Source organism: Poromitra crassiceps, assembly GCF_964638095.1.
Source record: "Poromitra crassiceps genome assembly, chromosome: 11".
NCBI classification, from domain to species: Eukaryota; Metazoa; Chordata; class Actinopteri; order Beryciformes; family Melamphaidae; genus Poromitra; species Poromitra crassiceps.
Window position 1 is genome coordinate 48084428 of NC_139643.1, and position 71586 is coordinate 48156013.

The 71586-nt window shown below is 45.3% G+C and overlaps 4 protein-coding genes across 11 annotated transcripts in view; 3 read left to right on the top strand and 1 right to left on the bottom strand.

Moving 5' to 3' along the window:
* lsm10 (LSM10, U7 small nuclear RNA associated) overlaps positions 1 to 1223 on the top strand; it is a 2323-nt gene extending 1100 nt beyond the window's left edge. Inside the window, exon 2 of the mRNA XM_083646430.1 lies at positions 1 to 1223. This exon is cut by the window's left edge and continues 31 nt beyond it. Within this exon, the coding sequence (XP_083502556.1) occupies positions 10 to 405 (396 nt within the window). The 5' untranslated portion in view covers positions 1 to 9 and the 3' untranslated portion in view covers positions 406 to 1223.
* Positions 1224 to 4230: 3007 nt separating this feature from the next.
* Positions 4231 to 9800, top strand: eva1bb (eva-1 homolog Bb (C. elegans)). 3 transcript variants are annotated; one of them, XM_083646424.1, is made up of 5 exons: positions 4231 to 4367; positions 4501 to 4612; positions 4765 to 4870; positions 7286 to 7439; positions 9109 to 9800. In XM_083646424.1, the coding sequence occupies exons 4-5, from the start codon at positions 7373 to 7375 to the stop codon at positions 9546 to 9548; spliced, it is 507 nt and encodes a 168-aa protein (XP_083502550.1). In that variant the 5' UTR covers positions 4231 to 4367; positions 4501 to 4612; positions 4765 to 4870; positions 7286 to 7372; the 3' UTR covers positions 9549 to 9800. The 3 variants fall into 3 exon arrangements, with proteins under 3 accessions (XP_083502550.1, XP_083502551.1, XP_083502549.1); XM_083646425.1 differs by lacking the exon at positions 4231 to 4367 and having other exon boundaries at positions 4405 to 4612; XM_083646423.1 differs by lacking the exons at positions 4231 to 4367; positions 4501 to 4612 and having other exon boundaries at positions 4638 to 4870.
* Positions 9801 to 11472: 1672 nt separating this feature from the next.
* Positions 11473 to 35986, bottom strand: thrap3b (thyroid hormone receptor associated protein 3b). Of its 6 annotated transcripts, none has more exons than XM_083646391.1 (11): positions 35608 to 35986; positions 31391 to 31532; positions 22235 to 23107; positions 19954 to 20613; positions 19656 to 19822; positions 19261 to 19372; positions 18763 to 18838; positions 17843 to 18027; positions 16559 to 16835; positions 15826 to 15981; positions 11473 to 13912 (listed from the first exon to the last, which is right to left on the bottom strand). In XM_083646391.1, the coding sequence occupies exons 2-11, from the start codon at positions 31516 to 31518 to the stop codon at positions 13682 to 13684; spliced, it is 2865 nt and encodes a 954-aa protein (XP_083502517.1). In that variant the 5' UTR covers positions 31519 to 31532; positions 35608 to 35986; the 3' UTR covers positions 11473 to 13681. The 6 variants fall into 6 exon arrangements, with proteins under 6 accessions (XP_083502517.1, XP_083502515.1, XP_083502516.1 ...); XM_083646389.1 differs by having other exon boundaries at positions 31391 to 31536; XM_083646390.1 differs by having other exon boundaries at positions 35601 to 35986.
* A 29282-nt stretch (positions 35987 to 65268) lies between these two features.
* LOC310785364 (low affinity immunoglobulin gamma Fc region receptor III-like) overlaps positions 65269 to 71586 on the top strand; it is a 6544-nt gene continuing 226 nt past the window's right edge. The window contains exons 1-6 of the mRNA XM_083646414.1: positions 65269 to 65304; positions 66326 to 66361; positions 67771 to 68034; positions 68660 to 68902; positions 69922 to 70098; positions 71578 to 71586. The exon at positions 71578 to 71586 is cut by the window's right edge and continues 226 nt beyond it. Of these exons, the coding sequence (XP_083502540.1) occupies positions 65274 to 65304; positions 66326 to 66361; positions 67771 to 68034; positions 68660 to 68902; positions 69922 to 70098; positions 71578 to 71586 (760 nt within the window). The 5' untranslated portion in view covers positions 65269 to 65273. The remainder of the gene's footprint in view (positions 65305 to 66325; positions 66362 to 67770; positions 68035 to 68659; positions 68903 to 69921; positions 70099 to 71577) is intronic.

Here is a 71586-nt window from a genome sequence, read left to right on the forward strand (position 1 = left end):
CTGCAATCCATGGAGTCCGAGGCAGGCGGTGGGACCGCGGCGCTAGCCGAAGTCGCCGGCTCGATCCGGGAGCGCACCATCGCCGAGAACAGCCTGGTGATCCTGCTGCAGGGCCTCCACGGCCAGGTGACCACGGTGGACCTGCGGGACGAGAGCACGGCGCGCGGCCGCGTGGTCAACGTGGACGCCTTCATGAACGTGCGTCTGGCCGAGGTGCTGTACCGCGACCGGCGCGGCCGGCTGGCGCAGCTGCAGGACCTCTTCATCAAAGGCAGGAACGTCCGCTACGTCCACATCCCCGACCATCTGGACATCATGGAGACCATACAGGCACAGCTGGCCAAGATCCACCGCGTCCGCAACTTTGGCAGCGGCAGGAAGGAGTATGCCACCAAAAAGAAATGAGGGGGGGGGGGTCTAGATAGAGAGAGAATCCCTACTGGCTAGTGTTTTGTCCGAGATGACGATGAGTAAAAACACACACACACACACACACACACACACATGCACACACACACACACACACACACACACGCACACACACACACACACACACACACATTTGGAGACACAAGCCATTCACCCCCCCCCCCCCCCCCCCCACCCCTTGTTTCAGTGATGCAGAGCAGACTGACACTCCTTTCATACCAAAGACCAGGGTGGACCAGGGTTTCTTGACCCATGTTCAACCCTTCTCACCAAGTCTATCGGGTTGATCCCTCCCTGGTCATGACAATTCAGATGGAACCCGGGTCACAACCCGGGAGAGATGCGTAACAATTCACAATGCATGGGCGATTTGGCAACCCGGGTACCCGGGTACTGGTGCCATTCACACTGAAATGAACCCATGTCCGACCCACCTCGAGGTGAGTCGGCAACCCGGGTCGGGCCACCCGGGGGTTAACCCTTTCATACCCAAAATCCACCTGGGAATAACTCTGGTTGGCCCTTTGGTGTGAAAGGCGTTATTAAAGAGAGACATCGCAGCAGATGTTGCGTTGGCCGCCTTCCATTTTGTATTTTGACAACTGGGTCTGTTTTGTTATAGATACAGAACCAGAGATGACATTTTTTTCACTTTTTCCTTTGAAGAAGACATCAACACAATCTTGTAAAAGACTATGGGGATTGTAAATAAATACATTTCTTTTGACACAAGTAATTCATTGTACTTCCTCAGCCTTTCTGTTACAGTAACATCTCTGATACAGTAACATAAACCTGGCTTAAGCTGAACAAAACTCTTGTATTTTATGGAATATTGTGAGCACAGTGAGTGAGGGTGTGGCCCGGGGTCAGGGCCGGTTCCAGAACAAGATGACTAGGGATGCATCCTAGATAGGAAGGGGTGCACATGCACGGGCCGGCCGAAGGCCGCCCGAAAAATTTGACATGTTATTTGACTAAAAATAATGCATTTACCATCATTTCAAGTAGAATGATACCAGCCAAGCAAGAATATTTCAAGTGTTTCAAGTGCTTTACTGAAATATTTGGACCATATAATGATAATACAATTATCTCAACCTTAAAAGGTTACATATAGGTGCCAAAAATCCATAAATTCACATCAAAGAACAAAGAAAAACAACAATTATAATTCAAGTTTAAACAGTAAGTGTGCAGCTGCAGCATTTATTAAAAAAAAAAAAAAAAAAAATCCCGAACTGAGCATGCAGACAATTAAAATAAGGGTGCAATGCGTGATTTTGCACCCTTGTATAACCGGGCCTGCCCGGGGTGTCCATGTATTTGCTCTTGGGAATGGATGTCGAGTACGGTAATCCTGGCACAGACTACAATACCCATCTACTTGATTGTCAGCTCACACTGAAATTTTGTTTAATCTCCATGGTCACAATACAGACATGTGTATATGTGTGACCTATAAAATGTTCGCCCTAACTATGCTAACGGAAAACAGGAGTTTCAGTTCTATGTTTCATGTATCGTAACGTCAGACAGCCAAGGGCCCCTGTTGTAAAACAAGGATATGTACCTGTCTGGATCTTTGGTTTCGTGTCCTAGAGAGACGTCATGAAACTACCGTTTCTTCATCTTCTGACTTGTTGGTATGCAGAGATGCACGTACACATGTTCTGCGTAGCAACAGATGGGGACTTCCTCATTTCAAGGTCCAGCCTGTTGACTGTATAAAACTCCACCCTGTGCGGAGGAGCGTTCAGTTCTCTCAATGAAAAGCAACCTGTTAAGTTGACTCAATGAGATTGCTCAAATCTGCAGATTAAATACTTCATTTACTTTCAAGAGTGCATCCTGCTTTGTGAAGTCTTCTTCTCTGGACTTGCTCGTTTGCTGAGGTTACAGGTTTAAGTTTTTTCCACAACAGTGTTAACTACAATACCCATCTGTCTGTATGTGAACTACAATACCCATCTGTCTGTGTGTGAACTACAATACCCATCTGTCTGTATGTGAACTACAATACCCATCTGTGTGTGTGAACTACAATACCCATCTGTCTGTGTGTGAAACCAGAGCAACGTTAATAACCGGCTGCATGCAGGCCAGGGGAAAACATGACTCATGATTAATACTGCTCAGGGAGAAACAAACGGGCGTTTCTACAGCTTCGCTTTCCATCTCACCAACATGACTTCCTGGATGTATAAGCCCGTGCTGTCAACTCTCTCCTGTGATTGGTGGACTGACAGGCAGCAGGATGGAACTTTGTTTAGCCAATGGGATGGAGGAGCCAGGGCAGTGAAAGGAAGAGTGTTTCCCCTGGAAACTGCCATCCTCAGTGTTTCCCTGATACACAAATATGTCAGTGTGTGTTTGAGAATGCAAGGAATGTGCAAAGGGGTGTCAGGAAGAGGACAGGCCTGACACAACACAGGCGGAGGCACAGATAAAGCCTGCAGTGTTCGTAGTCGACTCTTAACTTGAGCACTGATGACTCGGACTTGGACTCGAGCATTCATGCATTCCAACTGGGAAGTCTTTTTGTAATAATGGGCCATAATAATTTGGCATAAGATATTGATAGCTATGTTGATACTGTGACATTATTCGATTTTGTGCAAAGGCAGGCAATGTGTGTTCCACCTACATGTGAATTCCCTCATGCTCATGTTCAGTAACTCCAGACTCGGGCTTGGACTCAGACTCGGGTAATGGGGACTCGCCTCTGACCCTTCTTTGGTGACTTGGACTCAGACTCGGGTAATGAGGACTCGCCTCTGACCCTTCTTTGGTGACTTGGACTCAGACTCGGGTAATGGGGACTCGCCTCTGACTCTTCTTTGGTGACTTGGACTCAGACTCGGGTAATGGCGACTCGCCTCTGACCCTTCTTTGGTGACTTGGACTCAGACTCGGGTAATGGGGACTCGCCTCTGACCCTTCTTTGGTGACTTGGACTCAGACCCGGGTAATGGGGACTCGCCTCTGACTCTTCTTTGGTGACTCGGACTTGGACTCGAACACGGGGAGTTGAGACTCGACTTGGACTCGAGACATGGTGACTTGACCACAGCTGACTGTTAGCAGCCATATCTTTCCCATGGAGCGAGACGCTGCGGTGAAGTGCGACATGGACCCAGACGTCCCGGAATGTCCCTGCTGGGCAGCTGCACCATTGTGTCGGCCTCCGGGCAGAGCTGCTGCGGCGGCCTGCCCTCCAGTGGTTTCTCTCTCTCTCTCTCTCTCTCTCTCTGTCTCTCTCTCTGTCTCTCTCTCTCTCTCTCTCTCTCTCTCTCTCTGTCTCTCTCTCTCTCTCTCTCTCTCTCGCACCAATGTTTTCTTTAAAAACAACCCTGAGAACATCAGAATGACAGCAAGCCACATAATGACTGCTTAACACCGGACCCAGTGCCACATCAACACGCCGCTGAGCTCAGAATAGCACTTTTAGAGAGGCATACACAGCACACCACCGCATAAAAAACAATTCCATTACGGTCGACTCAGCCTGGGTTTTGCATTTGCACAAAACAACAGCACCTGCAAAGTTTGTGCTGCTGTCCCACTATTTGCTTAAACTCAGTTTAGGGACGTATCGCTGACCCCCCAGTTCGCCCCCCCCCTAGAAAACAGCACAGACGAAAATACAAAGAGCTCAATGAAGCCTCGGGCCCTGCAGCACCGCAGCCTGCCCCTGTGTGCCCATGGCAGCCGACTAGCTATTTCCTGTTCCACCCTCCTCCTGGCTTAACACTGAACAGACCTCAGAGTGTGGTGTGTCTGAGGCCGGGCAGAGCAGAGATCAGCTCCCTCTCTGCTGCTGCGTCTGGTCAAGCAACCAGGCTCAGGTCCACACACACGCACGCACACACACACACACACACACACACACACACACACACAGCAGAATACCTTCAGTCAGAGAGCTTTCAGTCAGAGTGAGGATCATAGTGTGGGTGGATGGTTGTTGTTTTCTTTGCGCTGTTTGGGGGGTTTCTACACCAAAGTCTTCTACAGATGAAAGCTGACTCCATGCTGATGAAGTTCCCCTCTGTTTCACTTATCTCTCAGGATCAGGAGACACCTCCTCCGTAACGCCAGTGTGGACTCCAGCTTGTTGGCTGAGGGAGGGAGTGGATCATCACAGCTGAGAGCTGAGGCTGATGTTGAGGAGGTGACACACGTGAGTCCTGTTCTCCCTCTCTCTCTCTCTCTGCAGCGTCGGCTCGCAGAGTGACACTTCTTACTTCTCTATGTGAGGCTTCTTGGGAAACTCATCAGGTGTTGTCGGCGTGTCGCTGTGTGATGGGATTTTCTCTGCATATTGGTTGACAGCCCGAGAGTCCAGATCCCGGAACTAACCTCTTTGTCGGTGGAAATATATTGTGGTATATTCACTGTGGTGAGCCAAGCTCTGCAGATCTCCTCCTCCAGGACCAAGGTGAGTGACATTCTGATTAAAAGACACAATCTTGTTTTTGTTTCCCTTTCCATTTGGATTCATTTATTGATTTTTACGATTGTTTTTATTTGCAGATTTGATGTTCAGATACATGTCAGCTTGTATTTTCCATCCAAGGGCTCCTGTTAGTGTTAGGTTAATTGATTTCCGCACACTTTCACACTGATCTTACCTAATAGTAATATAGTCCCCTTTGAGGGACTAAACAAGGCAACCAACTGCTTTATTAGTAGGGACTGTGCCATGTCCTTTATAATGCCACAGACCGTAAACTGCTTTATAGGTGCCTGAGTCTTCCCAAAGTAAATGCACGCAGAGTCAAATGATCAGAGGACCCAGTAGCTTGTTGTCACACACACATGTATTTTGTTACGGCTCATGTTGTACCTTAGTCGTTACAAGTGTGGTTGTCACATGTCTTTTTGACAGCAACGTTTTTACGTTCCCCATCTGAGGAACCGCTGGACTCATAACCTCTCGTAGCTTCGGGGACAACATCTGGAGGAAACAGGAAGCACTACTGTAAAACACCAGGCTCTTCAGACGGGGTCTCCAGTTTCATCTCTGCACTTAAATGGGATTATCTCACAGGAAACGCGGAGGGTTGAACCAGAGTGCGTTTTATGGATCCCATAAACAGCTACAGCTGCTGCTCCTCTACATGTGCACAGTTTAACTCTGCAGCTTTATTGGACGTGTCTGGAAATGTGAGGTGTAAAATGTGTCTGCCTGAGACCATGGCTGCAGAAAACGGCCATTTGTCTCGTCTTGGTATTGGCATGGTGCCCCCAGGCTTTAGGGCAAAAAACACCACAAACTATTTCTGGCTGTTGTGAACTTTTTATGGAGCTGTGCATGCAAAATGTTTTCACCATCGTCCCCCCCCCCCCCCCCCGCCCCCCTACATGTCAAAAGGGAAGGCGAACAATGAGACTGTGCTTAGAGAGCTATTTCTGTTTGTTATTTTGGCTGATAAGCTGATTAAACTGATCTGATCTGAGATTTGAAAAGCGGTCTGGAAGAAGCACTAGTCTCATGTCATTTACATGAGATTTTAGGCCCTGTGTATAATTAAACCAAAACATCGTTTGTCTTTACATGAGCTGAACCGAGAACAAAATTGCCCCCACTCCACTTGTGCCGTTTAGGTCTGGGGGCAGCAAATTGAGGATGCAGAAAGTGAGTTACTGTAAATGCAGAGCGTTTCAGGCAACGCCGGGCAAGATCCCAAACATTTCCCATGAGTCAGTGGGCCAGTCATTTGGTACCAAAAACAACCCCCCCAAAAAGAGGGGGAGAGGGGCCTTTGAGAGTGTCCAGGGTCTGCCAAGAGTCATCGGGATAAAGATCAGGGTGGAGGAACCGATTTGGAGCAGGGGCATGATTTCAGATTCCCTGGAGAGAGAAAAGTAGCAGAAAGGAAAACAGTCCGCTCCCACGTACCGTGTTGGTGCAATCACACTGTTGAATGTTACGTTTTACATTGAGCTTTACTGTGACAGTGGTACAGTTTCCATGCTTGAACCCCCCAATCAGAATCAGAATCACTTTTATTGCCACAGTATGCAAGTTACATATGAGGAATTTATCTTAGTGTCTGTATGCAGCGTAGCGGTTACATCAATGTACAGAGATAAGAAGTAGGAAGATAACTAAAGACAATCACAAAGTTGCAAGTGCAATCAAATCGAGTCAATATATACAATATGTTCATGAGTGGTGAAGTGTTCTGTGGATGATAAATATGAATTTACGTTGAATGTACATGAAATTTACAGGCTAAGTTATATAGGCATTAAATGTGCAGTGGATTTACATGAATTTACAGTGCCAGTTAAACAGACATTAAATTAGATATGAGTTACAGTTTTATGGGGGGGGGGGGGGGGGGGTTCGGCTAAGTTCTCTCACTCTCTCTTCCTGCTCTGTCATTCCTCTCTATCAACTTGATCTTCTCCCAGTGGACACGCAAGCCAAAGTCCAAACACACATGTGGAAGCCAACACTGAACCCCCCCTTCCCTTCCCTGCCTGCTCTGCACCGGAAACGAGACTCCTCCTCAGGCACTGCAGAAGAAATGTCACTAATATAAACATTCCTGTCAGGCGCAGGCAGCACCATGTCAACGTCCTCTCTCTGTGGGCCCCATGATGCAGAAACACTTAGGAGAAACGTCATGTCCTCGTCCCGTCACCTCGGACTCGTGAGGTCATAGGGGACGGGTGGGGATTTGGAACCTTCTCTCAGGCTTCTGGCATCTTTTAGGATGAGCTCAGTCTTATGAAAGATCCTCCAATGACAGAGTGAAGCAGAAGACACTTAATGGGGAAACTGGTAAGAGATTTAACTGCTCGTGCTCCAGCCTAACTGTCTGCACTGTTTGTTCTTTAACAGGATCTGATGTGGGTGGAAGAGCCAGACTTTAACCACGTCGAGAAGCGAGTCGTGGAGATGAGAGCTTTGAACCCAGAGTGAACCACAATGGAGCCCATTAAGCGAGACATGGAGTTGCTCAGCAACAGCATGGCAACCTACGCTCACTTGAAAGGTAAACACCTCACAGTGTCCCGACTCCAGAACAGGGGCCAACAGGGGGCGTCTGTCTGGGGTACTTAGTGTAAGAGGTAAAAGCACTCTACCACCACCGTGGAGAGACCCCCGACCCGGGTTCAATTCTTCCGGCTTGGTTCAGACGTTCCTCCAGAGACAATTTGGTGGGAAGCCGGTGGGGGGTATGAGTCCTGGTCGCCGCACTGCACGAGTTGCCTCCTCTGGTTGGTCGGCGGGCGGGCGCCTGTTCGGGGGGGGGGGGGAACTGGGGGGGCGAATAGCGTGATCCTCCAATGTGCTACATTCCTGCTGGTGAAACTCCTCGCTGTCAGGTGAAAAGAAGCGGCTGGCGACTGCACATGTAGGAGGCATGTGCTAGTCTACGGCTCTCTCCAGATCGGGGAGGGGGGCGGTGCAATGATCGGGACAGCAGGGGGGAATCGGCCAAGTACAACTGGGGAGAAAATATATATAGGTACCTGTGTGTGTGTGTGTGTGTGTGTGTGTGTGTGTGCGTGCGTGCGTGTGTGTGTGTGTGCGTGCGTGCGTGTGTGTGTGCGTGCGTGTGCGTGCGTGTGTGTGTGTGCGCATGCGTCTGTGTGCATGCATGTGTGTGTGTGTCTTGTTGTCTTTGGCTTGCCTCTGCTGCACTTTGACAGCATCTCTCTGCAGCACATTGTTGAATATCATGTGACACCTCTAATATCCGGGCTGCAGAAAAATGGTTGAACACACAGATTTGGTTCCGTCTCTGGTCCCCTCATGTCCATACTGCACACATACAGTACTGCGCTAGGCCAACACACTACTGTTATTCATGTTTATTGCTAGCGTACTTTCCAAGGCCTAGGGCGCCTAGCAAACACTAGTAATCACCGAAGCAGCCACTGCTAATCACCCTAGCAACCATCTAGTTGTAACCCGCGTTGTGAGGTCTCCTCTCCCCGCAGCTGGGGATCGAACTCAGAACCTCCAGCACAGGAGGCAGACGATCTAGCAAAGCATCTGTCGCTAGAGCATCTCTTCTCTTGAGGTCTTGGGGAGGGAGGTTTACTCGCTGCACAGCACTGGGCACCGTTACACTCACCCCACCCCCCATAAACCTCACTCCCATCCGGGTCACGGCACCAGCGTAGTGCCCCCGCAGCACAGTGACCTCAAGAGACACTCGGCTCTAGTCCCATGACGGAGGTTCCCGGTTCGATCCCCAGCCGCGGGGGGGGGATTACTCGATGCACCTTACATAGTGACCGTGTTATTTCCTTCAGAAAATTTACCCAATTCATAATTATTATTGATAGAAAAGTAAAGTTTGTCTCCCGCAAGAAAAAACCTTTTGTGGAGAGTGGAAGCGAGCAAACCTTAAAAAATCCCACAGCAACACTGGTCTTTTTAGTAGAAAATGTTAAAAAGCTTTTATTTTAAACATGGCTATAGATTAAAAAACACACCAACATGTTGCTCATGCAGGAGCCTTCATCAGGGAGTAAGAGGAGGCTCTTCTCTTCATCTATCATAATTATTATTGTTGGTTTTCATGAAGGTGTGTGTAGACGTGTGTACTGTATAGTATAGTTAAAGATGTATACACAGTGAAAGAAAACTGTCATTGACTCCTTGTTGGAATCATCATCATGTTCCTCATCATGTTCCTCTGTCCCACACAGCCCATCCAGAGAGCTTCGCCCTGGCCTTCATGATGGGCGTGTGCTTCGGCCTGCTGCTGGCACTGTGCCTCATGGTGACGGCCATCGCCTGCACCAGCAGCAAGAAGCCTCCCCGCTCCCCCGAGAGGAGACAGCTGAAGGAGTCCAGCGAGGAAGAGGACGACGACGACGACGACGAGGAGGAGAGCGTCGGGCAAGAACGCGGGGAGGACGCCAACGTCCCCAAAGTGACAGTGGGCACCGGCGTGAGCGAGCGCAGCAGCCAGTCCAACAACGGGACTCTGAGGAGCGTGAACGTGTTTGCGTCGGCCGAGGAGCTGGAGAAGGCTCGGCGTCTGGAGGAGAGGGAGCGCATCGTGAGGGAGATATGGAGGAACGGCCAGCCGGACATCCTGGTCACGGGGACAGGGACCATTGGCCGGACCGTGCATTACCACTAAAAGCCAACCAGTCTGCCCTCAAGACACTGCAGGAACTCATAAACCTTTACATGTTTACCTTCACTTGTATGGTTCTATTGGCGTGGGTGCGTTCAACACGACAAACCGATTTCGTTTGCAGCATACTTTGCCTTCATCTGTATTCTACTCCATCTTTGCAATGAATGATTCATTAAAATTGTAACCACTTTTTGGGGTAAACACCCAGAACAGTGTCGTGTATTCGACTTGAACACACTGGAAACAGTCATGTCCCTCTGTGATGATTTAAATTTTGTTAAAGGAACACTCTGCCCATTTTCAACCAGCTTTGTATCATTAGAACATCAGTAGTATATCAGAAAACTGTAAACTGTTTTGAAGTCTGTCATTTAATTTGACAGTTATTGAGTGTTAAAGTGTGGACCAGTGACATCACTGGTCCACACTAACTCAAATTAATAACTCATTAACTCAAATCAACTCTCAATAACTGTCAAACTAGATGAATGATGAATAGTTTGACAGTTATTGAGAGTTGATTTGAGTTAATGAGTTATTAATTTGAGTTAGTGTGGACCAGTGATGTCACTGGTCCACACTTTAACACTCAATAACTGTCAAATTAAATTACAGACTTCAAAACCGTTTGCCGTTTTCTGATATACTACTGATGTTCTAATGATACAAAGCTGGTTGAAAATGGGCAGAGTGTTCCTTTAAGCTGCTCCCACGGAGGCATTTTTCAGGGTGGGCTAATCTTAGCAGAGAAGACCGCTTCCCACAGAAACCATTTTATCCCGCCACCAGCCAGCCGGCGGCTCTGACCCCGTCACTTCCTGTTTCCCTTTCCACAATTCCCAGCAGCACCCGTCTCTATTTCAGCGACACACTGCAGCTCTCTGGTAAAGAGATGTCTTGTTTAGGAGCTATGAAAAGGACCATTTGTCCCCTTCCCCCTGAACCACACACCTCTGCTGTACTGTAGATATGACCAATGCAATGCTGAGCTTCCCCAAATGCATCCACGTTATTTCCCGGGAGACGGGCAGTTTTTTTTTTGCTGGCTGGATTTTTCTCCTTCCACCGGCCCTCCGTCCGCGCATGAAAAGGTTGCTTATTTTGCAACTGGAGCGCCTGTGTGTCCCGTGTCCCTGAGGTGTCCCGTTGGAAATGGCACTTGGCTGAATGGGAGATTGTTTTCGGAGCCAGAGAAAACAAGTCAACACAGCCAAAGTGAAAGACTCATCCCCGTGTTACGCATGTGCTCATTCTGTCACTAATTGGACAATTGTCAAGAGCAAAAACAGCCCATGACTTCATGCTTCAAGTGTCATCAGATATGGTCACTGACTCATTCCTACAGTCTGCGCAAAAAGAGTCAACAGGATTTTATACAGGGTTCATACCGACATTACAGAATGAAATTCAAGTACTTTTTTTTTTCATTTTCAAATGTAAATTTGCCCCAAAGGGGGCATCAATTTTGCATTATATCAATGATTATATCACAGATTGTGTCTTTAACAAGCCAATTCTCCTATCAATCCTGTGAATAATATTGAGTTTGCGCGGTGCTAATAAAAGGGTGTGTCTACACTCGACAGATATAAACAATTACATTTAATGCTTTAAAGATCTTTTTAATACCACTTTAAACGAACAGTAAACTTGCGATGGAATTTACCCACCAAAAGGGAAATATATACTCTTTCCAAGTAAACACATTGTCATTTCAAAATTACAATCTTCAATTACAGGAATTGGTTGAGTTTAGGAACATTGTCCAAAGGACTGACTGATTGATTGACAGGTATCGATCACTGTCATGATCAGCACTTTTAGGGGAGTGAGCTTATACTGCACAAGCTTGTGAAACATCATATTAATGCCTCCTGCCCTCTTAGAGATCATGGTAAATAACTATGAGAAAGGAGAATCAGAGTTGAACTGAATCAAAGAAAAGATTTATTGAAAATTAAAAGACAATTCAAAGCTCTTAAGGAACAGTAAAAAAGATTTCAGCTTCAGATTTGAGCAGGAAAAAAAACGTACAGTCCTACAGTTCTGTTCAGTACATACAGTATGTACAGTCTAAAGTGGGACACACAGCAGCACAGTGTGAGATTCACAAAACCCAGTCACGCTAGTTTTGTGTCAACTCCTCCGAAAAATCGACGCATCGTCCGTTACCCTTGACAAAACATGTCACAATTTTGACAGGTATCTCTTCACTTTTCACCACATTAGTTTTGTGAGAGCAGGTTTCAACTGAAGTGCAGTTTTAGTATGTTAGAGGATTACTGCTATTTGTGTATAAAAAAAAAAAAGGCCTATGAACCATATTCTGTTTCGACTCCCCCCCCCTCCCCAGACTTAAAGAGGCTACAATAATTTAGGTTTTATATATCTATATTATGTATTACCCCGCCCTTTATAATAACTATTATTCATTCATCTTAAAAATCTAAGCACAGGTAGCCACTTACCTAAATTGAGGCACAACCTACATCGGTTTATCAGCTCTAAAGCAAAGCAAGCCAAACAGATGTTGGTGCCAATCCTTTCCATTTTACACAGTGAAAATTTGTATATATAGATTTGTTTTTTTACTGAGAACATCCACAATCTATGAGAATACAGCACACACGTAAGAAAATGTCTTTTACATCCTAAAGAGAGATACAGAGGTGACGTGGCACTATATGAAAATGTCTGGATAGTATAAGTGAGAAACATCAATAGTCCAGAGGTTACAACAAATGTGAACTTCCGTGTTTGAGAATTTTGTAAATAACAATTACGAGGCGCTACGCTCTCTACTGATTGGTCCCATGGAGCAACGTACGAATCCAATGTTTCATGCAATACCACCAAAGATTTATCACGGCCCCCAAAACAAAACAAAACGAAGGAGAAAGTAAAGCAAATCACCTAAATACCGTCCTTTAGTACTGCCATTAAAAGCAGTAAAAAGGGAAAGAGATCACAAGTATTTACTGTAATGTGAATTTCTAAGGCACAGATGCATCACCTTTGTCGTGTTTTCAGAGAATATTGAGCCATCTTTGAACTATTGTCGCCTGGATATATTTCCACCGTTACGCCCGGGACACGCATCTTCGCCTGACGTGACGCTACCTCGCTGAACTGCGCCTGCTGTGTGCCACACAGGCCGACAGGGTTCCCACACCTTCTCAAACGTCAAATAAATTCAAGGTCTTTCCAGGCCCAATTCCTTCAAATTAACAACCCAACAAGGCGTAGTAAGAGACACTTATCATGGTTACTGATACAACACTAAGAATTCTTATAACAGAAGCTAACAGACAACAATTAAAAAGAGTGAGGCTTGAATGTCTTCTCAACTGTGCTGTGTTACACTTTAAGATAAAAAAAAAAAATCAAACGAACTTCAATTTCTATTCTTACACAAAATCTATAAATTCAAGCACTTTCAATGACCCCATGTCTATTTTCAAAAACGTTTAAGGCCTTGGTTTTATTTCCTCAAATTCACACGCGTACAAGGACCGGTGGGAACCCTGCAGACAGCGTGGCTGTAGCAAGCAGGAGCTGAGACGCAGCCGAGCCGCTGCTGTCTGGGAAGAGCCCGCGCGCATCTCGCAGGAAGAATAGGCGAGATGCCGAATCTCTAGATGAGATAAACGCTGCTTAGTGTGGCTGCTCTAATCTGCTAACGTGCGCGCAAAAATTTAAATCAACAGGTTCCGCCACGCTCACGCAGGACGTGTGTCCCGGGCGTTAAGATGCTGCACTCAGTGCCACAACCAACTGCAAAGCAGGAGAACGAAATGCACTGTTACATTAAAATAATAATAATAATCAGAACAGAGATTATGATGTGTCTTACAAAACTAAAATGAGTGTTGCTCTTCAAGTCAATTACACATTTTGTCCTTCAGCCAAATTTCTAAGAAGGCTCGAACTCATTTAACAATTTTTAACCATTAAACGATGAGATGGCGTGGATGAAAAAAAAAAGAAAGAAAAAGCAACCAACAAAAAAAGGGGTGAAGAAGAAAAAGAAAATACCCCTTTATTCCCACTATTAACATTCTGATGCTGGGGCGCTGGCGGCGGTGCAGGTAACCTCTGATGGCAGTAACGAGGGGGGGATGGGGGGGGTCAGTCTACTGCTTGGGGCCGGAGGACTCTCCCGCAGCCTTGGCTTCTTTATGCTCGAGCTCCATGCCGTCGTCTGGCAGCTCGCCCTCTTCGCCCCCCTGGAACATGTCGTGGGTCCACTTGGGGCTGCTGCCTCCCTTGCGGTAGACGAAGCGTCCGCGCCGGGCGGGGAAGGGCCCCCCTCGGCCCCGTCCGCGGTTGTCCACCCAGGTTTTCTCGCCGTCGCGGTCATCGTGCTGGAGGGGGGCCAACAGGCGGAGAGAGATGGGAGAAAAGTGATTAAGCTCGTACGGTAATACACAAGAGGACAATATTTTACTCTGGTTCAGGTAATATTCTGTGATGTCTTCAAATAAATAAATGTTTTGTTACCGTCTTATCACTGGTTTATACAACACAATAATGATTCAACCTATTACCCAGTTCATGAAAACTTTTAACGTTTGCTGTTCTAAACTCTGTGTCGGTAGGTCTTTCCATGGACAAATCCACTGGCGCACAGCAAGTGATGCGTTTCACATTACCAGAAGCAGCAATAGCAGATTCTTTGGTATGAATCAGGGGTGCCCACACTCTTTTGCCTTGCAAGCTACTTTTAAAATGACCACCACATGATCTACCAAACCTGCCACCGCACAACCACCCACCCAAAAAAGCTAAAAATGCATTTAAAAAAAAAAGTACATTACTGCATAGTCCACATGACAATACATTTCAAAGATCTCAGGCTGTTTTATGGTTGTTAGGGTTCCTACCTTATTCGTCCGAATATAGGATGACCCTGATTATTTTTCAAGACTCATTTTTTGAAGGCCAAATCTTGTTTTCATAAAGAAAATCATTGTATTTGAAAATTGTAATAAGAAGCTAAGCTTCTTCTTTTTTAACTGTCTCTCTTAAATAAAATAAAATTTTCAATGTCTTTTTGATGAAGTTGAGAGATTTACAAGTGAAAAATTAGCTTAAAGTCAGGACTATGCTTATGTTTCCATGGTTAACAATAACTTAACATGTGTCTGCCGTTTACTTGCTGAATGCTTCAGTGGATCCAACAGATAGGTGCAACGCTAGCGTAACACAACGGGGTGTTTAACGCACCGCCGTTTCCGTTGTAAACAAACGTTTTGTCGGAGCTGAACTCAGCCCTCGTCTGTTCACTTCACTAACTCCGCGGATCAAAGCAGGCACGCAGGCGGAGTGAGAGAGAGACAGAAAGAGAGCGAACCGATTCCGAACCTCTGTCGGTAAACGGCTGAACGCTAAAGTGCTGTGTGTACACACGTGTCGGTGTTTAACGCTGGTAATGCAGGGGAGGAAGAGAGACACACAGAAATGGTTCTTCACAGCGCAGCTTACCCACAGCAGCTGTTGTGAGGATGGACAAGATGTGGAGGAAAGGTGGGGAGGGGGTATTTTTATGAATGGCACACGATCTACCAGCGCGGCCTTTGCGATCTACGGGTAGATCGTGATCGCTGTATTGGGCGTATAAATAGAAGAAGAACTGGGTAGTTAACATGATAGCCACCATGGCTATACAAACAAAAGAAAAGAGCGCCACCTACAGAAACTCAAATTGCATCAACAGAAAAGCCAAGGAAGACGTCACAGTACTGGACACACTGTTTGATTGACAGGTGATCAGTCTTGCAACAAGAGCACAGCTTGTCTCCAATATGAAAACAGATAGAGACACCCCAACTTCCAGGCACTTCCTGTATCTGTGCCATTAGGTTTCGCCACTGCCACGCCCACTTACGAGACTGGTCAGCCAATGAGGTTTCATACCACTGACAGACAGCCAATCACAAGCTGATGACCACACCCATTTAGGAGACCGGAAGAGTACCGTTTCTTATTATTGGCAGAGCCTGGAGAGGTGTGTCTCTATCTATTAAAGGTCTCAGGAAGAAGTACTTGAGCAGCCTGTTATCCTGCCAAAATCAACATGATATATTCAACATAACGGTTATGCTACAAAGGTCATTAATGAATGTAATTAATTAATGCAATTAACTCATTTGCAAGTATCTCTATGTCACCTTATAATCCATCTGAACATTAATAGCAAAGTGATCATGCAAGTTGCAACATATCAATCGACGCCTGAGATGTGTCATTAAATCAGTTTGGAGCTTCTCAGACTCACCAAGTAATACTTCCTGCTCTTGGGAGTGTACTCAGGGTCCCACTCCTCCTCCGGGGGGCGCACTGGGGGATTCATATTGGCGTTGGGGTTGCCATTGCTGTTGTTGTTGCCTGGGTAATTGCCCCTGTTCCAACCCCTTCCCCTCATTCTGGGGTACTGAAATCAAAACAACAGGCAGGGCTCAAAGTCACAGTCAAGCGACGAGTACATGTCTGCATCTTTTTTTTCCCCCACAGTCATCGATTCCAAAATTGATGATGGCAAAACAGACAAGACAGTGATTTCATTTCAGAGACTTTCACAGACAAATCAAGTACAGAAGGAAATCAGTCGGCAGTCCAAGTCTGAGATCCAAGCAAAGAACGACGGTAACGACAGAACACACACAGGACAATCATATTAGGCGGCACACAAATACAGGCTATACTGCAGGAAACCAGGTATTTATTGAGTGGAAGGATTCCACCGATTTGAGCTACTTTACCTTAATAAAATCAGGCAGTGCATGGAATATGTATCAAAGAGTGTCATCATCATTATCATCATCATCATCATCATCATCCACACTATGTTCCTTAGCATTAGGAGGAAGGAACAGAGCAGAGAAGCGCAGTCTACAGTCATGTGGTTAGGATAGAGAATTGCAAGAAGATGAGACGTCAGTATCTCACAGTGAAAACCATATATAGTGAAAAGAGATTAACACGGCAGACGTCAAGTGGTGCCAACTTACAAATCCGCGTCCTCGGCCCCTCTCCGGGTTGTGGCCCTCGTAGTCCCGAGGCCCCCTGTCCATCGGCCCCGGCCCCGGCCCCGGCCCCGGGCCCGGGCCCGGCCCGCCGTAGTCGCGCGGGGGGTAGCGTGCCTGCTGGCTGTAGCCCTCCTCCATGTGCTCCATCCCCCCCTCCCCGCCCATGTACTCTTTGCCTCTGAAAGACGGTGGGTACGGGGACGGAGAGGACGAGGAGGAAGAGGAGGAGGGAGAGCGGTCGCGCTTCTTCTTAGGCTTCCTGCGAGCAAAGCACATAGCCGAGGCCGGGGAGTGAGCATCAACAACATAACGAAGGCTGGGAATGAGTATCACAAATACATATCATGAGTCTTACGGGTCAAGCATCTTGAAATCAATAATGAAATTGAAATCAATGTGGCAAAACTGTGTGAAGATGTGGTGTGTAGGAGGTCCTGGAAAGTTTGGAGAATGGTTACAGGGGTTTATGAAGGACATGATCACATGTTCACCTCATCCTCCTTTACAATCACATTAACCCATTGATACCTGATGCAGCATTTGTGCATTGAAAATGAGATTCATTTTATGTTCTTCTGTCCTCTGTATGATGAATTTAGACATGTGCTTTTCGAGAAAATGAGCTGGCTATATAATGATTTTTTTTATTTGGATGATTATAAAAAATTGGAATTATGTTTTAGAAAGGGAGCATTCCATGCAGCCAATTTCATTTCTAAAGCCTGGGAAAAGAGAAAAAATATGCTGTATATTTGATTTGAGTTTTATAATGTGTACGTTTGTGTATATGTATCCAGTGTGGATATGTTTATATATGCATACACATTGTGTGTGTGTATATGTATGCATACATACTGTATGTTTATGTCAAGTTGTTTACACACCTTGCAAGATTGTTGTCTTTAGTGTCTTATAAGCCCATGCGGGCTGGGCACCCTGTGTGCACGACACTTGAATAAAAATATCTATCTATCTATGTGCAAATGAGGGATATACACGCAAGTGCTGCATCAGGTATCAATGGGTTAAACTATGAAAGGGTGGGAAAACAGATGAGGGAGGAGGAAGAGGTGAGGTGGTAACGTCGCATTATCATTAAATGATAACGCGACGTTACCACCGACACATTTTGTTCTCACTCTTCCATCATGGCGGCACGCCCCTCGTAACCCTTGGCAACCGCTCTCCAAACATTCCGTGACTGCTGCTGATGTGCAGCACACCCCGAGTACAGAGTGCACTGAAGATGATACAGTTGAAACCTACTTGGACTTCTTGTGGTGCTTGGCAGATTTCTCAGAGGAGCGCTCTCTGCTCGGTCCTCGCGAGCCTCCTGAGCTCTTGCCCCCGTCCCGCTTGTACTCACGCGGCTCCTTCCCGGCAAACCTTTTGCGTCGCTCAATATCCAGGCGCAGGTCCATCACGTCGCCTTTGAGCTTTTTACTCGGGTCCTGCAGAGATATATCGGCACCGGCACATTAGACACGTTACCCACACGGAGCTTTCGTTATTGATGATGGGCAAAACATTTTGTTAACAGAGTAATCATGACCACATGAAATGGTATATTTAAAAGAAAATGTATCACCGGAGCAAAAATGAAGTCATATCTTTAGCACTGCACTCCCCTCTAGTGGTTAAGACAAAAGACACTCCCAACTAATCACAATCATCATTTCAATGGATAACATTCTGGTAGAGATGCAGGAAAACAATTATTTGTAACAACTATCAACTAGAATAGCAATGCAAGAAAAAAATACAGTTTACTTCTATATTATGGTTTTCCACAAGTCAACAGCAAATATAACTAGTGGGAACCAGCAGCATGCATATAGCATTTTAAAGTCAAATAAAAAAAAATCACATTTCTTTGTTTGCTTGATTTTTGGAGGAGAAATACTTACAAGGTAATGGCATTGATAAGGGTCCCTTGAGAGGCTTGAACTCAGGATCTTAAGTCACCTCCTTTTAGCCTTTGCTTGGGTTCGTACATACCCAATCAATAACCATATCTCATAGGCTGGGGGGCGGGGCTTGCTTGGCATATACAAAACGCAATTGGGCTCTTTTGATTAAGATTTATGCATCCTTTGAAAGAAAAGCACAAAGCTGAACACTGCTGCTTTTGACCGTCTCAAATTTGCTTGTTTCCATATACGGCAAATTTCAAAAAGGCTGGTCACCTTGTAGCTGGTCTCCTCCATATCCTCAAACAGGTGAGTGTGCCTCTTAAAGGCACTGGGGGAGACATCGATTCTCCTGAGAGAAGGACAAAGAGAAGAGCCACATGTCAGTAGACGCCAATGACGAATGTCTCGCAAAAGGATGCCACGTTTCATACAGGGTTCCCACACACCCGCTTCAACATCAAATTCAAGGACCCAACATGGCATAGTTTTGAGACATAAATCAAGGTGAATTACTGTTACAACACTGAGAATTTTAATAATTTTATTTTTTATTCTCGGATGGACATCCAAGAATAAAAAAATATATTCTCCAGAGAAGGGAGTTTTCTGTTTGACTGGCTTTATCTTCCTCCGGCGCACCTGTCACACACTTGGGGTGTGTGCAGAGACTTCATTCACCGCATAATTTTATTTTTCAAATTTTTCAAACTTTCAAGGAGCCGTGGGGACCCCGTTCATACATTCTGCGTGTTAAAGGGGAGACGTCCATACCTGTGGATTTCGGGGCTCTTCCTTGGCTTCATCATTTCAACCTCTGCAGCCTTTCTTTGGTACATGGCAAAGCGCTCACTTAAAGTCATGTCAGAGGAGCGGAAGTGTTGGGCTGCAAAGAGAGAACGAAAAGAGGCGATTCAAACACGACCCGACTCTCAAATAACCGACGCCTTCATTTGCTTTAAAATAATGATTTCCGAACGATGGCAAAATCACTAATGATCGTTTTGATATTTTAACGATGGGATCCGGTCAATTGTCCAAACCTCCTGTTGTCTTTGCTATGTTGAGTCTCTAGAGTCTTGACAAGCCCAACGCAGACCATACTATACCTTTGATGTAGTGCACGATAGTGACTATAGTGCACGATAGTGACTAAGACCATACTATACCTTTGATGTAGTGCACGATAGTGACTATGTGCTGAGCAAACAGCTCAGAGGGGCTGCGGCGGAGCTGCGACGACTGAATGTGCTGGAAGATTGAGCGGAACTCCGGATCTTTTTTGGTGGGATTCGCCAGATCTCGGGTCGTGCGGCGCTCTTTAGACGTGGAGGCGCTGAGAGAGTAGGGAGACAGGAGAACAGGCCACGGAGGTTGAAGGAGCAGTAGCATAAATGTTGCGTACGTACATTATATATATATATATATATACACACATTATATATGAGCAGATATTATCACACATACCTGGGCATTTCCTCTAAGGAGCCGATTTTGAGTTCAAAGTCTTCCCTGGTCACGGACAGGCGCGACGCGGACGCTGACGACTCCTCCCTGGGAGGGAGGGCCGCGGGGAACAAGGGTCGCTCCTTCTCTCTGGCCTCTCTGGGAGGTGCGGGGGCCGGGGACGGACTCCTCCTGGACTTCTCCTTCTCTTTCTTCTCCTTCTTCTTGGCCTTCTCCTCCTTCTTGGAGCTGTGCTTGCGGCTGCGGTACAACTCCTCCTCCAGGTGTTCGATGTCCTCGGCCTCGTCGGCGGCGGCGTCCCTCCGTCCCTTCTCCTTGGCCGTCGGGTAGGAGGAGGAGGAGGAGGTTGGGTAGTTGGCCTCGTCCTGCCACTTCCCGAACATGTCCCGTGCCGTGAGGGTGGTGGTGGGATTGTCCTCTCTGTCCTCCTCCATCTCCCTCTCCTTCAGCCCGTGAGACTTGAGGAACTCCTCCTCGCCGGCGTCGAAGAAGGGCATGGTCTTGTCCTCCTTGGAGTCTTCGAAGGCGGCGGCGGTGACGTTGAAGAGGGCGCCCGACTTGCTGCCGCCCTTCTCCAGCTCCCTGTCCACGCTGCTCTGCTCCTTCTCACGGCCGTTCTCCCTCTCAGATGACGGCCTTTTGCCTTTCTCTGCCAAGAACCTGAGACAGACAGACACACTGAGCTTTAGTGCATGCACTATATATATATATATATATATATACTGTATATATACTGTATGTATATATATATATATGTATGTATTAGGGCTGTGAATCTTCACTGGCCTCACGATTCGATTACGATTCAGAGGGCTACGATTCGATTACGATTATCGATGCATCTTCAATCGATGCATCACTTGTTTTCCCAATACATGATTTATTTTTTCTCACTCTTTTTTCTCACTGTGTGGCTACTTTTAAAATAAAAGTGCATTTGGAATTGCATTGTATTATGATCCAAATAAACAACTGCGTGTACTTCCATTATATTTTATTCGATTGTAAAAAAAAATTATAATCGATTTTTGACATTTGTGAATCGATGCAGAATCATGCACGTCTGCATCGCGATGCATCTTATAATCGATTATTTTTGACACCCCTAGTATGTATGTATATATATATATATATATATATATATATATATATATATATATATATATACATATATACACACATGCATACATACATACATATATATACTATGTTTTTCTTAAATGTGACTAAAGGAGGTATCAGACTCAGGAAAGCAATGAAAGAAGGGAAAATGACAGGCAACAAATACATTCTGAAATGGAAAAGAGACAACGTACATCAGAGATGGGCATGGTTATGGGGTGTCTTTAGTATGGGCTTGAACAGGTCGCACTTGAAAATGAGATCTAGGTCTCAAGGTGATTCACCTGTATAAATAAAGGTTAAAATAAAAAAAATAAAAATGTAATTGATTGGATTGTGAAAATGTGAAAATGCACTTGTGCACTTTTGAGTGTTGTTCATCCTGTCATTTTGCATGAGTGCATCAGAGAGATTAGCGATCACATACATTCTATTTGGTTAGAAAAGAAAGCTAGAAAAGGAAACCAATCCACAAGCACAAAGCCGGTGATTGAGAGATTGCTATGGGAGCCTGCGAGCTACACTATCTTCTAAACTGACCACAGCACGTTACCATGTCATCATCCCCTGTGATCATCAGATTGAGGTTGAAGTAGTCAAAAACTACCTCCCGCCGCACATCTTGATTAGTTTTTGTCATAATTAGTTCTCTTCCTGTCAGTTCAGGTGGGAAGATGATTCGCTAATTTGCATGAAAAATGACAGAAAAGTTTACTTTCTTTGGGTCCAAGTAATACTCCCAACTTGTCAATCACAGCAACAGATGCGTACACGTCGGAGGCGAATTTCTGAAAAATCGACCTTGGTCTGAAAAAAGAAACCGCCGCACGGTTGCATTGACTGATACAGGTTCGAGAAATATTATTGATGTGCGAATTAATCGCACGAAAACAACGCTCCCGATGTGTAAGGACCTTTAGTAAGTTGGATTTCATATTACAAACTCCTTTCAGGGCAAAGAAAAGCACGGCCGACTACTTTTTCAATGTGTGTCATTTGTATTCCAGTTTAAGATGTATTCTTCCAAGGATCTTTGAAAAAGGCTAAACAACATAATAGCAAAAATTACTGGTCAAACACTGAAGACACAACTTATTATGACAAAGAGAAAGAAAAACTAACAGTGATTTAACTATGGAGATAAAAGCGATAAACATACTTTTTGAAGGCAGAGGAAAGCACAGCCTTATCTCCAGTTTTGGCGTCTTCCTTTGTAAAGAACCCAAAGCCACCGAAGGAGGCTGTCTGCCCTGACTTGGTGGTGGTGGTGGTGGTGGTGGGGGGACTCTTGGTTGGAGGGGCAGGAGGAGCTGTGTCGCTGCCGATGGTTCTCCACATAGGGCCTCCGCTCCCGGGCCCTTTGCTGTCAGGGTCATCATCGTCATCGGGGGCTTCTTCCTCTTTGGTACCAGCAGCGAGGCCAGTGTCTGGACTGCTGCGTTTGGGGGGGCTGGCGTCATAGTCGATCCATTTACCTCCTGACGCCTTCTCGATGGCGCTGCCGTCTGCCGCCTGACCCGGTACCTCTTTGTGGCTTTCTGCCGGTTTGTCTTTAGCGTCCTTGGAGACGGGTTTGCCCTTGTTGCCGCGGTGACGCGGGGACGAGGAGCGGGACCGAGAGGAGTAGCTGGAGCGCCGGGAGCGCCGGGAGCGGCCCGAGGAGGAGCGGTCGGAGTAGCGGGAGCGGCTGCGGCTGCCCGAGCGCTTCCTGGGCGTGCGGGAGCGGGAGCGCCCCCTCCTGGGGCTGTACGAGTGGTGCTCCTGGTCGTGGTGGTGATCGTGCCAGCCGCCGCCGCCGCCGCCACCGCCGTGCCAGTAGTTGGCCCTGTAGCCGTAGTTTCCTCCGCCGCGGTTCTGGTAGCGGCCGCGCGGGAAGTAGCCGCGGTTTCTGCCGCGGTAGTGGAAGGGCCTGCGGCCGCGGTTGTTGTAGCCCCTGAACCCTCCTCCTCGGTTGTTCTGATAGTCCCTGCTGGGGTAGTTTGAGTTTCTGTGGGACGGAGAGTGTGATCTGGAGCGGGAACGAGACCTAGAACTGGACGACAGAGAAGAGGGAAAAGAAGCAGAAAAAGATGTTAGAGGGGGCAAAGTTATAATATAAAAACAATCAACTGAGCAGCTTGGTTAGCCTTCCTCAGAGAGACGTGCAGCAGAAGAGGAGGCCTAAACTCCTGGATCACTGACATTACAAGCAACTGACCGTGAGGAGTGCAAGAGTCAGTCATCACGCCCTGATACTCCATTTAACAATATGTCCATATGACCCTAGAATAATCAGTTAACGTTCTCAATATCTAGAATCCTCCATACATGTGTGTATGGGGATTATTATGAAACATGGAAGGTTTTTGCTCTTCTTCTTCCTAATAAGCCTATATATATATATATATATATATACACACATATATATATACATATATGGTTCAAGATACAATGCTTCAACATGCGCTGGGACGCGTCATCAGTGATGTTAACTGGGGTCGTAAGGTGTTTCGGGTCTGTCAACATCATACACCCTCGCCCAGTAGACCCAGCCGAGGCCGATTAAGACCCCGACCCACGTCCCAGAAGCAGCCACTCACGGATCAGCCTTCCTACTCTGTCTGCAGCATTGCCCGCGGAAGGGTTGATCATGCCCAATCCGCTGCAATAGAGCTAGTGCTACACCGCAGCATTGAAAGACAAGATATACACACATATATATATACATATACATATATATACATATATATATACACACACACACACACACACACACACACGGGTATATATATATTATATATATTTTTGATATATATATATATATATATATATATGAAAAATTAAAGGAACCACCGCAACACTGAAAATGACTTACTGATGTTTATTTGTGAACAACGCGTTTCGCGTGCAGCTTCATCAGGTTCACAGAGAATGCAATTAACACCGACAGGTGAGTTAAATACATTAGGCAGGGTCACATGACCAATTATCACAGTCATCTTTTTTAAAGATACAAGTTACAAAACGAGTTTTTCAAAAGAGTGACATGTATTTACCAATATATCACAATTATGGCAGTTAATTTACATAGTATATCAAATATTTTTGATCTTAAATATCTTCAAAAATATTTAGGGAGGTCCCTATGTGGAGAACCATCGGCAGCGACACAGCTCCTCCTGCCCCTCCAACCAAGAGTCCCCCCACCACCACCACCACCAGCAAAACAAACTACATTCATCCATCTATCGAAAACCCACGGACAGAAATACCCTGCTCCATGCCTCCAGCTACCACCCCTCACATCTAAAAGATAACCTCCCCACAGGCCAATTCATGCGCCTCCGGAGATTATGCAGCGACAAATGTGACTTCTTGAATAAAGCCACACAGATGAAATTGAGGTTTCAGGAGCGTGGATATGGGCGGAGACTAGGGCTGCACGATATTGGAAAAAACTGACATTGCAATATTTTTTTATTCTGCGATATATATTGCGATATGAAAAAAAACAGGAATTTTCACCAAAAGTCTTAAATAGGTCTATCAAGCCTTGCCTGTTTAAGAAGATGGCCTAGTGGGTAACGTGCACGGTTGACGTAGTAGGAAGTGAGTGTGTTTTTAGCCGCAGCCAGGGTGAGTTGCAGGATCCTAAGTGAGTAAAGGTACTATAGTTAGTAGGAAAAGAGCTTAGAACGTCACAGAGAGGGCGTGCATTACTGTATGTTATGAGTTAATTTGCCTTACTTGACATTGCATGCTCTGCGATGTGACTATTGCGCATGTGCACATTGCGATGACGATGCTGAAACGATATATTGTGCAGCCCTAGCGGAGACCCATCTCACATGCGTACAAACGCGCACTACACTCCCACCGTGACATCCTGCTCCAGCCCAGAACATCAGACCCCCCCTCGCCTAGGGTGACAGCGACCCTGCAGTACTCCCCCTTGGCCAACAGAATCAAGCGGAGCCTGCTCAAATTCTGGAGAGTGCTACAGGTCCATGATGTCTTCGCCACACCCCCCAGGATCGCCTTCTCCCGAAATCAGAACATTAGGGACTGTCTAGTCAAGACGCTTGTCACCCCCAACATAATAACACAAACCACGATCGATTCCCGTCCTCCCCCTATAGGTCATTTCCCGTGCGGACACTGCGCTTGCTGCCCACAGACCACCAAGGCTAAAACACTCACTTTCCCCAACGGACACACTGTCCATCTCAAACACCTTACCACCTGCGCCTCGCAGGGAGTGGTGTATGCCATCTCTTGCCCCTGCCCGCTCTGGTATATCGGGAAGACCTTGCGTCCGTTACGCACACGGATCACGGAGCACAAGAGCGCGCTCCGGCGCCAGGACACCAAGGCCCCTATCGTTGACCACTTTATTCGACACGACCATAGTGTTTCAGACCTCCGCTTCTGGGCCATAGACATTGTCAAACCCCACCCGAGGGGTGGCGACCTAGACAGGACGCTTCTCCAGCGCGAAGCGCACTGGATCCACAGGCTGGATACCTCCGCTCCTAACGGACTCAATGAGGAGCTGGACCTTGCATGCTTTATTTAGGGAGATCTTGAAGTCTGTAGTATTGGAATGCCTACTGTTATGCTATATTTATATTTATATTATTCATTAATTAGATGCATTATTCTGTGTGATTCTTACATCATATCCTTGCGTGATTTTGCTGATATGTTTGGCATCAACATCAACATGATAGGACCTGTATTTTCCTACAGCATTATTGATGTGACATGTAGCCTATTTTTGCATTAGTATTTTTGTAATATATCATCATGTATGAATCTCTGCTAGTTCTGTCTACCTTAGTAGAGCAGACCATTTCCTCTGACGTCAGGGCTCTGCCCCCTTCACGTCACTCCACACTACCTGTGCCACGTAGGCTATGTTCTCTATTTAACCTGGTGCGGTGGCCGACGCCCTCCCATACAGCCTGATGAAAACCAACGGTTGAAACGCGTTGCGTTTGTGCCTTGCCCGTATCACCTAATTGAAGATGTACACTGTTTGTTAACTGTGAAGTACGCAGGTATATTACTTCTTATTAAATTGATTTACCTTTAAAACTCTAAGCAGCTCATTTTTTGCTTTGATATTATAGTTGCCTGCTGAGTTGCTTTGGTCCACACCTTTTTGTGCGTTCTTTTTTGTCATTTCATGTTTATCCTGCAACCGACCAGCACCTGATTTTTCTACTGGCTGTGCACATGGGAATCCTCTCTTCACCATATATATATATATATTACGGTATATATTTTATAACCAGTGTTTTCAACAACAATAGCCAGACAAAAACAAAGAGTATTAGCTAGACACAGAGCAGGTTTGGGAGCTGCTCCCCTGCAGAAAAGTTGACGAACAATCTCTGTTTGGTGTGTTTCTATCTACGCATTCTGATCCGATTGAAATATGAATTATCATGTGCTTTAAAAATGCACAAAACCCAACATGCTAACATCAATATGCTAATTCATAACACCCAACATGCGAACATCAATATGCTGATTCAGGATGCTGAGATCATTCAAATGCAGCAGAACTGCCCACATGCTAAACGAAAATAAATTACAGTTAAAAAGATAGAAATGATTATTATCTATCTCTGCTTTGGTAAACAGTAAACACTGATGATAACAGCAGGGAGAGTGAAACCGCCGATTCTGACAGTGGTAATGAAAATGAAACTTCTGAGATCTTGACACATTCACGACATTAACCTCCAGGGAGTGAAGTAATTGTCATTTTTTTATCGTTTCGTTTTCAGACATCGGTTTAATGCCATCAACAATTGGGTGTACACACCCAAGCAGAGAACAAACAACAACAGACGGGGCAGAACCTACAACAAATAATCTTCAAATAAGTTGCATGCACGCACGCACGAGTATGATGCAATGGCGACACCGACAGTGTGAGCGCTTAATCTGAAAAGAAACAGTTATCTCACACCCCGTAATCTTAGTCCCATATCCAGTCGATTATACAGATTTTGGTTTTAAATGATTAAAAACAAGTGAAGTGGGAGTGAAGTAATTGTAGACATAGAATATTCCTAATTTTGCTGGAGACGCCGCAGGAACCCGCACCACACGGACCCCCAGTGCTCCCCAGTCCGCACTCTGGGCAGCACTGGTAGAAGACAGAAAACTACTAGTGGCCAACTATGGTTCTGGCCAATAGGGGGCAATATAACATCAGTCACTCACTGCAAAGAAACCCAACTGAGAGCACATCTCATTCTCCGCTCATCCTGAACCTGAATGGATGTGTGTATAATGTGTAATGGGTCATTTACCAATCCCAACAACCTCGGGTGACTTCCAACATAAGAGAAAAATGAAAAACAGTCCAAATGTCCCTGTGTCAATATATTCCTAACTGTGAGTTAAACATCAGATTGAGAGCAAATAACTTTTGTTTGAGAGGAGTACAACACAGTGTGCCTTCAACTGGCAGATCAAACAATCCAAAAGATAGCAGACTAAATAGCAAAAGCAAAGACTGCAGAGTATCGCTTTAACGCCAATTAAATTATGAATTAAATCCTTATGACATTAGCAACCAAACAGTAATGGTTACATAAAGACATACCGTCGCCTCACTTGTGAAACACTATGAGTAACGATGACAAAACTTGCTTTTAGTGCAGATAATTGCACAACTCAAACCTAGAATTCCAGTGAAATGTAAAGTAGCATGCAAAGTCTGAGTCAGGGAGATGCATGCAAAGCATCAAATGAACATACAGCGCCTGATCATCCTAACAGCTTTGGTCAAAAATATTCATGTTCGCAAATACTTGCCAAAGCCCATTATGGGTAGCACCATCTGTCAGCTTACCCCTTGAGCTTTTTCATTGGAACGGAGCGGTCCTGGACTGTGCAGCACACCACACGAACTACCATGCCAGAAGAGGGACCGTCTGACTGTGCACTGTGTGCAGCACACCACACTAACTAGCATCCCAGGAGAGGGACCGTCTGACTGTGCAGCAGAGCCCGACCGATATATCGGTCCACCGATATTATCGGCCGATATCCGATATATTGGTATCAGCCGATATGTTGGCCGATATATATATTTTTTTTTAAGTTATAGACAGCATGTTGTGTATATTCAATCTAACTTTCTTAACTTAAATTCCCAGTGAAGTTTACCATTTCATTCCAGTGATGTCAATTTGGGCAATAAAGTTGATTGATAAGCTGTAAAATATCCTGCCTACATTACTTTTTTATTTTATTTATTTAACCTTTATTTAACCAGGTAAGTCATTAAGAGCAAATTCTTATTTACAATGGCGACCTGGCATATTACATATCTCAAGACACGTCAAGTCATATCTTTGTCAAGTGTCTGATATTTGAGGGATCATTGCAAAAAAAGTGCAATATAATGTGTATACCGTATATAATATAAGAATATCGGCCGATATATATCGATATCGGAATTTTTTTACTCCCTAATATCGGCATCGGCCTCAAAAATCCAGTATGGGTCGGGCTCTAGGTGCAGCACACCACACTAACTAGCATCCCAGAAGAGGGACCGTCTTTGTTGCCTTAATGTATGTAATGGAAAAGGAAGCACCTAGGGACACAATCTGCTCTAGTCCTTAGAGGAGGAGGTAGTGAGGAGGGAGGGGGATACAGCAAGGCCAGTAGTAGAGTCTCTCTCCCCCTTTCCCTTTGACAAATCATTGATTTGAAGTAGGGATGCACCGATATGAAAATTTTGGCCGATGCCGATTACCGATATTAACATTGCTGTTATGGCCGATAACCGATATTTACCGATGTCGATATGATCTGTATAAAACCACATTTTTATGATCATCACATTTTGTACATACTGAAAAACACATGTTAACACTGAATTTGAAAAAGTTATGCATTTCTTTATTTGCAAAGCCTTTGGAAAAGCCCATAAATCATAGATTTACTGCATGATTTCATATCAATGTGAAGAATTTGGCTGATAATGATAACCGATATTAACATTGCAACATCTGACCGATACCGATATGACCGATATGTTAAAAAATTACCAACATCGGCCGATACCGATATGATTGCCGATATATCGTGCATCCCTAATTTGAAGTGCAGCAACGTTCTCAGAAAAAAAACAAATAAATCCCTTCAACAATTGCCTGCTTGTGAAAGGTACGTGACCTCTGGATTTGAGCTGAAACACAAACAATACGTTTTACCGTACACATCTTGGGCCAGGGTGGGATGCACTCGGACTCAAATTTCAGACTCAGATTTCCACATTCTCTATTAAAGTCAGACTGATGCAAAATGCTGAAGCAGCCCTTTCTCCCACAACGGAACAAATGCAACTCAAAGAGCCAATATAAAATAGATCAACGAGGCAGATCAAATGTACAGTTTCCCCCACTTTTAACACCTCTTTTTAGTATCCTTAATGTTGCTTGAATCTAAAATGCTTTTTCATTGAGAAGTAACTTCCAGAAATCACAATATGATCATAGCACGCCGGAGCAAGTCACTTAATACCCTCCTAGAGGGAGCTTCCTTGGCAATTCCCAACGCTAGACAAAAATAACAAGAGTTATAAATCAAATCTAACACAACCGATGACACGATGACGTTATGGTGGGTTTTTACGACTTTGCCTTGTGGCTGCAGTTGAGGTGAAACGACGCCTTGGGTTTCAACGCTGTACTTGAGAGAAATCGCACAGCGAGTTCTGGCAAAGACAACAAGCGCTGTGGTCTGAGACGGATCAAAATGCTCCGTCTGGCCTGCAGAGTCCCATCAGTGAACAAATAACTCACGCTGAAGCAAATGGAGGGCCTGAACGCACCACTGAAATATGAGCTGGTGTTCCCCTTGCTGCTTTGTGACGACCAGGCCAAAGCAGATGATATCAGGACACCAAAACAGCCAGTGATAGATTGTTTTAATGTCAGCTGATACGGAAACAAATCATTTGCTTGCTAAAACAGAGAGAAATTAATCAAAGCACGCGGTCACTAATAATTTTCCTTGCGAGCTAAATTTGAGTTGTGTGTGGAAATGACAGTTTCTTACAAATAAAGTCCAAATTGACTAATCAACATTGGTATAATGATGATACAACAAATAGTTTCAGTCCTCGGTTCCGATTGGTGCTGATGCGTTCAATATCCAATAAAGGTACCACATCATGTTAAATTAATGCATAAGCTTAAAATGACAACTCATACTAGAACTATAGTGCTTGTTGGAAGAACCGGGGGTTTCCGCTAGAAAAAAACTGGTGCCGGTCGACGTGACCGGCCAGATTTCAGACTCGTGGACAAATGGGATATTAGTTCTGGTCAAATATTAGATCTGTGTTTATTGAGCTTAAAAACAATTAATGATAATCAAAGCCTGTAGATGCATAGGCCTATTTTTTTTATTAAAAAGTAAAGTAGGCCATTTTATACATTATATTAATTCGAAATGAAATAAGTTCCGTCAATTAGACTCCGGTGCTTCGGTGCGTTCATTGGGGCACAAAGGATCTCCTAGTTCCTACAGCTTTAGGCCATTTCCATTTTTTATTTCAAACTCTACAAATCTTCAAGTCTTAAAGATTTAATTCATTTTAATGTCCCAGTCGCTTTCATCTCGAGATTGCCGTAAATTCCCTATGCTTCTATGAGCAGTCAATCAAAGGGGGCGACAGAGACATGAAGTGCAAGAGCTTTGGAGTTGTGCGCAGCGTCGTGCCTGCAGGCTGAGTCTCAGAGGGCCTTGTTAAATGGAGCCCGCAGTGAAATTCACAGGGGCGTTGTCTGAGACAATGAATGAGAAAAACAAGAGTCACCATGTGGTCTAAGGAGGATATAGTGCTCACAACAATATCAAGTGCTTTCAGTTCTTACATGAAGGCTACAGGTAACTGATAGCCTATTCTTACCCGTCTTACCTGTCTGACTTGAATTGATTTTACTGGCAAAAGACCGGCAATTACCGGATAACGGAAACACTTGGTTAGAACATTGTATTTATTAAACACTGACTTTTTATTTTATTTATTTACAATAGTGTTCTACTGCTTTTTACTCAAAGCAATACGTCACTCGAGGCGCTAAGCTTCACAGTGATTTTAGAACAGCTCAAAGGGTTTCATGCACTGTGCCATTAACCAATCACAGTAAAGCATTGGCTTTCGTTACTTATTATTAGATAAATTTGATCATTAAAATATTCAAAAATCCTCTATCAGTCAGGCCATGTTGAATATATCTAGCACAAAAACACAAGAGCGGTGTAAACAGTATGAAAGCAGGCAGGTCAGTGGATTTACCTGTAGCGACGCTTCCTGGATCTTGAGCGGGAGCGGCTTCTGGAGTGAGATCGGGAGTAAGACCTGGATCTGGATCTAGACCGTGATCTGGTGCGGGAGCGAGCCGGAGTATCCGGGGCCTTTGACATCTCTGCGGTTAGGCCTGTCTGGAACAGGTGGCTTTTGTTAGGCGAGTTGAGGGGTAAATCATGCAGATGTTGCGTTTGTAAGCACAGTTTACTCACTAAATGTTGACCCAAGGAGGGGACAAAATGCCTCAAGCTAAACATTTTGCTTGCTAGTTTCTCTCTATAGCCATTTTCCCACATGCGCTTTTTACCGCTAAATGACCGGAATGCGGTCTAATGCCTTCATGTGTGAAAGTTGTTTTCCGGTATAAGCGCGACCTCGTCATCGCGGACATTTCACCAGTTTCGAGCCAGTCAGAAGAGCGGTATGCGCGATCAGGGACACAAGTATGAAACGTGTCAAGTCATTTGCCGGTCCTTCTCATGGGCGAGGTGTACACACGTTGCTTAATGTTCCAGCGGGCATAATCTAATCATTCGCGCACATTAAAGCAAACTGGCGAAATTATCTTGTGATAATAAGAGCGGTATGTCAGCTTCATGTGTGGGCGTGCCGATTTCCCCCTCTCCCCTCTCTGGTGCCTGCTCGCTCTCTGGCCAGTCCTTCAGTCCTCCTCCTTCAGTCAGCAGCCCGACAGGGACTGAACTGAAACTAGGTCGGTGGAAAATGGTATACAGACAGCTCTGAGAGTCTTGCAAGCCGCCCAACGCTTGTTGAGAAACCAAATGCACGAAGCGAAATGTGGAAGTATTTTGCTTACGTTGCCGACAGCGAAGGCAAGCCCGGACACATCAAACGAAGCCAGTCTGTAAAAAGTGCTTCAATGCGACGCAGGTGAACGGATAAACATCGAACCAGCCAGGCTATTTCTCTCAGACACGGATCCCAACTTCTTCAAATATTTCAGTTCAAAGACTGGTTAGCGAATGTGAATGATACAACATACATGCCCTCTTAAGACAAACGAGTGTGATTTATTGTGTGACAAGCAAACTTATTTCACCATCAGAGTTTTGCCGACCCCAAAATAAGGAGGATTCCCCATCCAAGTGCACATGTCACTCCCCACCCGCTCTGCAGTGCCCCCCCCCGCCCCCCAACATACAGGCAATTTCGCTGCTATATTCCCACATGCGAGCGCTCAGGTGTGAAGGGAAATTCCGGGAAATGTCCGATATTGACTTACAGGTAATTTTCCGGTACGCATGTGTGAAAACGGCTTATGATGATCAGCACTAATGGTGTGTTGTAAGACCAAATGTGAAACACAACTCAAGAAAATCCCCTACACTACTATGACCACAAAAGCCCCTATCACCTTCTACTGTCAGAAAAAAAATCAAATGAAAACCCATGCAGTGGCTAAAATTAGCAGCAACACGCAGGCTAACAAGTTGTATGAACGCCATATCGTTAAAAGTGCAATAGACAGCTGGAGCAGCATGGCAACATATGCACACGGGCCTGCAGCAAAATGAGATGTGATAAGCTGAGCTGCTGTGGACACAAGATGTAGCTATACAGTCTGTTGATGAGGAGTGGAAGGTCGCTGGATGCAACCGAAATAGTGCAACTACCCAAGGACAGCTGCACCTAACAAGCCCTGGAAGTAGCTGCATAGGACCAAGCCTAATTCCACGGATTCTGTCAAAGTTTCTCACAGCAAGAATTTGGTTAGAGCTGAAGAGACAATTGTGTATATTTATATGTTTTAGTCTCCAAACGAAATGATCGCCATGCCATAATAGCAATACTGAAAAATTATGTTAGTCTGTTGTTGCGATTGCTGATATAAAATGGAAAAATGGATTAAGATCATTTTGACCCCCAAATTATCCAGACTAACAATCCAAATGAATAATTGTGATCACAATATTTCGCAAAAAATAATCCATTTCATACTCCATACTGATATGACAATGCATAACGAGGAAATATATGTGTTTGTGGGGGGGAATCAATATTACCGTATATAACACACCCCAAATTCTTCTAACATCACTGAGTTTAAGGGGATTTCGTTCAGCATGAAGCCTAAATAGACACAATGCGGGGCCAGGTACAAAGTCTGCACACAAGGAACCCAACTGGGATCCCCATAGGGTGAGGAGGTCATTCCTAGTGTTCATATATATGAATGCATTTAGCATTCAAATTTAATGGAGGGAAAACATTCCACAGTATGATGCAAGAAAAGTTGCGCGATTGAGTTGAGTTTCCCTGAGACCACTGCTAACCACAGGGTGAGTCAGACGACCCTGCGTGGCTCAAATGAGGCCATGCGAGTGTCAGCAGGTCAAGTAGCCCAGGTTTCCCATTTGACTGCTACCAAAACATCATTCTGTAAAATATTAGGAAAAAGGCAAATGCTGAGGTAAAACAAAATATGCTTCAGTTAAAGTCACCATGACCTAACTAACTACAGGATCTTAATGACCGTCTCAGCAGTGAAAGATCAGCAAAGAGGCTCTTTGAGAATGCAACCAGGCCTCACTTGTTTATCTAAAACCCCTGACACACCCCATGATCTAGGACAGGGGTGTCCAAACTGTTTTGAATGGGGGCCAGATGAGATAATATGAAGATGCCGGGGGCGGGGGGGGGGCAGCTGCTTCTCCCATCCATCATACTGTATTAAAAATATCAGATACAATAAAATTCTACTCTTAAGGATTTTGTTTACCGTCTGAAAACATTTAATGTCTAACTAATGTCATCAGTTCTGCCTGTGTTGTTCCTACTTCCTAAATTATTTCATAATAAATAATGATTCCGTTTTCAATTGTGGTGTTTTGAGAGGGGGGGGCTTGGTCTTGCGTGGGACCCTTACGTCACCTTAGAACTTGGTTTTCACTTTGAGAAACATGGTCGAAGAGGCTGTATAAGAGAGCCAAGTCCAAGAGGATCTAAACCTGAATGAACATTGTCATCATCACCCAGCATATGGTTGAAATTCTCGACAAACACGTTTAGCAAGTAAAAACACATGAAGCGAAGGGATTGATCTATAATAAGCCCCAGGTTAATAATTAAAAGCTAAGACTTTGCACACCTAGCCTCATCATCCCTGGTGTGCTGTTGTGCCCTCAATCCCCAAGGCTGTGTGTGCAGCCCTGCAGAGCACACATGCATGCACTGAATGGTAATTTTAGCGCAGTGCCTCAGTGAATTTACTTTCACCGCGCACTATCAACTGTATCTAACCAAGGCTGCCCCACCCCCCACTGACATTAAAAAGAAAGGGGAAGTGGAACTGAACATGCATTTTTCACCAGATACACTTCAACAGAGCACGCTGTCTCAGAGGATATTTGAACCATACATCCTGACAGCTCTGTACTGTAGAACACACGTGTTTAAGCAAACATGTTTTACACCTGACCTGCTTCTCACATACAGTGGAATTTACATTGGCCTACGTCACAGCAGTTCTGTATTTGTCTCTAAGGATGTGGCCTAAAGAGGCCCAATTATATTCTGACTAGCTCTTCTAGAGGAGAATGGGGCTCAAGTAAAAAAACAAAAGAACCCGTCTGAATGACTTAATTGTCCAGCAGGATGTTGTAGGAATGTTACTAGAATGCAGTGTATTCAGGGCACCTAAGATGTTACTAGATAATTGCAACCGTAGCTAATTCAAATGCAATGCATATCTGAAAGATGATTCATGGCTGCTCTGCGTTTAGTACCTTTTATCAATGCACTTCCTCACGCATCCCTTTACCAAGGCAAACAGGTTTAACCTTACCCCAGATATCACGACACATTTGGGTTGGATGTTCATTTTTGCGGTTGTTGTTTTTTTCGTCGATTATTTTACCCCCACCCCCCATGTGATCGCAGACAATACAAGTGTCCATGCGCTGCGCCGCTATCACGTCTAGAGCAACACAACACAAACTAAATTGACAAATGCCACATTTAACGCTAAAGCCGCAAGACCACAATATTGATTTGCCGTAACAATTAACGTTAATATATATATAAGGCTCCGAGCAGCAAGTGCGTTAGCAAGCGAACGTCGCTCGAACGTTATTCACAAAATTATGAATTGCTGTTATAGGCTCAAGCACAAAATAATTAGCCAAGCAAGCAGCTAGCTAACGTTAACAGTAACATTATCTTAAAATGTCGCAGTCACCTTTTACCTGTTTCCACAACTCTGTCCGTGATCTTTTTCCAGTCAATGATTTGAGAAGTGAAGCAACCTTTGAGGCCAGGCCAGGCCAAGCTCCCCGAACGACTGCTGCCTGCCTTCTTCCTGGTTTGTGCAGATCAGATCCAACTAACGTTAGCTACCTAGCCTTTAGCTCGTTACCTGCTGCTAGCTAGCTAGCGCCGCGCAGCAGCTCAGCTGGCTAGCAACAAGGCAAATAAAACGGACGGAATGTGTTCGAACTGAAGGCAGGACGTTCGAACTTTTGTGCTATTCTCAACTAAAAAGTTGCATGGATTCTGTCAAATCATGCGAAATGTACATTTTTTCCGATGCATTGTAGCTGACCAACGACAAAACACCATTAGCTCACGGTGCTGCTACGATGGTGTCGCTCAGCTCAGATCACTTCTCGCGAGACTTCGCGTGTGGGCAAAAAAGGCAGCAGGGGGTCAGATTTCCTCAAGCCAGGCCTTGCTAACTGCACCTCTCTCCACCTCGCATATCTAGAGCAAACTCTGCTACCATGGGCTCTACACCAACATGTGTAGGTACTTAACGCTACACTATTCATAAACGGGTCATATCTAACACACCAGAGATGTCAGATGGGGTTCCTAGAATGTAGCCTTATGCAGAATGGGCCTGCAGTAGAATGTAGTCTTATCCAGAACGGGCCTGCTGTGGTCTGTGGTCTACTCTATAAATGTGTATATGGGTCCTTCCTTGATAATTATGAAAAGGCACGGGAACCTCTGCTGTGACTATGGGTTCTTTGCTTTTCTTTCTTAAGGTGATACTCAAAGCTGTTAAAACTATAACCAGAAACGACAATCTGAATTTATATCTTCTATTTTGCCAATGATAACTTTCAAGATAAAGTAATACAATCAGTATCCTTTGTTTTGCTGGGAGCCACTCAACGACCCACTGTCTTGCCTTGGATCACTGACAACAGGTCTGCCCCCTCCCCCCCTTCATTATTTTCCTGTTGGAGGAAATTAGAAATTGTAATTCACTTAAAGAGATACTCAACACTTTTTCCACTTTTTTCTGCTGTAAATCCCAAAAAAAACAATTCTGCTGTAACGTAAATAAATGTGATGCGCGTTATCTAGCTATGTACCTACAAAAATAAAATGAACTAACACCATATAAAACCATCCTTCTATGGGGGACAAAGCGGAAAGACCACCGGATGAAGCACCGGAAACCCAGGGTCTTAGGGCGGATGCCATTCCCTGTAGTGATGGGTACCAGGCTCAAAGGTGACGCGAGGTTACACTGAACTACAGACAAGCCTGTCGAATCAACCATGCATGTAGGTTATACTGTCAAGATCTGCAGATCACAGACACAACTTTACTTATAAAACATTGACAATGAGCTGTTTACCCTCAGCGGGTTACATTTTCTTCACACATTATTACATATTAACTTTGTCACATCCTCCGAAATCAACATCATCCATGTGTTTTGTCCATCCTGTGGTGGATGATGTTCCACCCAAATACACTAACTATAATGTAACCATTATTGTGTATTTATTTATTATTATTACTTGTGTATGTTGTTGCTATTCTCCGTCGCTTTAACAAGGCCCATCCTATACTGTGATGTCATAGCACTGCCCACCATACGTCATCCCAACTGACTGTTGCCACGTATTTTGCCTTATATACACAGGTGCGGCGGCCGACGCCCAGCTAACATTGCCTGAGGAAGACCTACGTGGTTGAAACGCGTTGCGTTTTGTCTGCCCGTATTACCTTGAAGATATATTCTGATTTGTAACTGCCTGTACACAGATATATTACTTCGCATTAAATATTGCTATATAAAAATACTCCTAGTAGCTCCACCGTTTTTTCAATTCCACCCAAATACACAGCACAACTGCTTTTCAACACAGCTTAAAGTTGGAGCTATTTGTAGTGCACTATTTTAATCTGAGCCACATAATGCCTTCTGCCCTTTGAAGTGTCCCATCCCGCCTGTGCCCGATGTGAACACACCTCCCGAGGGCTCCAGGCCTCTGTAAGCCAGCCAGGAGTAGGCTGTGTAGTGTAGGCTATCAGTAGCCTACTCTTTTGATGTTTGTTACTCATGTTTACTACCAGAGATACAGTACAACTTCATAAGAGTCTGGAGTAAACGAGTAACCATTTAAGATCCACCACAATAGTTCCATTTACAGCAGCATCGTGGGAGACTATACAGTGGTTTCCCTGCTCTTTCCTACAATGGGATATACTGTATGCCAGTATCCACTCGGCTCAAAGCCAAGTGTAAGGTTGGGGACGCACGTTTTGAAACAAAACATGCAAAATATATCATTCTAATTCAGAATAAAGCTTGTGACGTTTCTCTTTTCATTTGGGCTCCACTTGTTGAGCTATAAACCAATAAGGTGAACCAAAAGAGGTACCTGTAGCTAATAGGCTACAGTACACGATAGGCTATATAGGGGTGTCACGATACACTCAGTTCACAATACGATACGATACACGATATTGGGTTCGCGGTAATGATACGATACGATATTTTAACAATACTTTTTTTGCGATCAATTTGTAAGTTGAGGGGGCATCCTCCACGCTAATTTGAGTCATTTCACCATTTTCATCCTCCGTGTCTGTAACGTCCCTCGTCTGTTCAAACAAAGCAATGAAAAGGAGAGCGAGCATGCAATCAGATGCAGATCAGTGCCACCATGTTCAGCTTCTTTTTCTCGCGATATGAGATTTCATCTCAACGATACATATTGTCACGTTTTGATATCGCGATATATTATTGTGGGACGATATATTGTGACATCCCTACTATACTGTGTAGCTCAAAACCCCATATAGAGAGGAAGACAGCAATTCCCAAAAATGAACTGCCACCACAATTTTCTTATTTAATAAATTAAATTAATTAAAACTGACTTCCTTCCTGTGGATGGACAATCAGTCAGATGTGCCAATCATGCAACATGTTTCAGCAATAAAGATCAATTCATCAAATATATAGGCCTCTTAAGTCTCCATATTTTCATAATTCTCCATATCAGCAGTGTTAAAGATATGACTATGTGATAACAATATTGTATTCTCTGCACCGGAGTCATGGATAGGAAGCGTGTGTGTGACTGCAGTATTCGATCATGATTACGATCATGTTATAACATTTAAATAAGTGACACAAGATACCTGCAGGAGGGGCTGCATGCAAGAGAAACCAATAAGACACCATGACTGTTTCTTGCTGAAAGAAAGACGTTTTCTATATTGTTGATGGCTTGCCTGGACCTGGTTTCCCCTTTTGAATCTTGACAGGTCAGTGTGGCATGTCACCCCTTGTTGCCCTCTGACAGACATACACAAACAGTCTTCTTTACTGTCATTCTACATCCCACCACAGGTGTCGGGGGCGCCGAGGTGCCAAGGTTAAAATTAACACTGACGAATTCTCTGCTTTGGGACCGCACACATCGCTCCTCGTCTGTCACTCGCTGTTACGATCTGTTTATGCTCTCATAGGGAGGGGTTGCATTCCAGGGGGCAAAGGATAACCAATGACCAACTCTGTCTGACCAATGAGATCATGAGATAAAAGTATGGTAAAATGTCAGTTAAGAAGGTTAATATCAGCCAGATTCAGAACACAGAGATGTTTTTCAATAGCAAAAACAACATAAGATGGAATGAACAGTAGGTGTTGCAACACTAAAACCGAATGTTTGTGAGTTTTAAATAAAAACCATGTTGGAAATAAGTGTTTACACTTTTACATGTTTATCCCTTGGATTCTGTTCTGCTATACCCATAAATAAAACCAATCAATCAATCAAAAACTGTATACTGTGAGTGAAAACATGAAGTGTCAAACTTTTGTTTGGATGTTACACATGCTACAACACCAGAACAAACAAACAAACAACAAACAAAATCGTGCTTTTTGCAAGGGTACAATTTCCCACACAAACACAAGGTCACACTGAATTTTAGTCATCCTTTTACACTGTTATGAAGTATTATTGTGTGTTTGTCTGTATAATTTCCTTCTTCCTGTGTTCCCATCACAAGAATGCTATGCTCAAATAAAACTTTTTCTTTTGCATTTCTGCCTGGGCACACTGGTCATTTGTTGTTTCTTTTATTCTATCCAAGCACTCACTTGAGAGTCTGAAGTGAATGGAGTCTTATGTAACAGTACTGCAGCCAGCGTGGTAGAAGTAATGCCTTCTGAACCAATTTTATTCTCCCTGCTCACAGTGTTTTTCTCAGAACATGTCATTCTTTTGTTGTAACATTGTGATCCATAATTCATAGAGAGCTTATGAAGCCAAATGTCCAGAAACTGAAACACATTCAGCAAGTAAAAGTGTGGCTCAAAGAGGGTGAACACAGCTTCCTGCATAATGTTGTCCGAATTATAAATAGTCTCTGTTGCAACCCCCTGCTAGTGTTTTAATTGGTGCTGTTATAAGGAAGTGTTTGTGAGGAAATCTGCATCTCATGTGCTTGCATCCTCTTGCAATAACAATAATAGCTCAACATTAATTCATACATGATAATTATTTCATTTCATGTATCATTATTAAGGTTGGACAGGTTGGGATTCATTTCTCGGGTCTGAGTGGCTTTAGCTCAGGAGGTAGAGCGGGTCGGCCAATGACGCAAGGGTTGGCGGTTCGATCCCCGCTCCCTCCCAGCTGCTGTCGTTGTGTCCTTGGGCAAGACACTTAACCCTCCTTGATCCCGATGGTGTGTAGGCACCCTGGGTCCATTGGTGTATGAATGGGTGAATGTAGACTATCTAAGTGCAGGCCATTTACCATTTAGTCTGCATAGCATGTTGTGTTTGGCCGACTGCATAAAAAAATATTATTTTAGTGCACTCTTAGCATAAAAAATGTGTACTTTTATTGTACATGCAGAAAAATACACTTGCGACTAGTATACTTAGGCATGTATTTTAGAAGTATTGAAAAAGTCAAATTAAAAGTGCTCCAATTATAAGTCACAAGAAGTTCAAATGTAGTCCACTGTTTGTGTGAGTCAACCTCAAGCAGCCTTTAGGCTACTAAAAGTATGCAGATATCAACTTATGCTAAGTATACCTACAATAGACTTTTTTATTCCAAAAAGTGGTCAAAATTTAGTCTCAACTAGTAACAAAATTGTACACTTAAACTAATAGTAAACAAAATACTTTATCAAATTTAGTACACTTCTTATACCTAAGTACACGTTTACCCCCCCCCCCCCCCCCTCCCCGAGTCCTGGTATAAGCAAGCCTTAGGCAAACAAACAAACAAACAAACAAAAAACAGTAGCACAGCAAACACCCACTCCCTTCTCAGCCTGTCTGCTATGGCATAGCAGTGATGTGGAAGTATAGCATAGCAGCTATGCTATACTTCCACATCACTGCAGTGCCGCTCAGCGCTGCCCATTCCAGTCAGGGCAGATGAACCTGAAACAAGCTTCAGGAACAGAAGAGCATCACAGTTCCTGCCTGGATCTCAGATGGTGTGACAGTCCTGCAGGTCTGGCTGGACCAGGGTTTTCATATCGCACAATCATGACATGGTTATGCAAAAACATTAGCAAAAACCTAGAATTTCCAAGAACATGGAGGGAGGGGGCAGCTAGTGGGTTTTCAACAGGTATGAGCATGTTCTACAGTATGTGTCATCACTGTTATATTCTGTACTTCGTGCTACTGAGTGCAACACCTGGATCATATCTGCCAACTGTGGAGACAATTTTACTAATAGATGTAATGTACTTTTCTGTAGGCCTAGGCCTAGTTCAAGGCCTCATTCACTAACTCCTAATCTGGTGTTTCTGCAGCCTTACAGCGTGGGAAAGCGACCGTGAGTTCTGCAAGAAAACGGGTATTTTGTCTGGTATCAGGAGGAAACTGCTATCATGTGTTTCACCCATGTGCACCCTGGACTGCCCTATAAAGGAGACAGAGAAATGTTGGTCTCGACCTAGTTTCAAGATGAGGACCAGTCATGTTACCTCATATCACAATAGGCATCAGCGCTCAGCATAAATCAAGTGTAATCCAAGTGTGACGTCCGTTATGACGTGTGCCTCCTGACTCATCACCCCATCCTCAATAGCCAATCAGCCCCTGTCAATATGTCAATATGACGTTGGTAATGACGTCACTGCCGAGGCTATGACATGGCAGTACTTATAGCCATGGTCAGCGTGTCATCGTCCTCTTTCCCTGATCCTTCACCTCATGGTCGCTGTACCTGGGCTGATCGTATCCCAGTCTCTGAAGCTGCGTTTCCCTGATGTGATGTGGGGTTTCCCTACGGGGGGGATTCTCTATCCTAGTCTGAGCAGATGCCCTCCTCTCTCACCACAAGAAGAGAGGCATCTTACCATGGAGTCATTATGCCATAGAATTAGTTGCCATGCCATTTGTGAATGAAGCTTGCTCGTTAAATTTTACCCACTCATGATTGAAACTGTATTACTTTGCATTATGTTGTCTCACTTTGAGAGGAACATTAAACCTACGGAAAGACAACTCTGTTCTCCAAGTGTGTTTTATTCAAGGAAAACGGCCACCACACCAACTCACTCAAATGACCATTTTCGGACACCACACCACACCTCCTATTTCTCACTCCAAATGTCTGTTTTGGGTCCCAAGATAGGGTTGATATTTCTTGAGGTTAGGTGGCATAGAAATGCAGGGAATTTGTTTTAATACATATTTATTTCTTTGGGCGGTGGCCCCTAACCCTTGCAAGGTTAGGGGGACCCCAGACCCCCCACCAATCATGTATCTTTCCTCCCTCATTTTAAAAGATAGCCAGGCACTCATGCTTGTGCATATTGTATATTGCATTTATTTTCTACCATTATTTTCTCTGGTTCTGGATCTTCTGGAATGAAATGTGTTTTCTAACTGAAATGCACTCATGGAGCTGCAAGTTTACATCAAAGGCATTGGATGTCATACATTTAAATAGTCAAGTCAAGTCAAGTTTATTTATATAGCACATTTACACAACCAAGGTTGACCAAAGTGCTGAACAGGCAAATATCAAATAGACACATACAGTTGGTAAAATAGAAATAAAAGAAGAAAACACATAACAATATACATAATAGGCACAATCTTAACCCGAATTGAAGGCTACTTGGAATAGATGAGTCTTAAGCAGTGACTTAAAAATTCCAAGGGTTTGCACAGTTCTTATATGGATGGGTCAGCTGTTCCACATCCAACAGAAATTATCACAAAACAATCACACTTTCATAAGATGCTTCTCTGTCTGCAATAACAGCCCATATTTGTTCTGTCTGTGGCTCCTGGTTGCACAGAGAAGAGAACTGACCACAAACACTACAGAGCCAAAGGATCAAAGGTGCATGACATGAGTCTGTGTACTCTTGCTGCGACACTACACTATGAATCACTTTAGCAATCAAATATTAAACGCTTGGTGGCCACTCTGTTTTTCCTCCCCCTCATCTCTGGCCAACTCATCGTCAAAAACAGAAGTCTCATATTGCTGCAGTGTGTTGACCATTCAGTTCAGGTCACAGTGTATCTGTCAAAGGCCTGCTAGCGTATCAAATGTCTATAACAAGATCAACCGGCGCCTGCTTCATGGCGACCGTGCTGACATTTGGCACAGAGGTGCGATTCTGGACAGAAAGGCCTGTGGGAGGACATGTCGTGCGTGCTCTCTGCATCTGTTTGCTTTGGTCTGGACAGGTGGGAGGACATGTCGTGCGTGCTCTCTGCATCTGTTTGCTTTGGTCTGGACAGTTCATCACTATAGATGTATATTTAGAAAGCTTACTCAACATACAATGCAATGATGCACACAAAGGGCCTCCATCTCTGCCACAACGCACACAGCTGAGGGCACATTTACCTGAGCTATATTCAATTCATAGTTCTATTATTGTCAGTGTGTTTTCTTCCTCTACATGAGTGATATTTACATGGTAATGTTAACCCGGGTCCCACCTGCTTCATCCAGTCAGGGCTGTCGCTGGACCTCTCTGTGGCCTTATGAATAAACACCTTTTTCATAACACTTTTTCTTTTTTGCTAATGTGTCCTTATTGAGTAGCATTTTTGATATAGCCTACTCCAGATATGACACATTTTTCTTCAAATCATAGGATAAGAAAGATCTATGCTCCTCCTCATCAAGTCACTATCTGACACATTTGAGTCTCTCAGGTCTATCCAAAAGAGGAGAGATTTAATACACACATGAGTGAAATACTGAGCAATCAGCTGCTGATGGGAGTCTGGGCTGTGTTTTCAAAATCAGTGCTGCCACCTTCTGGATTTGGATCGGAACATTCAAAAGATAACACTATGAACAAAAAATGTTCTTTGGGGACTAGAGATTTCTGACTGGACTCTTCTTACCACTGGGAAATGTCATTTTATCATCTGCCATCAAGAAAACAAAGTATGATGTGATTCAGGAAAATGAGACACACACACACACACACACACACACCTGTCTCCATTTATTTCCATCTTCCTCTCCACCTTGTCATCTCTCCTCCTCCTGTGGCGCTCCTCCAAAATGAATCAGCAGCCAAGACTTCCTCTAAAAAACACAACTGTGTTCAAACCCTGGAATGCAAAGTATGTTTAGATGTAATTGAAGTGTTCTTCTGTCACAAAATGAAATCACCAAAATTAGATCACCATTTGAGAGAGAGAGACTTCTACTTTATATATAGACCAGTCAAAGGTTTGGATGTGTTTGTCATTATAGCCATTTTTAGCTAAAGCTTCATGCTTAATTATTGCTAGAAATGTGTTTCTTAGACAAATATAGAGTAAATAGGGAAGTCGATGCCTATGTAGGAATTTCTTTCCATTTGTCTTTCCATCAAGGCAAAGGGCGGCTACTTTACAGAATCTAAAATATAAGACAGTTTTGATTTGTTTAAACACATCTTTGGTCACTGTGAGTAGAGAATTTCAAAATGGATCTACGGTACATCGTTTTGGATTTGCTTGTTTCTAGTAAAGCATCTTCATTGTATTCAGTCTCTACTGTCGGACATCTTGGCAGAAAAGGAGACAAAAGGCTGCCCTGGTCCCTTTCATAAATCTTTATTTCACAGATCCCCTGTAACAGGAGGCCTAGGCAGCCAGGCTCATTATACATTTACATACACTGTCTGTGGCCCCGCCTCCTTACAACACTCCCCCAAGTTAAATAAGAATTCAAGACAAAAAGAACAAACACACACACATTGTTCAACTTAAGAGATAACAATAGCAATATCATAACAACGACGATAATAACAACCATTGTCAAATATGATGTATTTCCAGGGTTGTATATTTTCTAAAATGTGTTACACAGTCAGTCATTTTTAAGGTGCACCATGAAATCTGCATGTGACATTTCAATAAAACGCGACAAATGCGGCACCATAACACGCAGTGAAGACAGAGAATACTTGTTGCGTTTTTTTTCTTTCTGTTTATGTCGTTTTTTTTTATATATATATATATATATATTTTTTTTTATGTGTTTTTATTTTTCCTGGCAGAGTTGAGCTCCTCCTCCTCGATGTCCTCTGTGGCAGATAGATGTGACAGTGAATTCAGCGCAGTTCATCATTTGTTTGGCACACTTGTTTGTAAGCCGCTGTGGTGTGTGGCACGTATCTCTTAGCTGAAGCAGAGACATTCTGTAAGGCGCGTCTCCGTGGAAGAGGGGGGCGTCTCACAGGACCTCTGCTGGGACAGAAGACGGGAAGAGGAAGACAGAAGACAGAAGTGAATGAGGAGGAGATGGTTTGTCTTTGTCTGGTGAAATTAATTTGAAAGAGATCCAGTTACTATTCCGTATAAAATGTGCAATCTCTCTGGATGATACGCTGATTTAGGAATTGTCTTATGAAGAACGTTGTTTTGCAAATAATTGACCCCCACGAAAAGAAATGAGGGGTGGCTGACTGGCCCGATGGGGGCGCTAAAGGTCAAAACTTGAAACTGGGAAAGGCCCCAACACCTACATAAGTCGGACTGAGACTTCCTACACAAAATCAAAATTTCTTACAAATTAGACTGTAATTAAAAGTGAAAACCCCCAAGACAGCACTGGTCAAATGTTGTAAAAACATGGAGAGATGACAGATTTTCCTACGGCGTTCCAGCATTTAAAGAAATGCATGATTGGCCTGATGAGGGCGCTATGATTAGAGGTCAACATTTCAAAGCCTGAGATGCCATAACTGCAACACTACCATTGTGATTTTGATGAACGTTGAAGTAATGATGCATCTTATTGCTGGCTGGTGCCTGCATCATTTGTGGGAGTCTGGTTGTGGAGTTCTTGAGATGAAACAGGGCTTGTTCTCAACCCAACTCAGACTGAGATCCTACTTCCAACTTTAGACATGAACACCTTCATAGAGTTCTTCATAGAGGCTACAGCCAGCAGTCCAAACGTGGAGCAAAGGGTGAAATTTAGAGCCTGATCTGGTAAGTCTAATAAACTGTATATATGTAAGTTATTTTAGTGATAATTTCAGCTACATCAAGATGACAGAACAAAACTAACACATTACAACAGGGGTTCCCAACCATTTTTGTGTTATGTACCCCTTGAGCTGTTTTACCATGCCGATAGTACCCCCTCACTCATGTGTGTCCATAATTCTCCTACAGTTGTTATATTAAACTTTTAGTAGGCCTCTCTAACACATCTCATTAAATGAAAATAATTTGAATGACTCCTCTTTAATACAATCTTGACAGTTTTCAATTCGGAAAAAGTCGCCAGTTTTTATCATTTTGGAAATACATTGTAATCCCAATCTTTCCAAGTACCCCCTGCAAGCTGCTCAAGTACCCCTAGGGGTACACGTACCCCTGGTTGGGAATCACTGGGTTACAAGACTGTATTGTAGTCCATGATCTATCTAGCTCCTGTACCTGCAACATGCTGCTTCATGGGGCCTGTTTTCATCAGAAAAGGCTCTGCTCCCTCGAAGGCGAGGATGGGGTCGCTGACTCGCCCCTGGAAGTCGGCCGCCTCTCCGTTGGCTGAGAGGCCGTTCTGGTGCGTGGCTGGCTGGACGCCGTTTACAACCGGGCCGGACACAGCTTGTGATTGGCCGAGGACCACTGCGCCATTATTCGTGGGCTCCCGAGGGCTCTGCAGGCCTCCCGGTGCTGTAGGAAGATGACAAATATGAATGAATGAATGAATGAATGAATGAATTTGTTGAATTTCTTCCACTAAACGTGTAGAGGATAAAGTATTTTTTGTCATAGCAACTGTTTTGAAGTCAGAAACATCTGAGGCAAAAGAAGATGATCGTGAGATAGAAAAGTTACCCTTTTTGATCTCTGTGTCCTTCCCATTGACCTGCGGAGAGGCCTTCACATCCTTCTGTGAGTATGAAGGACACAACACTGTTGTTACTGCAGTGAAACGAGAAGACGTGAAGTTTCTCCAAGCTTATCTGAAAGGAATCATCACACCTCCTTTTCTCCTGCGTCGCTCTTCCTGGTCCTCTTCATGATCTCCTCCAGGCGCTGTGCGGTTTAACAGAAGGAGACGTCAGTTACAGTATAGCTGCATGATGAGCCCATGATGATGAGTGATGTGTGTGGCTATCTGGACTCTCTGAAGATGACTACTGTACATTCCCTCACTGCCTCTGGTTTCTTTCTTACCCTCTTCCTCTCCAGTCGCTCCTGCTCTTCCTTCTGGAAGTGTTTGTCCCTCTCTACGCTCTGACGCTCTGCCTCTTCGCGGGCCTTGACTTCTGAAACAAAAAATAAAAAATCTTTAATATGTAGCAAACAAAAAAACGACGTCAGCCTTTCTGAGTCAACAGAAATAATTCTGCTTTCTATTACAGCTGATGGAGCCAGCAATGATGGAAAAGTACAGTGGTAAAAGGTCATTTTGCATGAAATGATTCACAGAGTAACCACCAGGGGGAAGCACATGCCCAGTCTGGTCTGTAGGCTTCAGGCAGAGTTGATATCATCCTGATTAACTGCATTACATGCCTCACTGGGTATTTAGACTGAGCAGCAGCAACCACACAGATGTGCGCAAGAAAGCAATGAAAATAAAATGATCATATAAACACATACAGTAAACCACATCTGTCATGGCTGCAACAATTACAGCCTGCTGTCTTTAAAGCAGGACTAAACCCCCCAGATTTCTTGCAAAACTGTATTCTACTTGATTTGAAAACTCTGCAGGCAAGATGACCGCATATACCCCCTTCTATAGCTGGCAGAATTCCTCCCCCATAAAGTAACATATCTTGGCCAATAAGTAGGCTATGTAACATACAAAATAAAACAACCCGTAATATCTTAATTTGATGTAGAATGCAGAGGACATGTAACTGTTTAGTTAAACTTGCATTCCAGGAATATTGTGCTCTAAAGATAATGTTAGTGGCTCGAGACTGTTTCGTCCTAACCTATGTGGGATTCGAAATAACGCATCCGAGATAGAAAACGTTATGAATATAGCCACGTTATAAACAACAAACTAACGCTGGTGATCCGTATGGAAACAGTGTTACTCGAAATGGTTTAAAGTTATATTTATTTGGTCATTCAGTGGCGTTTTACTGCCATATAACATAACTAACTAGCGGCTAATATTAGCCACAGTAGGCATTACCCATGGATGCATTGGTCTTAAAGGGCTCGCGCCGCCTGAACTACAGTAATAATCAATGGGGATTTTTCTTTTCTTCACATGAGTGGGGCGCGTGTTAACCCCACCGTGACGTCAAGATGTACCAAATATCCCATTCATTTGAGGGCACAAAAAAAAGCAGTGTTCAACCCATAGAGGGAACTTATGCTGCTGAAAATGATACAAATGGTACAATGGTAACAGTTTGGTCTCAAATGTGGAAATTTTGACCAGAATTCTTCACACACCACCCCCAAAGTCATATATATTGGTTAAAAGCTGGGGAAAAAAGTGTTTTGGGGTTTAGTCCTGCTTTAAAGTCTGGAGATCCACCAATTAACTAACTGTGCACTGTGTGTGTGTGTGTGTGTGTGTGGGGGGGGGGGGGGGGGGGGGGGGGGGGCAGTATGCTACTTTTAAAGACAAACATCTAAATGGACAGATCTAGTTTTCTAGGTTCTGCCAAGAACACAATACCGCATTAAACTGAGAGCAAAAAATATGATGGGCTGTTGCGTCCGGCATGGCGCTTCGCGGAGCGCGGCAGATTGTCGCCCCACTGTGGCGCTTGGCCCGCCAGACAGAGCCTATGCCCAGTCTGCCCACTATCTGCAAAAAATGAGCCACCGAGATATAACAGTGATACTCGGTGCATGTAGGCTATGTCTTATAGAGAGATCGCAGCATCTCTGTCTGTGGAGAGATGGCGGTATATCTGTCTACCTATCTGTGTGTTTGAAACAGCTGGAACTTAGACTACTGTAGGTATTTTTAAAGTCAATAAGTAGCCTAACATTTAGTAGGCTAAGTAACGGAGCAGTCCGTATCATTACTTTATAGGCTACCCTACCTATATTCATGTAGCCTACAGTAATTGTAAAAATCAAACAAATCATTATAACTGCCAATGTAAAGTAGGAAAATGTCATCAATAAATCTACAATACATATTAATGTTGTCTCAGAAGCGATTCAAAGCCAGGGTTAAAGACAAATTCAGTCCTAAGTCAAGTCCTAAGAAGAGGCACGCATACTCAGGGGCAAAACTAGATCCCATACTAATCAACATTGCCTGTACAATTTGTTTTGAATTAAAGACATATTATTCAAAACCCATTCAGTAAGTTCACTGATGAAGCCAGTAGGGGGTGTCAGCCCCTCTCTCCCAGAAAGAAAATTATAGAGAGGCAAAGTGAAACATCACTTCCTGCTTCAGCACTGTACCAGAGATTTTCATCCGCCATTTATTTTCCCATACACATTTCGTAAAATGCTTGTAAAATAGTTGTGCTTCGTCGAACCAAACGGTAGGCTGCAGCTAACGCTATAATCGGGAGAAACCATAGAACATTTCACTCGGACCAAAACTAAAAAAAACATCGAAAACATATTTTCTTTAAACCTGCATTTTCTTTATATTTTGGTCCCAGTGAAATGTTATGCGATCTCTTCTGTTTCTAAATATATCTGAACCGTTTGGTTTGAACAAGTAAAACTATTTTTTACGCATTTTACAAAATGTGTATGGGAAAATAAATGGTGGATGAAAATCTCTGGTACAGTGCTGAAGCAGGAAGTAGGCGGTCACTTTAGCTCTCATCTCAGGCCCTCTGAGTGATCCATATTAGTTAAAGTCCAACATAAAGTCCAGCATGCTTCAGCCAAGTTTGGAATAAAAGGGTCCTGGTGCTCAACAGTGTGTGTAGGAGCTATTTCATTAGTTTGATCTTTTCATCATTATTATTTGTTATTTGTTGTATTTTATGTTTGTGAACACTAGGGGCACTGGGCACCACTTGTGGGGAGGATAAAGGTAGCAGGTGTGTCAGAGGTCAGGTGATGCACCACTAAGGGACATCGTTTTTTTACCAGAGCAAGAGAGAGGCAGCAGGATATCATGTAGCCTACCTCCTGTGTGTTTGCTTTTCAACTGGGATCAAGAATAAAAACACTTAAATGTGGATCATGCCTGGACATTCAACTTCTTCCTTGCCTGAGTAGCCTACGAACCCAACTGAAATGGTACATCAGTGATCTTTTGTTTGTAAGTTTTACTTCGTTTCAAACTCAAGCTCTCACTAGTGCCTACAACGCTGCGTACGCAGCACTATGGAAGACTGTCATTTTGCTCCAAAATTACTTTTCATTAAAACCGACCACTCACCCTTAGGTGGCGTGGTGCCCCCCTGGGGCTGACTTGGCCACCCACCTCACCCACGTGACTACGTCACGTCCTGTCAGCCCCAGGGTCCGCCATTCTACGTTTCTTCCAGCCAGTGAGAGGACGTCGTTTTCATAGCTCCGCGGTTAGCTCTGAGTCAGCACTCTTAACATAGCTTTAGATACTAGGCTCGTTCCGTCTGATTTGCCCACCTCAAGAGGTTTGCGTGGACGGGATAAAGCAGGCTTCGGGGACCCGATCCTGTGCTCTCCACCAGCGGCGTCGGATCAAGCCATCCAAAGCTAAGGGTGTCTTTTCACAGTTAACTGTTTTATTAGCTGCCACCGTTCAGCTCATGTGAAACGTTTTTCCCCGGCTGGGGTAGCGTTCAATAGGCTTGAGGGCTGACTAAGGTCCGCGCTCAAAACTGATAGGCTAGGTTGCATACGTGCGAAATAGCTTGGTACTGTGTAGCACAAGAACAATAGGCTAATTAGCCCAGTTTGTTTGCAGATAGCTAGCGTGCACCTGTGCGGTTAGCGTCCGTGTGCAAGGTATTTTAGGTGCCAGCTACTAGTGTAAGAGCGCGCGCGTTACTCCGGCTGGAGTAACGATAGATAGATAGTTAGCTAGTTTGCTCAGTGCAGCTAGCAGCTAGCGTTGTAGCACTCCAGCTATCTTCACCGTTGCAAGCTACTGCTAGTCAGCTTACACGGTATAACTCCCGCTAATTCTTGGTACAGTCGGCGGGGCTTGTTGCGAGTTAGCTTCGCTGAACTCGCGCAATGAACCGGGCGGCGGCCATGAGACAGGGGGAGACAGCCAGGAGCTGTGTTAGCTGCGAGGCTACGTTGGCTGGCGAGTCACGACCACCACAGGGAGTGTGTGTTCTGCCTCGGGCATAACCATGCTACTGATGCCTTGCTGAAGTCCGACTTCTGCCAGGCCTGCGACGGCTTCACCCTGGCCGTGCTACGGGAAAGAGCGTTGCTCTTTGTCCAGGTGGGCCCGCGGCTCAGCCATGCACCTCCCGAGGGAGGCGCATGCGTTGGGTCTGACCACTCGGTCGAGGAGGAGTTGGGCTCCCCGGTCCAACCTGAGCAGCAGATTTTAAGCTGGGGGGATGAGCCCATCGACCCTGGGCTAGAACAGGGGGGGGCCCTTCCCCTACGACCCCATATTAATTCCCCCCCAGGACACCCCCCAAGGGGAGTTGTCAGGCGGAGAGGAATGGGACCGTGTAACCGCTGTCACCTCTCTGGTAGGGGCCATCGACTTATAAAGATGGACGCCATTCCATGGTTCCATTAGTGAAGCCGCTGCATGTTAGATCGCCGCCCTGACGGCTGAATCCAGTATTAGGTCACAAGGCCCGCCTCCCCATGTTAGTGGATGGGAAAATTACAACCGAAATAATCACAGTATACGTCAGATAATTTTTTTCCAAAGGTGGTTTGTATCATTTTAGATAGTCATTATCATGCTAATGCCTGTGCAAGTGGTCATTTTTCTGATCAGTTTGTTTTTAAGTAGTTATTTGACATATAAAAAGGGATAAAAATGGATGATTGACAGCTGTGGCAGCCAGTCTCAAGCCGTCATTGGCCGGACAGACTCTTCACAGTATAGAACTAGCGTTGGTTTGACATAGACAGGACACAGTGCTGCTTTGTGCTTTCATCATGTAACGCTGCCTGGAGCGAGGTCTGGGTGGCTCTGAGTGGACCCGGGGCGGACCCGGGGCAGAGGCTCTTAACACGGGTAGTGGCTCCCTGGAGGTCGGGGTGGCTGTGCTGGCTACCAGACATATCAATGGACCGCAATAAAAAGAACATTGTTTTGAGAAAGGCATGCGAGGAATTAACGTTGGTTGGGGACTGAAGTAAGTTCAGAAAATATGTGTTTTAGTAGTTACTCCAGCTACGTTAGCCACTTTCGCTAGTCGGCTGTTTTTCATTATTTATCGGCTTAATATTACTATAACTTAACAACCGATAACGATAGCTGGAATAACACAATAATATACACATATTTTCAGAACTTGCCAGGTTGTCAAACTGCCAGGAAATGTGTTTTATAAGATGGGGCCTAGTACGCAAGCACCAGCCATGAGCTAATCGCTAACCCGTTAGCGTCACATAAACAGAGGTTTTATTTCTGGTATTAAAGCAACAAACATTTTTATATGGATATCTCAGAGAAATGCTTTGACTGTGGGGCTGTTCCTTCTTCACAAGCTCCTTTCTTAGCTGTTGTAAGGATATACGGTAGTTAACAGAGACGAGACTAGGCAGCTAGGCTAACGTTACCACTGAGCTATATTAAATGGAACATTACAGCAGGCTGCCCTACCCACACTATACCAGTAAACAACGTAGTGTAAAGCGTCAAGGTTAGATTTGTAAAACCAACATTTACTCCAAAAGGAATTAAATCATAAAGTTAATCAAAATGCCACGGAAACATTGGCTAGCTTAATCAACACAGCAGTGGATCTGATAATTTCCCCAGTGAGGCCGAGAGCAGCCTCCACTTCCGGTCCGGGCTGAGAGCACAGCAGCCCGGAGGAGAAATCTCCGACAACCAAAATCAGATTTTCGTACAGGCGTCATTTTGATAAACTGATCTCATAGTGGGACTCTTCCTGGTTACTTTTGGCGAGACAAAAAATATTACAACTTAAAGTGTTATATTTACAGAGCTAGACTGTGTATAAATACACAATGCACTGTGCGCATTCTAGAAACAGCATCTCTACATAAGAAAGTTCAGAGGGGCGGGGAGCCCACAGAGGTTCTAAATCAACGGAGCTACTGCGCAGACTCTGGTTCACTGATTTTCACAGGATTTTGGCTTCAATAGAGCATACAGGGAGGAGATAGGGACACTCTCTCCATTCATATATCTCAGTGGTAGGGGCCCGTTCGGAGGCTAGCTTCAACGAGCCCTACCAGAAGCAATTTCAGGGTGTGATGTCTAGGGCCGCAGCGAAGCTCGGCATCGCTCGGGCCGAACCACCCCCGCCCCCCGAATCAGTTTTGTTGGGGTGCTATTTCCAGCCACGCCAGGCGCCACAGGCACCCCGCCCGAAGCCCCTATTGCCCGTCTGTATAGACGTGGTTCGTGCGGTGCAGTTAGGATGGGAGAAGCCTCAGGAGGCCAAGCCGCTCTGCGCGGGCATGGCTCCGTGGTCGGCCTTAGAAGGGGGGGATAAGCTTGCGTTAGCCGCGATGCCTCCCCTCGAGGATATGGTGGCCAGACACCTGGCCCCTAACCTCGTGAGGCCCACGTTGCCCTCGAAGGCGTGCCAACTGACGGCCAAGCTGGCCGAAAAGGCGTACTTGGCGGCGGGGCAGTCCGCCGCCATGACCAACAACCTGGCGATCTTGCAGGGCTACCAGGCAGTGCTCCTGCGGGAGATGCAGGGTGACCCCGCCCCCGAGCTGTTTACAGAGCTCAGGATGGCCACGGATTACGCCTTGCGTATGATCGACTGCCTGGCGCAGAACAGCGGGAAGGTCATGGCCTTCTCTGTTCTCACTCACCGTCACCTGTGGCTGAACCTCACCCAGCTCCTTGAGCAGGATAAGAGGAGGCTGCTGGGGGCCCAGATCTCCCCGGAGGGCCTGTTCGGTCCTTCCGTGGAAGATTTGGCCCAGCGGTTGGAGAAGCGTCAGCGGGACTCGGCGGCGGTCAGCACCCTCATGCCTAGGCGGAGAGGGGAGGACCGCCGGTTTCAGGTGCAAGCGCGCGTGCAGAGTCGTCCTCCGGGGCCTCCGGCGCCGCGGACCACCCCACGCCAGCGGATACGAGCCCCACAGCCTAGGGCGCCTCTAATGGATGCGCCCCACCCAGCCGCAGTGGGCCCGGCATGGGTCCCACGGCAGGCCAGGTTACGCGGCCCCCGCCCCCCAAAGCGAGGGGGTGCGCGGGGAGCGGGTAACCAGCCCCGTACTTAGTCACCTCCCGGGGGAAGGGGGGGGGGCTATGAGCCCACCGTCGTTGGAGCTCAGCGCTCAACTTCGGTCCGGGACTCAGCAGGGGCCTATCCAACCCGTCACTCGCCGGTGCGGTACGCCCGGCGGGGACGACAGCTCGCCAGGGCTTGGCTTCAGGGCCAGCCTTCGGCTTGTAGCTTTAGGGACAAGCCCACCGTCCTCGGTGCCCAGGGCCCGAGTTCGGTCGGGCGCTCTCCCAGGATCTCATACCCACCATCAAGAGGCCCCCGGGACAAGCCCACCATCAATGGTGCCATGGGCCCATTGTTGGTCGGGAGCTCTCCTGGGGACCGCACGAGCGGACGAGTCCGCATGCGGCGGTCGAAAGAGAGCCTTGCCTCCTTGGTCCCCCTAGCCGGCGAAAGCTGCACGGCAGGGGGTTTACGCTGGTTCAACACGCTCACAGGGCACGTCAGTAGGCGGAGCCCGCGTAAGAAACCGGCAGGGGGGCATAGCCTCTTATGTCCTGCCCCCCCCTTTTTCTTCCCCAACCAAGATACCGGGTCAGGTCCCGGTGCCCAACAATATACTCATGACCAAGGGGCCGGGTTCCGCCCCCTTTGGCCACAACAGACCATCTCTGTCCGACAGGCTCGAGGCCTGGGAGCGTCTGTGTTCCCCGTCCCCGTGGTTGCGGCGCACCCTCCAGAAGGGATACGCCCTACAATTTGCCAGGCCCCCACCCAGGTTCGACGGGACCCACGATACGGCCGTGGAAGGGGAGTCCATGGACATACTCCACAAGGAGGTTATTTCGCTCCCCGCCAAAGGGGCGATCCGCTCGGTTCCCAAGGCAGAGGTGCGCTCGGGTTTCTACCACAGGTACTTTGTCGTGCCCAAAAAGGATGGCTCCATGCGTCCAATTCTGGACCTCCGGCGTCTCAACAAGACGCTGAGGAAGTTCCCGTTCCGAATGCTCTCCTTTTCCCACCTGTTCAACGCGTTGAGACAGGGGGATTTCTTTACTTCCGTGGATCTGAAAGATGCGTTCTTCCATGTCCACGTGATCAAGAGGCACAGGAAATACCTGAGGTTCTCCTTCCTGGGGAAGGCTTTACGAGTTCTGTGTCTTGCCTTTCGGCATGTCTTTGAGCCCGCGAACCTTCACGGCATGCGTGGAGACGGCCTTGGCCCCCCTCCGCGCGAGGGGGATTCGCATCTTCCTTTATCTCGACGACGCTCTGATCGTGGCCGACTCGAGGGTCGGTGCCACGAAACATACCAGGGTGGTGACCGATCACCTACAAACCTTAGGGTTCTTGGTGAACTGGAAAAAGAGCTGCCTCGCCCCAGAGCAGACGGCGACCTTCCTGGGGCTCGAGTTAAACTCCCGGGCCATGCGAGCCCGCCTTTCGCCGGAGCGACAGGCTCGCACGGTGTGGACAGCGAGGACATTAAGTCTTCACTCCTCGGTGTCAGTGCATCACCCTCGGCACTGCATGTGCTCCCTCTGGGGAGGTTACACATGCGTCCGTTCCAAATCTGGTTCCTCGGGTTGCGCATGGATCCGGCCAGGGACCGTCATCGCAGGGTTCCTCTGACAGGTCAGGCCAGCCAGCCGCTGGCCATTTGGGCGGACCCCCGTTACCTCTCGAGGGGCACTCGATTGGGCCCGGTCCCGCTCAGGTTAGTGATTCGCACCGACGCCTCCCTCTGGGGTTGGGGTTGGGGTGCGGTGTGCATTTTTTGGCAAACGGCCGGTGGGAGGCTCAGGAGCTTCGCCACATAAACGTCCTAGAGCTGGAGGCAGATCGCCTGGCTCTGCTTCACTTCCAGCAAATCATACATGGACGCCATGTGCTGATTCGCTCGGACAATATGGCGGCGATCGCCCACCTGAACAAACAGGGTGGTGTGCGGTCGAAGGCGTTGAACCGGTTAGCGGCGGAGATTCACCTGTGGGCGTATCCCCGTCTCCTGTCAGTGTCTGCGGTCTATCTGCTGGGACGGCTGAATTACGGCGCCGACCTGCTGTCTCGAGGCTACCCCCGTCATACGGAGTGGTGCCTCCACCCTCAGGTGGTGGAACAGATTTGGGCCAGGTTCGGTCGTGCCCGCGTTGATCTCTTCGCATCGCGGCGCGCGACGCACTGCCCACTGTGGTCTCGATCCAGGAGGACAGTCCCCCGTTGGGACACGACGCGTTGGCGAACGCGTGGCCACGGGAGGAGCTCTATGCGTTTCCACCGATCCCCCTGATCCGTCAGGTGTTGGACAGGGTGAAGGAACAGCGTCTCCGGCTCGTTCTAGTTGCTCCGTTCTGGCCCAGGCAGGCATGGTTTGCGGACCTGGTCTCCCTGGCGCAGGGCCCGCCTTGGGCATTGCCGGTGCGGGCCGATCTCCTATCCCAGGCGGAGGGGGAGGTGTTCCACCCCTCCCCAGGCAGGTGGAAGCTAGCAGTCTGGCTCCTGAACGGGACCAGTTGCTAGCCCAGGGCTTGCCCGATAATGTGCGCACTATTCAGAGTGCTAGGGCTGCTTCGACCCGGACTCAGTACGCGTACAAGTGGCGGGTCTTTTCGTGGTGGTGCACAAGTAAGGGTGTGGATCCAGTGAACTGCAGCGTGCGACCAGTTCTCTGTTTCCTTCAGAGCTTGCTTGACGCGGGCCAGTCCCCGCAGTCGCTCAAGGTGTACGTAGCCGCGATTTCGGCTTGCCACATGGGAATTGAAGGGAGCCCCGTGGGGGTGTGCCCTTTGGTCTCGCGCTTCATGAAGGGAGCGCGTAAACTGCGCCCGCCGTTGTGGTGCGTTTTTCCCAAATGGGACCTGGTTACGGTGCTGGACGGGCTAACGGGTCATCCGTTTGAGCCCTTGGACTCCGCCGATTTAAAGGTTCTGTCCTTAAAGACCGCGCTGCTGCTGGCCTTATCGTCAGGGAAGAGAGTCGGTGACCTGATTGCCCTCTCGGTGCAGCAGGCCTGTATGGTTTTTGGGGACGATGGGCGCAGGCTTACGTTGCGACCTAATCCGGTGTACCAGCCCAAGAATATTAATGCCAGCTATAGGTCTATGGTCATAGACTTATCGGCATTCTGTCCCCCGCCGTTCAGTTCGGGTGAGGAGAGACGTTTGCACATGCTGTGCCCCGTAAGGGCGCTCTCGGCCTATGTGGCCAGGACGCGTTCATTACGCATTACAGACCAGTTGTTGGTCTGCTTTGGGCAAAGGGCCCAGGGCGGACCCCTTTCCAAGGATCGCTTATCACACTGGATAGTGGAGGCGATCGTGTTGGCATACTCTGCCGGGGGCAAGGTTCCCCCGGAGGGTATCAAGGCGCATTCTACGCGAGGTGTTGCGACATCCTCTGCGTTGTTGCGTGGTGTTTCGGTGGAGGACATGTGTGCCGCGGCCTCATGGTCCTCTCATCACACTTTTGTCAGGTAGTACAGTCTCGACGTGTCCGGTTCGCAGTTCGCACACGCAGTGCTGTCGGTGGCAAGAAAGTAGTATCGTTGCCACTCTAATATGTCAGACGGTTAGGCATAAACGTTGCCATATGGCCGTGGTTCACCGGTGCCTTTCGGGTCGCCCTGTGGGGTGCTCCCGGCAGCAAGGTCGGTTGAATTAAGGCACTAGTGAGAGCTTGAGTTCGAAACAAAGTAAAACGTTAGGGTTGTGCTACAACCCGGGATTTACGAGTGAGAACGAGAGCTCTCACTACCCAGCCTTGCTGCGTCGATGCGTCACTGGGTGCGTCGGATCTCAGCTGGCTGGAAGAAATGAGTGGCGGACCCTGGGGCTCACAGGACGTGACGTAGTCACATGGGTGAGGTGGGTGGCCAAGTCAGCCCCAGGGGGGCACCACGCCACCTAAGGGTGGGTGGTCGGTTTTAATGAAAAGTAATTTTGGAGCAAAATGACAGTCTTCCATAGTGCTGCGTACGCAGCGTTGTCGGCACTAGTGAGAGCTCTCGTTCTCACTCGTAAAACCCGGGTTGTAGCACAACCCTAACGTTTTATTGAACTTTATTTTGAAAGTTGACAAATAGCCACTACAGTGTTATTGAATAAATAATAAATAATATACGTTATTTTTTTTTCTATCCCATTTGGATTTAAACCTGCTATAAGCAAGTTGTTTCAGATTTTAATAGCAAGAATTTCAATACATAACACAAACAAATATGGAGACATCCCTGCCGTACGCCCCTAGACAGAGTAAGGTATTAGATTATATCTATCTATCATTCCTGCACACCCCACAATGTAGTTACTACATTAGTAGTAACATGTAGTATATTGTGATGATGCTATGTAAAAAGCCCTTTGAGACATGCTTGTGATAAGGGGCTATAAACAGAAGTGAACAGGGGGCACGGGCGTGACAGAAATCATCCACATCACCTGTTCTGCTCTCACGTCGCACAGGGGGCGTAGCCAGAAATTAAATTTCAGGTGGGCTTGAATAAAAGTTGGTGGGCCACACAATTCATTCCATAATTGATATAATTGACCTTACTAAAGTCAAATGCACGTGTTCACATGATAACATTCTACATCCCTCCCTACCACACACTTTATTATTATTACGGGGAGGGAGCGGGGGATATTAGGGTGAGATAGCAGGTCAATAGTATATGCCACATGGAAGTGCACATCATCTGAAAGCTGGGAACCTGAAGATTAATTTGAGATGCAGCTCAGGACTGTTAAAGCCCCAATCAGTAACTTTTTCACCTTAATATAACAGCTTTTTAGTCATTGAGGATGGTAGAGTGACTTGTAACAGGGAGAATGTTGCCTCTATTGGTCACACACCGCCCTCCAAAGGCCTCTCCTGGGACTAAGCAGTTTGGTGCCTAAACATTGTGTTTTGATTTTTCTCTAGCCAAAATTTAGCCTAAATTCGAGGTGTTATTTAGCCTGACAAGCTAGGATGACGACATGGTTGGTGCCGATGGATGCCTAGGTCTTCTAGTTTCATATGATACCAGTACCTTGACTCTGAGCCTGCTACAGCTTCTGAAAGACAGGAATGTTGGCCGTTTCAGAGGTTTTAAAGTCTCCTGGTTGGATGGGCCTAGGCAAGAAGTGAGTGGACCTAGGCCCAGCCAGGCCCACCCATAGCTATGCACCTGAATGCTGTCACTAGTTTACATTTAGTCCTTCTTATCATTCGCCCTATAATATTGCATATAAGAGTGCCTTTACTTGTTGCATTGTGGTAGTGGGGGGGGATTTCTATGAAATGAAATATGCATATTTCTCTGAAACAACAGCAGGCCACATCCTGTGCCTGTACTTGTCTCTCTGAGAGGTGTGACACATGATGGCTCTGCTTCTCTCAAACCTCATCCTGTTTCCTGTTTGCTCTGCCTATGCTGCTACCATAAATAGACTAGCAGTTAAATGTTTTCTTTATTTCTCTATTTTCATTGGGTTTATTAATAGAGTGGCAGAGACACATCGAGCTGTGTCGGAAAGACGGGAAAGCCGCGAGGGAGAGAGAGAGGCCATGTCTACATTATTTGCCCGTTTTTTATGGGTCCGCACTTCATTTGCGGCTTTGGTCTTCAGTGTCACCTGGCTCTTCCTGAGGAGAAGAGCCTGGTTCCCATTATACTTGAATTATACTTCTCGGCTGTTTCCGGCCTAGACCCTGCCCTAGACTGGAAATAGGTACTGGAAACAGGATAAAACACAGCAAAGTAAAAGTACGGTGGTGGCATATTGTAGGCTATGAACGTTTTGTTTTATGTAGCCTACTAGCCTACTATACAACTTTTTAGTTCTGTTGTTTAGTTCTTGTTAGCAGGCTCTAGCTAACGTTAGCTACACAGAATATTTTTTTTAAGCACATGTTCACGGTAGGTGAGATTTTTACTCCTAGGTGAAATGTGGGATGACCACGGCCCAAACTAATTTGATTGGTCGCCACCACAAATGTGCTGCAAGTAATTTCTTTTTTTTTTAAGATTAGAGTTAGGGGGGAGGGAAGTTCAGGTTAGGTTGTGTCTAGGCTTGTAGCTTAATAGGTAAGGTGCATGCCTTTCAATCTGATGGCTGGTGTTTGATTCCGTCAAAGCAGATATATTTTTAACATGCATTTTTCTTATTTTAAAACATTAGGGTGAGGCAAGTGCAACAATTTGGTTAGGGTTAGGGTTTGGGTCTGGTCGTGGTTAAAGTCGAGCTGAACCCAAAAATGACTTTTCTTTTCTTTTACCGGTAGTTCAAATACCTGCGTATGCAGTGCACCTATTTAATAATGTATGCAAACAAAATCACAACAATCTAATTTCTTTAGTTTTTCACACTTTTTCACATCAAAAGTTCATTTTTCAAGATTTCATTGATAACAGTAATGTACAGTTTGCTGACGTCACCTAGTACTATCAAATTTCTACCCCATTTCAACCAATCATATCACGACATGCAGCTGTCAATCAAATCTTAATTTCTGGATAATTTTCTCTTCCAAATTAAGTAGAAAATGGCGCCTAGTGCCTGTCATCTGGCAGAATTCCTATCCCATAAACTAACTACTAACATGGCCAATTGTTAGAAACATGAACAAAAAACAAAAACTATAATCTCTAAGAATCCAAAGAAATGTAACTGGCTCGTTAAAATGCACATTACAGGGATATTGTATTTACAGCAGCGATAATGGCGCGCGCATCCGAGAGCTTGGTTGTCAGGGGTCGCACTTCGGAGATTCCAGGCCGACGTGCTGCACTCTCCGCTCGGCAACACGAAGGCAGCTGGCTGCCTGCGGCTCGCTGAGCTCAACTCCTCCCGTCAAAAGGCTCTTCCCGAGAGGAGCGCCACAACACACTGAATCCCACTCGATTTGGACCCGGAACACGCCAGGATTGGCCAATGCCCAATCCAGTCCCTAGAATTGTCAAATAAAATCATTGACATGATACTATGACCCACCTCTCAACCTGTCTTCTTAGACAAACTATGTTTTCAGTCTGAAACGGACTCATTATGCACGTGACGAACAGGTTCAGTTCGACTTTAAATAAGAAAACCCTAACCCTAATCTTAAACACATATTTTTTTTACTTGCCGCATGTTTTCAGCAGACCTATGTATATAGAAGAGTTGCGACATCTCCATTCACTTCAATGGACCAGTTTTTTACTCTCAAGAGTTCCAGGAAGTAGGCTAGGTTCTGGATTAAGCAGCACTGTCGAGTTGCAGCAAAATGGACAGTTTGTGTTGTCATTTGAAAGTTTTTTTCTTTTTTAGAATCAAATTGTACATTATCAGCTTTATTTTAGCATTCAAAAGTAGTGCGAGACCCCTTCCTGGCTGTTCATTGGCTAATGAGTCACGCATTTTGGTTCTTCACTGACGCCACTCTCTCTCTAAATTGCTCTGGTTTTCAGGAAGAGGCAGCCAATCAAATGAGTTTGGGGCGTGGTCATCCCGCATTTCACCTAGGGAAAAAAAATCTTACTTCCGGTAGACTCCTTGGTTTACGCCCCCAGGTCCAGAAGCGGTGGGAACGGCTCCAGACTCATTCACTCACTCACTATTCCCCATGTGGTGTTTAGCATAGTGAACTATATGGGGAATGATCAAATGAGTTTCAGACACTACACAGATTTATTTTCTGCAGATTATAGAGTCACAAGATGCGGCGGGTATTCATGGGAAGCAAGCAATCCGCGCCCAGTATCACATAAACAAACCACGCCCAGTAGGCTATCACATAAACAAACCACGCCCAGTATCACGTAAACAAACCGAGCTCTCCAGCAGATTGAAATGTCCTCAGGTAGTATATTGATTTTGACTGCAAAATCCAAAATACATTTTTGAAATTCTAATTGTGTGCATCTGTGGTTTTGTCAACTATGGTGCTGTCTCCAATAGCAAGCTGTGCTGTCAAGTAGCTCACAAGTTTGTTAGCTCGCGAGCTAGCAACTTTATTCTTCTCCTTCGGTAAAGACAACCCCATTGCATTGTGGTATACTGGCGAAAATGTAGGGTACATTCGCTGGTCACTAGAAATCGCTGTGCATTGTGGGTACTTTATAGTGGACTACATATTGAATCAAATCAACAGTTGAGAATTCGGACACTAGTACAAAATGGCGAACACACAAAATAGTCCACTATTTCTGTCCGGGACCGATTCCGAACTGGCCCTTCTTCATCACCAAAATCCACGGTAGAGCGGAAGTGTAGACAGGGGGGAAACGCAGACCTTTGGAATTCCCCTTATAGGCTATATATCTATATATTTCCATATTCTGAAATTGCCTATATATTGTTGTCGGGATTATGTGGCCTGCCCCGCGGAGATTCAACATTTCAATAGAGCTCAACAGGCACGTGACTTTTCGTGATGTAATTTTCCCCGGAAGTAAGTTCCTATTTTCTCCATAGACATTTAGATAAATCCATATATAACGAGTTTTAAGGCTCGCACCAAGCCAACACTTGATCCAGAGAATCGTGAGTGACCATAAAACATTCGGTTTAAGCGAGAACAAAAAATAACAACCGGGGGGAGGGGGGAATTGATTTTTGAATTTAATCTGAGAATTCTTACTTTAATCTCAAATCTCAAAACTCTGATTTTATTCTCAGAATCCTGATTTAAAGTTATAATCTCAAAGATTTTCATCGGAAAAAAAAATCACTCACAATGTTGATTGAGGCTATGGTTAAGTTAAGTTAAAATTGGTTAAGCGGTGTATGTATGTCTGCACCACTTACTTCAGCACCTGATGTGCAATCACACCTGGTGTGATTGTTAAGCGGTGTGAGAGAGGGAGAGAGCAGTGACTGCTGCTGGCCTGGACATGTGGCAACCGCAGTAAGGTGGAAGAGTGTGCCACTTCTTTGCTTACCATTGTAAATCTCCATCTCACTGTCTGGCTGAATATGATCATACAATTTATATCCACTTTGACAAGAATCACAGGTATCTCTTTGCTAAAGCTGTGACAGGGGGCCTCTGACAGGGCCTTGCTGCAGCCGCCCCCTCCCTCTGGAATGCCCTCCCCAGTCACATCTGACAGGCCAAAACTTATTGTCTTTCATACTCATTATGTCATCTTTCCAAAAAAGCCTTCAAAACCCACATTTTCACTGTTGCTTTTGACCTATAATCTTGCTCTCTCTCTCTCTCTCTCTCTCTCTCTCTCTCTCTCTCTCTCTCTCTCTCTCATCTATTTTAATATTTCCTCTCTTTATTAAAGTTGTTTTATCCTGTATTTGTAAAATGTCTTTGAGCACGCGTAAGCAACAGTGAACAGTGAAGCGCTATATAATATACATTACATTACTAAACATACAATAATGAGTATTAATGTTCTGTAATTCTACTCATATTCTAATATTTCTTATATTTCCATTCTTATACTTATTAAACAATAATTAGAGAGGGACCATGATGATGTCAGCCTTAAAATAAGATATTCCTCTAAATCTGGCTTCAAACGGGCAAAAAATCGCCAGCACACTTCATGCGCTGAGCGTCTGACTCTGACTTCTGCAGAAGTACCCCCCCCCCAAACTAAAAGTCAAACTCTTACTTCCCCTATGCACAAACATGTAGGTGGGCAGGGCACCTGGCAACCCTGCTATAGATGCTGCAGAGAAAACCACACACACTGTTCTAGGTCTTTTTTGGGTCCAAAAATAGTCTCAGCCCACCCAAAAAAAATAGAGGCAAAAAAACTTTTTTTTTCTTTCTTTTTTTCTCTCCAAATCCATGGTGGTCATTAGTAGCAGTTTCTGACTACACGCAATGCACTGTGTGCGTGTTTCCCCCCCCCCCCCCCCCCCCTATATGTTCTTAGGGTGGGCTGAGACAAAAATTTAGGGGGGTTCAGCCCACCCGAAAAGTTTCTAGAACCGCGGCTGCGCAGGCGCTCCCTCCTCCATCTATCTGCCTAATCCCACATCACTTCACACAGGTCACACACACAGTAGGCTACAGCAGCGAAGTGGTCCTCCACAGTCCACACAATCGTTCTCCCACTCATGATCAATGAAACTGTGAGGTGAGCATTGAGCAGTCAGAGTCGTTAGTAGTTACTTAATTAGCGCATATTGATATGCAAATTAGCGCGTAACGTTGTTTCGTAGGCTAAACAAAAGAACTTGTTGCTGTGCCTGCCAGACAAACAGGTGGACTGGAGGAAGGTAGGTAGGCTACCATGGCACCAGCCAGCCATGCCATGCTAGCTCGCAGTAAAGCGGGTGTAAATGGATGCGATGTTTTTTGAGAAACATATGGGCATAAGTGACAAACATATTTTCAAACGGGTCCCCTGTTATCTGAATGAAATTAAGCCCTTCAGAATCGAAACTCCTGCTTTAGTGCTTACAGTATATTATTATCTTGTCGGAATATTATTCCAGCCAGAAGTTCCCTTTTGATTTAATTTTACTTTTGTTTTGCCTACAAAGCAAAATGTTACTTTACTTGAAACTCCCCTGAAGTGATTTTGGTATTATTTATGCAAGCATAATTCTACCATATAGTAACCTGTATGCAGAATATATATAGTATATATAGGGAAACAATAATTTTTTCATCGCTGTAAAACCACAGAACGGTAAAGAAGATATTGATGTGTGTAGTTCTTCATAGATCTAGTCTCTTCATTTTGATCTCAAAGTGCGCCAGTTTGATCCATTTTTACTTGAAACTGTACAAAATTTTCTTCCGGGGGGGCATGCCCCCGGACCCCCCTAGGAGTTCAGTGGTCCATGACCTTTGGGTGGGCTGAGCCCACCCAAAGCTCTGATGCTAAAACCGCCCCTGCTTATGAGGAAGGAGGCAGGTTTATATAGTGTGACTGCTCAAATTCAGTGTCTATCTCATATCACCAAGAATGGATCACACATATCCACAATGGCTGCTCTGTAAGTCAAATCTGTGTGTGTGTGTGTGTGTGTGTGTGTGTGTGTGTGTGTGTGTGTGTGTGTGTGTGTGTGTGTGTGTGTGTGTGTGTGTGTGTGTGTGTGAGAGCCAATGTGTTTTCTCCATTCTTCAAAGATTATTTTTATGAGAATTCTGCTTTGTTGGGTGGCTGTAAGGTAATAGAGGGGGTGATAATGGACTTTGATCCCCAGAGGGAAATTGGGCAGCTAAGAATAAGCTATAGACAATGCTGATGAGTGATTAGTCAGAGCTTTGGTCTAGGGTCAGTTGTTTTTCTCAGATCACACCCCATGGGCCAACTGCGGCCTGCTGCACGTTTTTATGTGGCCCGCTATGAATTTTAGTAAAAAAAACATAATAATAATAATAAATGTGGCTAAAAACGTTTTTCCGTTTTACAGTTAAAATGGAAAAACGAGACCGGGGGAAAAACCGAAAAAATAAATAAACAGAAAAACAAAAAATCTGATTCCCACATTTCGTTTTTTCCATTTAAAACCATTGAAAATGGGTTATACTTGAGTACCCTGACCTGGTCTATGTATTATTATTATTTTTACATTTTTAATACTGAATGTTGGTGAAATGAGCTCTGTCTTAACCTGTTGGCACAGGAAAAGAAAATTTGAAAACATACAGAAATACCCATTGTAATAGGTGTGCACATCAATCAACTGTGTCATATATCTATTTAGGTAGGCTAGAAATTAAAAAATTTTATGGCCCCGCTTTCAGTGTTGAAAACTGCCGTGCTAAATATTGTTTGGCCCGCGACTGCTTATTTTTTTCTGTATGCGGCCCACAACCAAAAATGTTTGGCCACCCCTGCTGTAACCTATCGATCCAGTAGCCTATTACCCAAATTAATATCCTGTAGCACAAAATACAATTCATCTGAAGGATGGGGAATATTATAGTTTTTTATAAGCACTCTGTCTTTCAGTTTTCCACTTATGTCTATGTGCAAAACCTCAAACCAACCTGAGTCTATTTTCTCTTCAGTGTTGACCATGTTGCAGTGCTGCAGAGTCACACAAGGTTGGTACACTTTACCATCACAGTCTCAAACTGTTCTGATGTTCTGATGGCCCTTTGTAGGAAACTAGAGAGCTAGTGATTTGGGTTTGGAAGTTGGACAGGGGATTTAGGAGTTTAGGGTGTCCTAGCCCATAAGGGACTAGTCTCTTAAAACAGACTGTCTCATCTACATCCGGCGAATGCAGCTATATACAGTCTGTACGTTACACCCCCAGAACATGCACAAGGAAGTTGGGAAAAAACCTTCAGACAGGAAAGAAGTTTGACGGAATCCGACCAATCACGACACGTGTGTCCACGAAAAATGCGGCATATTGGATTTTGATTGGACTAATGAGCGGAAGGCCCGCCTTTCTGCGATTCTGATTGGACTAATGAGCGGAAAACCCGCCTTTCTACTTCCCATTCCGGTTGGTGCATGATTCTCCCCCACGAAGTACAGACGGTATGGCGGAAGCATTTGAAAATTGCGGAAGCCAACTCGTCTGTTCTAAGAGACTAATAAGGGACTGACACTACACTGCGTAGCCTACGTGCCAGTCCCGTCTCGCATCAGAATCAGAATCAGAATCACTTTTATTGCCACAGTATGCAAGTTACATACGAGGAATTTGTCTTAGTGTCTGTATGCAGCGTAGCGGTCACATCAATATACAGAGATAAGAAGTAGGAAGATAACTATAAAGACAATCACAAAGTTGCAAGTGCAATCAAATCGAGTAAATATGTACATGAGTGGTGAAGTGTTCTGTTGATCATAAATATGAATTTACGTTGAATTTACATGAGATTTATAGACTGAGTTAAATAGACATTAAATAGGCAATGGATTTACATGAATTTATAGTCGGAGTTAAATAAGAGTTTACATTGAATGTACATTAAATTTACAGGCTAAGTTAAATAGGCATTAAATGTGCAGGGAATTTACATGAATTTACAGTCCCAGTTAAGCAGGCATTAAATTATATATAAGTTACAGTTTTATGGGGGGTGGGAGTTCAGTTGAGTTTAGGAGGAGGTAGTGAGTTTGTGTGTGTGGGGGGGGGGGGTTGTTGGTGAGGTCCTTGGCGGAAGGGGTTTCCGGGCCTTGTTGGTGAGGCTGATGGCGGTTGGGAAGAAGCTGGTCTTGTGGCGGGTGGTTCTGGTCTTGGCAGACCTCAGTCTCTTGCCGTGGGGGAGTGTCTTAAAGAGTTTGTGGCCAGGGTGGGAGGGGTCAGCCATGATTGCGAGACCGCTTCAGTGTCCTGAATATAATACAGCTTGGGGACTGAGTTTAGGGACTTGGTGGTCACAACCCATATAAGGATGTGTTAGCCTTTGAGTTTCAGACTTTCTTCAGTTAGTTTTAAGGATCATCACTAATTTGACCTTCCTGCTGCCCCCCCCCCCCCCCCCCCCCCCCCCAGCCTCTCTGACTGTGAGTCCCAGTAGATCTCAGTTATTTGATGGAGAGTCTGTCTCTCTGAGCTGTGAGGAGGATGGCAGCTCTGCTGGACGGACGCTGAGGAGGACAACAACCAGAGGAGTGACGTCTGAGTGTGGAGATGACTGGGGGAAATTAACCGGTTCCTCTTGCAGGATCCCTTTCCCAGTCCGAATGGACAGTGGAGTTTACTGGTGTGAGTCTAGAGAGGGAGACATCAGTGACACCATCAACATCACTGTCACTAGTAAGACCATTCATACAGTGATATACATTCACTCACTCATTGTGAATAACTAAATAACTCTGTTACAAAAGGCCAGATGTAGGCTACTAATTGTTACAATACGGTAGTCCTCCAATTGTTATGAAATCCTGGCTCGTACATATTAAGGTCTAGTAGTGTTATTATGCAAATTAGCCTACAGTTTGGCCCGCGGCTTCTCTCAAAATATAGTAGGCTATGTCATTTCTTTAAATACCATAACCCATATGATACGAGAAGCAGCTGGACCCCGGTATTTTCACATTATCTAATCTGGCCCGAATTCAAAAAGTTTTGACCTGCGCTGTAACCAGTACCCCGGATTTTTGTCAATCTTTCCCTGCAGTGCCCCTAGCGCTAAACCTACTGTCCTACAATTGCAAGCATCTATCACTATACAGCAAACCCCTAATAAATACCGAAAATAAGTGGGAAAGGATTATATTGTTCTACATATTAAGGGAATCCTCAGACTGATGCCATCATAATCTTCTGCCGCAAGACATATCATAACAAACTTCATTATTGTCTGTCTGTCTGTCTGTCTGTCTGTCTGTCTGTCTGTCTGTCTGTCTGTCTATCTATCTATATCTATCTCTGTGTTCAGATGGTGCTGTGATCCTGGAGGGTCCTGTCCTTCCTGTGATGGAGGGAGATGCTGTGACTCTGAAATGTACATCCATGTCTCCCTCCAACCTCCCAGCTGGGTTCTATAAAAATGGCTCCCTCATCAGGACTGAGTCTACAGCACAGATGACCATCCACCATGTTTCTACATCTGATGAAGGCCTCTACAAGTGTCACATCTCTGGACATGGAGAGTCTCCACCCAACTGGCTGGCTGTGAGAGGTGAGGGATTTATGACATCAATACAATCTTAGCTTGTTTAGCTTGTCTAGCTCTATATTTTAATTATTTGTTCCTTTTGAGGTGGGGCTTTTTAGAAGCCCCTTTTCATGCATGATTTATTATTTTTGTGTGTACCAATAAACTCTAAAATGTTATTTCCTGCATGGAGATAACAATCATCTTTAAGCTCTATCTTACACCAGCGCAAAACAGTGCAAAGCGCAGCACAGGTCTCATTGCTAGTTTCAACCGATGATGCTCAATTACACGTCCAGCACCCCCCTTGTTTAAATAGCAAATTTACCTGGAACCGTCGTCTTTGTCCCATGGGCATGTTGGTCTTAAAATGAGGTGTAGTCAGGCGCATTATCTTGAGGCAGCGGAAAGAGGATTGGACCTTATTTCCAGCTTTAATTATGATTTTTAACTCACCCTGAAAATTTGTTTTCATATCGATGCACTAAAACGTTATAATGTGCTGAGCAGATCAGTCAGGTTCCAAGCACACCTGGCATTTAAAGGGAATGGGAGATGACACATGGTTGAGTTCATGTTGTGCCCAAATCACACCTATGAATAATTAAGGGGCTTAATACAACCCCTTTGCACCTTGCACCTTACTTTGCGCCCAGATTTTGCGTCGTGCAACTAGCAAAATTGTCTTAGACATCACATGCCCTAAATGCATTTGCGCCATGTGCTTTGACCATGCACTACAGATTGTCTAATAGAGCCATTTGTTTCTCAAATCATTCAAACCTCAGACTTCTCTGAGTCTTAAGTTACAGAAATGTTAAACTGACAACAGTTGATCTATGCTAGTGGTTCGCAACATTTTTACACTAAGTACTGCAGAAATTACCACCATGAAAGTATGAGAGGGAGGGAGCCCCGCATACCACCAGAGGTTACCAGAGGTTGAGAACCACACTGTTGTTGTGAATGTATTTTTCTGTATTTTAACAAGCTTTGTCCAGGATTTTCTCTCATCATGTTCACCTGTGTGCTTCTCTCCTTAGCCCTCCCCACTACTATAGCCCCGCCCACTGCCACAGCTCTGACCAATACCGCAGCCACACACCCTCCCCCAGCTCCCGTCCTGCCTATTGGCAGACTGGTCTTCTACCTGTTGGTGTTCAGCCCTTACTTCATCTCAACTCTCCTGATGCTGTGTTTGTATCGTGACAGGCATAGACGTAAGAGACTAACTACTTACTCTAACTAACAAACTGCTTCTCTGACCTAATAATGCTGTCTGTATGCTGTGGTCAGTGACTAACAAACTAAATATATTTTTTATCAAGTCTCCCCTACCCTGTTTTCTCCCCAATTATACTTGGCCAATACTCCCTGCTGCCCCAGTCATTTCTCCACCCCCTCTGCCAATCTGGGGAGAGTTGTAGACGATCACATGCTTCCTCCGATACATGTGCAGTCGCCAGCCGCTTCTTTTCACCTGACAGCGAGGAATTTCACCAGCAGGATCCAGTGCCCCTCCCCATTGAACAGCTGCCCTGGTCGACTAGAGGAGGCGCTAGTGCAATGACCAGGACACATACTCTTAATCCGGCTTCCCACCCGTAGACACGGCCAGTTGTGCCTGTATGGACGCCTGGACAAGCCGGAGGTAGTCTCGCAGTAGCCAGGGAGTTTAAGCAGTGACGTTTTAAGGACGGCAACAGGGTTCCAACCGGGTTGCCGTAGTCCCAGAAGCAACAGCTAGTTTGGGTCCCAGACAACACACACAATTTATTTTTTGGGTCCCAAATTGAAAAAGTTTGGGAACCCCTGCTCTAGATTAATGGTTACCAACAAATAGGCAGGCAAAAGAAATGACCAATTAAATTGGTTAATATAGCCTAAAACAAACTAAAACTCTCACTGACACAATATTCAAAATCAGAATGCCAAAATATCTTCAGACAATAAAACCATAATAAATAAAAGAATGATAGAAACAATAAAAAATAAATTACCCCCCCCCCCCCACCCCCCATTCTTTAATTTCATTCTTATTTCAGCACAGGATAAACTCAACTCATCCTAACCCCAACCATCAACATACTCATCCTAACCCTAACCCCAACCGTCAACATACTCATCCTAACCCCACCCCTCAACTTAATCATCCTAACCCTAACCCAAACCCTCAACTTAATCATCCTAACCCCAACCCTCAACTTAATCATCAAGTCAAGTTTTCAAGTCAAGTTTATTTGTATAGCCCTAATTCACAAGCATGTGAGGGCTTCACAGAAAATATGTCTAGCGAATTCTAGCTGACACAACAGTAGCAAATTACAGTAGTAATAATAACACATTGAACAATCATATGATAGAGAAATAGAGAAAATATAGAAATATAGGATAGAATAGGTGCCATGCTTTAGGGTAGACTGGGTGCCATGCTTTAGAATAGTGGGGGAATAGTGGGGGAGGAGAGATCAGGAAAGGGAGGAGGTGGGGAGGGTGCAGGGGAGGGAGAGCAGGGGGGATATGAGAAAGGAGAGAGCAGGAAAGTGATGAGGTGGGGGAGGGAATGGGAAATGTTGGGGAGGAGAGGAGGTGGGGAAGGAGCAGGGGAAGGGGGGGAGAGGAGAGAGCAGGAGAAGGGAGGGGGAGGGAGAGCGGGGGATGTGGCAATTTCTTTTCCTTTACCTCTACTCTGACTGCAGGAAATGTCC

Coding starts and splice junctions, on each gene's coding strand:
- thrap3b (XM_083646391.1), bottom strand. CDS start 31,518: ATGTCAAAGGCCCCGGATACTCCGGCTCGCTCCCGCACCAGATCACGG. Junction 23,108..31,390: donor TCCAGGAAGCGTCGCTACAG/GTAAATCCACTG, acceptor TCTGTCGTCCAG/TTCTAGGTCTCGTTCCCGCT. Junction 13,913..15,825: donor AGAGCAGGAAGTATTACTTG/GTGAGTCTGAGA, acceptor GCCCCCCTCCAG/CACGATGACCGCGACGGCGA.
- eva1bb (XM_083646424.1), top strand. CDS start 7,373: ATGGAGCCCATTAAGCGAGACATGGAGTTGCTCAGCAACAGCATGGCA. Junction 7,440..9,108: donor AACCTACGCTCACTTGAAAG/GTAAACACCTCA, acceptor TGTCCCACACAG/CCCATCCAGAGAGCTTCGCC.